Raw genomic sequence first — 72,089 nt, forward strand, 5'->3', positions numbered from 1 at the left:
GGCACTCCTTTGATCCGGGTCCCTCTCTGAGCATCTACACATCTGGGGCAGAGGAGTGGAATTGCTGGCCTCTACCCACTGAAGGCCTAGGGTGGATCTTGCCCTACTGGATCCCCTCCCTTGAATCCCCTGCCCTCTAGCCTTGAATGCTGCCCCTACCCCAACCCAGCATTCCTGACCCTGACATTCTGCACTCCTATTTCAGGACCACGCAGCTCACCAGAGCCCCTGATGGTTCCCTGTGTCCTGTGGCTTCCCACGGTGTTTCTTTTTGTCAGGACAGACCTGGGGACCTGTTGCTTGGGTCCCTTATTGAGCTCCCCTATTACCCTTTGCACTGCTATCTGTCTCCTCATCCTACCACTGCCTCTTCCTCTCCTCCACCTAGCACTTTCCCATGAAGTGTGGGCCTCCTGCTCCTTGGGTTCCTAATCCTTTTTTTGGCGGGTTGGTCCTTTATCTAGAATCCTTGCTTGGGTCCTGGCTCTTAAACCTCTGTGCACAGACCACAACCCTGTGCCATGCCTTGCAGTTGCTGCCCTCCTGTACTTGTCCCTTGCCAGGCCCCATTGTCCTGGTCCCTGGCCCTTGATTCTCATCTGCGCCAGGGCATCTTGTAGGAAACAGAGCCCTACCTCTCATGTGGGCCCCTTGCCCTCCATGGGCCCTTGGTCCTGCACCCAGAACCATGACACCTGGCAGGGGCACTGGACTTGAACCTGGCTCCTACCGAATGGATCTCAGCCTTCCCTTTCCACATCTGTTCAGTGTAATGAACCCCTCACCCCCACCTTGGTCCTTGGCTCTCTTTTCCGAGGCCTGGCTTTTTGGTTGAGTCTCTGGTGGCCCTTTTTGTTCACTGCTTTTCTGGGCATTGTCTGAGGGTCTCTCACTGGGGCCGCTTCCCAGATCCCCTTGGCCTTCTTCAACTGCAGACCCCTAGTGCAACCCCGCATTCATGGCCTAGTGTTGCCTGCTCTCCCCTGGGCTGGGCCCTCCTCTAGGTCTCTTGTCTGGGCTCCTTGCTGGGGTCCTGGCCCCAACCCCACCCACATTCATACTGCGGCCCTTCAGGCTGTGCCCTCCTTCAGCCCTCTTGTTTTTGTGTCTCTCCTGATTCCCTTACCAGGATGCTCACCTGGGCCAGGCAATTGATTTTGCCTCTTGGTGCTGGGGGCTCACTTTGAAAAAACATAGCCCTGCCCCTTGCCTGGGCCCTTAGGCCTTCCTCAGCCCAGGCCCTTCTCCAAACCACTGACACCCTGCAGTGGAACCAGGCCCTGATCTCTTCTCCCCCGTCCCACCCACTGCTCCATGTCTCTTTTCATTCACAGAGGCCCAGGTGCTAGCACTTGGCACTCCATTACTGAGCCTGTCTCCATGCTTAAGACCCTGGCTATCTTTCTTGAGGACCCTTTTCCTGTACATTGGTTTCAAGCCCCTTTTGCTGGCCCCCTCCTGTGTCTCCCCTCTGATCCCTTCATATTGTGGTATCCTGGCACTTCCTGGACCCTCTGCTACCCCTGCTTCTTCCTAGCCTGGGCTCCTCGAATGTGTCCTGGATGCCCACCAACCCCAACTCCAACCTGCACACACCACATATCCCCTCATAGTGCCCTCTTTTGCCCCTTGTTTTTTCCAGTTTTCTCTCTGAGGATCCTTCACATGTTGTAGAGTAGTGAAATTTGCTGGCCTCTGCTCCCTTAATGTTCCCTATGGAAAACACTGCCCTGACCTCAGCTGCATCCCTTTTACTGCCTGAAACTTGAGTCCTGGCAGTTAATATGTGACTTCCTCCAACCCAGCCCTTAGAGATCCCCTCCTTTCGCTCCCTTGCCCCCTGGCCTTTCATACTGCCCCTACCCCATCCCAGCCTTCCCTAACCCAGACCTTTGGCACTCTTATCCCCGAGACTGTGTGCTTCCTTGAGCCCCTGACCGCTTTCCTCACATCCCTCCGCAAAGTGTGGAGTCTCTTCATGTTGGGTCTGAACTGGGGGCCCCTTGCTTGGGCCCAACAGAGGTCTCCCCTAGGTGCCCCTTGAGCTTCCCTCTGTCTATTGGTCCTCGTAAAACTCATCCCCCCCATCTCCCCATGAATTCCCCTGGTGTTCGTGCATCTCCTTCTTCTTGGGTCCCTCATCCTAGGTTGGTCAGGTGGGTACCTTGTCTGAGCACCTGGCTACGATCCTGGCTCTCCTCCCACCATGACTCCCTGCTGTACCTTCCCATAGCCTACTTTCTGGCCCCCTTCCATTGCCAGGCCTCTTTTGCCAGGTCCCTCTCCACAGATTCTCATCTGGACCAGAGCACCTTATGAGAAATAGAGCCCTGTCCCCTGTCTGGGCCACTTACACTTTCTGGGTGCTTGGTCCTGCTCCAGAAACATTGACATCTGGTTAGTGGTCCTGGGCCTGGAGCCTGACTGCCCCCTGCTGGATCCCCTGCCTTCCCTCCCAAGTCTGGTCCACTGTCCTAAGCCCCCTGCCCAAGCCCTGGCCCTTGACACTCCATTCCCTTCTTGTTTCTTTCTTTTCTGGGCTTTGTCCGAGGGAACTTCCCTGGGGTCGCTTCTCTCCTCCCCTTGGCTTCCCTGTACTGCAGTACCCTAGTGAAGCCATGCCTTACTGGCCCCACACTTCCCTGCTCTCCCCTGGCCTGGGGCCTCCTCTAGGTCACTTGTCTTAGCTCCTTGCTGGGGTCCTGGCCCCCACCACACCCAGACCCATCCTGCAGCCCATGAGGCTATGCCCTCCTTTGGCCTTCTTGACATTTCTGCCTCTCCTAGGCTGATTTTCCTGATCCCCTTTCCAGGATTCTCACCAGGCCAGGTACTTGACCTGGTCTTGTGGCCACATGGGTTCCCATTGGGAAAATATCACCCTGCCCCTTGTCTGGGCCCTTTGGCCTCCCTCAGCCCATGCCCTGCTACCCAAGCCTGACACCCTGCAGTTGACTTGGGCCATCAGCCTTGCTCCCACTGTGCCACTAGCTCAGATTTCTCCCCTCACTCCCCTCCCTATCCATATCCATTTTCATTCACCCTGCCCCAAGTGCTAACACTTGGCTCTCCATTACTTGGCATGTCTCCTTGCTTGAGCCCCTGACTGCCCTTCTAGAGGATCCTTTCCCTTCCCTTGGTTTCAGGCCTCTTTTTATAGAACCCCTCCTGTGTCTCCCCTCTATTTCACTGGTGCTATGGTATCCTTGCACTGCCAGGACTCCACTTTCCCTGCTTCTCCCTTGCTTGGGCTCCTCAAATGGGTCCAGGCTGCCAACCGACCACCCCTACAATCTCCATACACCAGGTATCCCCTCACAGGGCCCTCTTTTGACCCTCCTTTGGTCCAGGTCCCTCTCTGAGGATCTACTCACCTGGGGAGAGGAGCCTAATTGGCTGGCCTCTGTGCCCTTAAGGCTCCCTATGGGAAATACAATCCTGCCTCTTGACTGAGTCCCCTGAATTTTGAGGCCTGGCAGTTAACATGTGACTTGCTTCATTCCAGCCCTGAAAGACCCACTTCCTTCCTTTCCCTGCCCTTGGGCCTTGCATGGTGCCCCTACCCCAACCCCAACCCAGCCCTCCCTAATCTGACCTTTTGTGCTTCAGTCCTCAGGCCTGGCATTCACATGAGCCCCTGACAGTGTTCCTCATGTCAATTGGCATAGCAGGGAGTCTCTTCCTGTTGTGTCTAACCTGGGGACCCCTTGCTTGGGACTGCCAGTGTGCTCCCTTAGGTGCTTATTGTGCTTTTCTCTGTCTCCTCATCCTTGTGAAGCCCTTCATCCCCTTCCCTTGAAATATTTTCTGGCACTTGAAGGTCTCCTGATCCTTGGGTCACTCATCCATGGTCGGTCAGGTGGGTCCTTTGCCTGGGCACCTGACTTGGGTCCTGAATCTTGCCCCCCCACTCACCCACCAAGACCCCCCGCCAGGCCCTCCCATCACCCTCCTCCTGGCCACCTTCACTTGCCAGGCCTCCTTTGCCAGGTCCCTGTACCTGGATTCTCATCTGGGCCAGGGCGCATTACGAGAAACTGAGTCCTGCCCCTTGCCTGGAACCCTTGCTCTCTCTGAGTCTTTAGTCCTGCACCCAGAACTCTGACAACTGGCAGTCTCCATGGGCCAGGAGCCTGCCTGCCCTCTTCCAGATGCCCTGCCATCCTTCCAAAGCCTTGTCCACTGTCCTGAGGCCCCTACCAAAGCCCTGGCCCTTGGCTCTCCATTCCCTGGCCTGCCTCCTCGCTTCAGCCTCTGGGGGCCCTACTGGTTCCATGCTTCCCTGGGCTTGTACTGCAGGCCTCGCTGGGGCCAGAACCTTCCTCCCCTTGGGTTCCCTGAACCTCAGAACACTACTGTCACAGAATGCCCAGCCCCACCCTTCCCTGCCCTTTTCTGGCCTGGGCACTCCTGTTGGTCCCTAGCCTGGGCTCCTTTCTGGAGTCCTGGCCTGCACTTCATCAATAGCCTTCCTCTGGCATTTCACACTGTACCCTCCTTCATCCCTCCTGTTGTCCCTGTCCTTGCTGTGCCCCTTTTCAAAGTTCCTTTCCCAGGATGCTCACCAGGTCTATGGGACTGGAACTGGGTGTTAGGCCCTGTGGGCTCCCTTTGGGAAAACATAGCTGTGCCCCTTGCCTGGGACTTTGAACTCTGCCCAGGCCCTGTTGAGGAACAACAACTGACACCCAGCAGTGAATCTGGGTCTTGAGCCCTCCTCTCGCTGCACTGGAGTCATGAGTTGCCTCTAAACTGGCTGTGGCAGTAAAGGAGCTCCCTGGGACACCCAGGTGGGAGGGTCTCTGGCCATGAGGGGTGAGTCCCGTCTACCCTGGATGCAGAAATATATGAGAAAAGGGGACTCGCCACTCCAGGAGTCTCACTGGCTGCGGCAGTACTCAAGCTCCCCCGAACAACCAGGTGGGAGGCGTCTCCCACTTGGAGGAACAAGTCCTCTGTACCCTGGTTTCAGCGGTATACAAGCTACCTCAGACACCCAGATGGGAAGGGTCTCCCTCATGGAGGGGCAATTCCCCGCTACACTGGCCAAGGCGATATACAATTTCCCCCTGACACACAGGTGGGAAGGGTCTCCCTCCTGAAGGGGCGAGTCCCCTTTACCTTGGCTAGTGCCCTGAAAGAGCTCCCTGGATACCCAGGTGGGAGGGGTGTGTTCCCTCTACTTTTGGTGTCCTCTACCCTAGCTGTGGCAGTATAGGAGTTCCCCCAGACTCCCTGGTGAAAGGGGTCTCCTGCCTGTAGGGGTGAGTCCCCTCTACCCTGGCTGGAGCAGTATTCGAGCTCCCCCTACAACTAGGTGGGAAGGGTCTCCAACTGGAGGCGCGAGTTCCCTCTACCCTGGCTGCAGAGGTATAGAAGCTCTCCCAACACCCAGGTAAGAGGAATGTCTCCCCTAGAGTGGTGAGTCCCTGCTACCCTAGCTGTTGTGGTATATGACTCCCATCCCCCAACACCCAGGTGGGAGGGGTCTCTTGCCTGGAGGGTATAGTCCCCTCTATGCTGGCTAAGCTGGTATACAAGTTCCCACCAATTCCCAGATGGGATGGGTCCTCCTCCAGGAGGGGCGAGTCATCTCTACCATGGCTGCTGTGGTATAGGAGCTCCCATGAAACCCAGTTTGGAGGGGGTCCCCCGACAGAGGTGCGAGTCCCCTCTACCGTGACTGCAGAGGTATAAGAGCTCTACCCGACACCCATATGACAGGGGTCATCCACCTGAAGGGGCAAATATTCTCTACCCTGGTGCAGCAGTATAAAAGCTTCCCCTGACACCCAGGTGAGAAGGGTATTCCACCTTCAGTTGTGAGTCCCCTCTACACTGGCTGTGGCTGTGTATGAGCTCCAACAGACACCCAGGTGGGAGGGGTCTCCCTCTTGGAGGGGAGAGTCCCCTCTATTCTGGCTGAGGCGCTATAAGACCTTCCCCCTACACCCAGGTTGGAGGGGCGAGAAGCCTCTACCTTGGCTGTGGCAGTATTCAAGCTTCCCCCTCCACCCAGATAGGAGTGATGGAGTCCCCTCTTTCTTGGCTGTGGCAGGATACAAGCTCCCCTGATACCCAAGTGAGAGGGGTCTCCTGTCAGGAACAACAAGATGCCTCTACCCTGGCTGCAGCGTATAATAGATTCCCCCAGGTGGGAGGGGTCTCCTGCATGGAGGGGCAAGTCCCCTCTACCCTGTCTAAGGCTGCATATAAGCTCACCCCATCCCAAAGCTGGGCCCCTTGCTCTCACTGGGTGCTTGGTCCAATACAAGGAACCCTGAAACCTGGAGGTGGCCCTGGGCCTGGAGCCTGACTGCCCCCTGCTGGATCTTCTGCCTTCCTCCCCGAAATGTGTCCACTGTCCTGAGGCCCCTAACCAGCACTGGCCCTTGGCTCTCCATTCCCTGGCCTAACTCCTTGCTTGAGCATCTGGTGGCCCTTCTTGCTCATTGCTTTTCTGGGCTTTGTCTGAGGGACACTCACGGGGGCCATTTCCCTGCTCCACTTCGCTTTCCTGCTCCACAGGAAAAGTGCTTACTGCCCAGTAGAGTGTTTCCTGCTTTCCCCTGGCCTGGCCCTCTTCTAGGTTTGTTGCCTGGGCTTCTTGCTGTTGTCATGGCCCCCACTCCATCCACACCCATTTTCCTGATCCTCCTTCCCAATATGCTCACATGGGCCAGGCGACTTGTCTTGTCTTCTTGGCCCAGGGGGCTCCCTTTGGAAAAATGTATCCCTGCCCCTTGCCTAGGCCCTTTGGCCTCCCTCAGCCTGGGCCCTGCTAATCATCCCTGACACCCTACAGCAGAACTCTACCTTCAGCCCTTCTCCCCCTGTGCCACCTACTCCACTTTCTCCCCTCAAGCTTCTCCGCCTCCATGTTTCTTTTCAATCACTGAGGCCCAGGTGCTAACACTTGGCTCTCCATTACTGGGCCAGGCTCCTTGCTTGAGACCCTGGCTACCTTTCTTGAGGACCCTTTCCCTGACCCTTGGTTTCATGCCCCTTTTGCCAGGCCCCTCCTATGCCTACCCTCGGATTCCCCTCAAGCTCTGGTATCCTGGCAGTGCCTGGACCCTCAGCTCCCTCTGCTTCTACCAAGCCTATGCTGCTCCAATGGGTCATGGCAGCCCGACCCACCCCCCCTAATTCCGCACAGGTATCACCTCACAGTACTCTCTTTGGCCCCTCCTTTGGTCCAGGTCCCTCTCTGATGAACTACTCACCTGGGGCAGAGGAGCAGAATTGGCTGGTTTCTGCACCCTGAATGCTCCCTATGGAAACACAGCCTTGCCACTCACCTGAGTCCCCTTCACTGCATGGCAGGTAACATGGACTTGCTCCCACCTAGCCCTGAGTGATCCCCTCCCTTCCTTCCTCTGCCCTATGGCATTGCATGCTGCCCCTACTGCAACCCAGCCCTCCCTAACCCTGACCCTTTGCACTCCAGTCCCTGGGACTGGGCTTTCGTCTGAGCCCCTGACAGCATTCCTCAAAGCCAATGCCATAGCAATAAGTCTCTTTTTGTTGAGTCTGAATTGGGAGCCCCTTGCTTGGACCCACCAGCGGGCTCCCCTAGGTGCCCCTTGGCTTCTCCTGGTCCTTACGCAGCCCCTTCCTCCCCTCCCCTCATACATTTTTCTGGGGCTTGCAGGTCTCGTGCTCCTTGGGTCCCCCATCACCATTGATCAGGTGGTTCCCTTGCCTGGGCACCTGGCTTGGGTCCTGGGTCTCTCCACTATATGGACCCACACCAACCCCCTGCCGTGCCCTCTCATTGCCCTCCTTCTGGCACCCTACATTTTCCTGGCCTCCTTTGCCAGGACCCTGGCTGTAGATTCTCATCTGATCCTGGGCACCTTATGGGAAACAATGTCCTGCCCCTTGCCTCAGGCTCTTGCTTTCCCTGGGTGCTTGATCCTCCACCCAAAACCCTAAAACCTGAAGGTGACCCTGGGCCTGGAGACTACTGCACCCTGCTAGATCCCCTGCCTTCTTTCCCAAAACTTGTCCATGGTCCTGACACCCCTGCCCAAGCTATAGCCCTTGACTCTCATTTTCATGGCATGGCTCCTCACTTGATTCTCTGGTGGCCCTTCTTGCTCACTGTTTTTCTGGGCATTGTCTGAGGGCCCCTTGCTGGGGCTGCTTCACTAAACCTTCGGCATTCCAGTACTATAGTACACTAGTGCAGCCCTGCCTTCCTGGCCCAGTGTTCTCTGCTCTCCGCTAGACTGAGCCCTCTTCTAGGTCCCTTGCCTGGGCTCCTTGCAGGGGTCCTAGTCCCCACCCCACCCACACCCATCCTGCAGCCCTTCAAGCTGTGCCCTCCTTTGGCCCTCCTGTCCTTTCTGTATCTGCCATGCCCACTTTCCTGATTCCCTTCCCAGGATGCTCAAACAGGCCAGGTGACGTGACCTGGCCTCTTGACCCTGGGGGCTCTCTTTGGAAAACGTAGCACTGCGGCTAGCCTGGGCTCTTTGGCCTCCCTCAGCTGGAGCCCTGCTCCCAACCCCTGACATCTTGCAGTGGACCTGGGCTTTGAGCCCTGCTCCCCCTGTGACACCCACTCTAGTGTCTCCCCTCCCACTGATCCCCTTCCATGTTAGTTTTCATTCACCCAGGTCCAGGTGCTAGCACTTGGCTCTCCATTACTGGACCCAGCTCCTTGCTTGAGCCCCTGGCTACCCTTCTCAAGGACCCTTTCCTTATCCCTTGATTTAAGTCCCCTTTTGCCAGCCCCGTCCTGTGCCTCCACTCTGGTCCCATCATGTTGTAGATAGGCTTATACAAACAGCTACCAGAATCCTTGGGGATATAGAACAAGCAATGCCATTAATTAAACAGCTAGCCTTTGAACAAGAAAACAGATGGTGCAAGGAGGCAATAAGACCATGGAAACATGAAGATTTAAACACATATATTAAAATATGTAGAGGGCTGGGGATGTGGCTCAAGTGGTAGCACTTTTCCTTGTTTGGTTTTTTTTTTTTTTTTTTCAATTCCAATTCATCCTGAGGATAGTCCACATTTTGCATTTACTATGCCTGCACTGAATCATGAAGGTCCTGATCAGAGATATGAAAGATAAGTACTCCCTCAAAGGATGGCTAACAGCCCAACTATGTGTCAAATTTATGTTAACAAAGTAATCCAGACACTTAGAAATCAAAATCCTGAACTACAAATATTTCACTATATGGATGATATATTATTAGCACACAAAGATAAAAACACATTGCTAGAATGTTATGCCACACTTACAAACTTATTAATAAATTATAATCTAGAGATAGCAATAGATAAAGTACAATTAAAATTTTTAATTAATTATTTAGGAGTTCTATTATCCTCAACCATGGTCCATCCACCAAAAATTCAAATACGAGTAGATCAACTCAAATCACTTAACGGCTTTAAAATGTTATTAGGAGACATGAATTGGATAAGGCCTTATCTAGGCACACCAACAGGAGAGTTGGGACCTTTATTTGATATCCTAAAAGGTCCATCAGATCCAAATTCACCCCACATGTTAATGCCTGTAGCAAGAAAGACATTAAAAATCATTGAAACATATTTGGAATATATGCATTTGGATAGAATTGATATAAGTTTGCCTTTATTATTTATTGTACTACCAACAGAAAATATTCCCACAGGAGTATTTTGGCAAGAAGGTCCATTATTATGGATAAACTTATCTTATTCTCCTAACACTATTCTTACTAGGTATCCTGAGACTGTAAGACAATTAATACTCAAAGGAATAAAAGCAGCAAAGGGAGTGTTTGGAATTTCTCCCAATAAAATCATTACTCCATATACTATGGATCAAATTGATGAGTTAGCTAATGAGTTAAATACTTGAGTAATAATCATGTGCAAATCTAATGTTTCATTTGATAACCACTTACCATCTAATCCTTTGTTGTCCTTTTGGTCTTTGCATCCTGTAGTTTTTTCAAAAATGACAAGAAAAACACCTATCATGAATGTTTTAAATATATTCACTGATGGGTCAAATAATGGTACAGCAGCAGTAGTTACCCCTGATCAAACTTTTACATTTTTAGCACCCAAACAATCAGCTCAAAAGATAGAGTTTAATGCAGTATTACAAGCTTTTGTGATGTTTAAAGATTCTCTATTTAATTTAATTTCCGATAGTCAGTATATAGTTAATGCCATAATATCCCTTGGAGATGCTGGTAGGATTTCCCCTTCCTCTACTGTTTTCTCTTTGTTTTCCTTTCTACAAAGTCTAATCTGGGACAGAAAAGATCCATTCTTTACAGGACATGTCAGGGCACATACAGGATTGCCTGGAGCCCTTAGTTTGGGCAATGATTTAGCAGATAAAACTACACATGACATACATATTTTCTCTACACTAGAAGAAGCTACAAATTTTCATAAAAGGTTCCATGTCAATGCTAATACTTTACAAAAGCATTTTAAAATAACTAAGGAATAAGCTAGAAAAATAATAAAACAATGTCAAAATTGTGTGACCTTTTTACCACAAATTCATCTTGGAGTCAATCCTAGAGGACTGATCATATTTGGCAGATGGATGTCACACACTTGCCAGAATTTGGAAAATTAAAATATTTGCATATTATAGTTGATACTTCTTCCGGATTATTGATGGGCTCCCTTCATGCTGGAGAAAAAACTAAATATATTATAGCTCATTGCTTACATAATTTTGCCACTGTGGTCGTTCCAAAATAGTTAAAAACAGATAATGGCCCTGGTTATACTTCAACCTCTTTTAAACAATTTTGCTCATCATTTGGCATTACTCATATAACAGGAATCCCATACAATCCACAGGGAAAATGCATAGTTGAAAGAGCTCATCAAACTATTAAAATGTACTTATTAAAGCAAAAAGAGGGAATTGGGAAGGGTTATATATTCCCCAAAGATAAACTTAAAATAACCCTTTTTACTCTAAGCTTTTTAAATTTTGATTCATCAGGGCTTAGTGCTGCAGAAAGGCATATGTGTCCAAAAAATGTACATAAGCCCAAGGTACTTTGGAAGGATATTCTAACAGGACAATGGAAAGGTCCTGACCCAGTGATTGTCTGGAGTCGGGGTTCTGTTTGTGTGTTTCCACAGGGAGAACAGCAGCCGACTTGGATTCCAGAGAGATTAACTAAGGTCCTGACCCAGTGATTGTCTGGAGTCGGGGGTCTGTTTGTGTGTTTTCACAGGGAGAATAGCAGCCTATTTGGATTCCAGAGAGACTAACTAAAGTGATTTCTACAGACGAAAAAGAAGATGATTTGGCTCAAATCCATAACAGTTGATATCCAGAACTCCAGTTTGGCTATCCTTACATCTGAGACACTGGTTTTCCCACACCTGGAGGCTAATGAAACCAGAATGCTCTTTTCAATATCTGTTTTATTATTGCCCTTTCCCACATTATGAAGTTCTGTTTTGTTTTTTGAGCTCATACAGACCTGGTTTAATGTTTTGCTGATCAGTTCTATTTTGTGACTATAAAGTTTTTAAACATTGCAATGGAGATTTCACCTGTAAAAAGTTACAAGGCCTTTACTATTATGTTATGTGTTGTATATTATGTGTGCAAACTTCTGTTTTGTGTTGTATGTTTGTATGTGCGTATGTCCAGATATCATATATGACGAGCGCTCATGAAAAATTGGATTCAAATATTTTTTTTTTTTATTCACGTGATTTAAATGGTTTAATTCAAATTGGGTAAATAGCTGTTGAGTATTGTTTTAATATGTGAACAAAAAAGGAGGCTAACAGATCTGTTTGTTTACTTTAACCTCTCCTTTTCTTTATATTTAATAATTCTGTTCAAGATAATGTAAATTGTCAGAAAATTGCTTTCTTTTAGTGCCTGCTGGAATGTTACATAATTTTTTCTTTAGCCATCATTGCCAGAATTCCTATCTTTATCCCAGTGCCAGTGAAGACAAAGATAAAACCAAACTACAACTTCTGCAATAGCTATCACAACAAACTCTATAAACTGATGCGCCAATGAATAATGTAACTCAACAAGTGATGCTAAATCAAAAAGTCGATTTGCTTTGGGAGGAAATGTTTATATAAGCCTATCTACAAATTCCTCTGCTTTGAACTGCCTGCAAAACTTGCCTAGACTATGTATCACTTGTATGCATTCTGAACGATCTGTTGGTGCAGCGACTTGTGATAGTGCCAGGGTATTTTTACAATTATTCCAAAAGGATCCTTCAATTGGCTTGGTTTCATGGCATTTTGTATTCTCCTCCCTGCTGCTTATGATGGTCGTTCAGCTAAAATTTGGGGGCCAACAGAGGTGAGGCAAGAACCTCAACCCCCCCAATGGTACAAAGGCCTATCCACAGGTGTGGCTATATGCTAGACTGGTAGTCAATGACGGGTAAGATCCAATTGCAATGGTACCAACCTAAGACAGGAGGCTGACGCCTTGAGGTCAGATCATCGGATGACAGGTAAGGAAAATATGTAGTATTGGACAACCTAAGACAGGCATGGTCCCTAAGCCACATGCTTATTGTTTAATTAAACAGAGAGGGGGAGATGTTGAGAGCCCCAGCCGAAGTGGCCAGCTGATTGGCTCACCGTGGCCCCAGCAGAGTTCCAGCTGATTTGCTCCTCTGCGGTGATGCTCATTGGGCTGTTTCCCCACCCTTTCAGACCACAGAGCTAACTGGGGGTCTCTTTTGGCTCCGCCCACACGACCCAGCCAATGGGCCTCAAGAGCAGGGACCTAAGGGTTCCAGTTGAGGTGCTCATGGGAAGAGCCGGTGGTGGCAGTTGGGCTCTCAGGGAATTCCTGGAGAGCTTGCATGGTGCGGTGTGCATTCTAAAAATAAAATTCATTCCTGCTTGACAAGTCGCTAGGGAATTGTGCCCAGCCAGACTGCGGCACTCCCTTGGGTGCCCCTTCACTTTTCCTGATTCTCCAGCAGCCCCTTCCTCCCCTTCCCCTTGCGCTTTTTTCTGGCACTCGCAGGTCTCCTGCTCCTTGTGTCCCCCCATCACCATTGATTGGGTGGGTCCCTTGACAGTGCGCCTGGCTTGGGTCCTGGGTCTTGTCCCAATGTGTACCCACCCCAAACATCTGCCGTGCACTCCCATTACCTTCCTTCTGGCTCCCTTCATTTTCCTGGCCTCATTTGCCAGGACCTGGCCATAGATTCTCATCTGATCCAGGGTGCCTTATGGAAAACAATGCTCTGCTCCTCACCTACGCCCCGTGTTCTCCCTGGTGGTTTTGTCTGGCACTAGAAACCCTGAAACCTGGAGGTGGCTCTGGGCCTAGAGCCTGACTGCCCCCTGCGGTATACCCTGTCTTCCTTCCCAAATCTTGTCCACTTTCCTGAGCCCACTGCCCACGCCCTGGCTCATGGATCTCCATTTCCTGACCTGGCTCCTGGCTTGATCAGTCTTGCTCACTGCTTTTCTGGGCATTGTCTGAGGGCACCTGGTTGGGGCCGCTTCCCTGCTCCCCTTGGCATTCTTGTACTGCAGTATACTACTGCAGCCCTGCCTTCCCAGCCCGGTGTTCCCTGCTCTCCACTGGCCTAGGCCCTCCTCTATGTCCCTTGCTTGGGCTCCTTACTGGGGTCCTGGCCCCCACCCCACCCATATGTGTCCTGAGGCCCTACAGGCTGTGCCTTCCTTCATCCCTCCTGTAATTTCTGTCTCTGTCAAGCCGGCGTTCATGACCTCCTTCCTTGTATGCTCATCCAGGCCACGAATTTCACCTGGTGTCTTGGTCCTGTGGGCTCCCTTTGGGAAAACGTAGCCCTGCCCCTTGCTTGGGAAAATTCACCTCCCTCAGCCTGGGACCTGCTCCCAAACCCTGACACCCTGCAGTGGATTTGGGCCTTGAGCCCTTCTCCCCCTGTGCCACCAGCTCCCTGTTCTCCCCTTCTTCCCCTACCTAACCATGTTTCTTTTCATCAAACAGGTCCAGGTGCTAGCACTTGACTCTCCATTTCTGGGCCCAGCTCCTTGCTTGAAACCCTAGCTACCCTTCTTGAGGACCCTTTCCCTGTCCCTTCTTTTCAGCCCCCTTTTGTCAGCCCCCTTCTGTGCCTCCACTCTGATCTCCTCAGGCTGTGGTATCCTGGCAGTGCTGGGACCCTCTGCTCCCCCTGCTTTTCCTAGCCTATGCTGCTCGAATGGGTCCTGGCAGCCTAACCGCCCCCTACTTCCGCACACCAGGTATCCCCTCACAGTACCCTCTTTGGCCCCTCCTTTGGTCCAGGTCCCTCTCTGAGGATCTACTCACGTGGGTTAGTGGAGCAGAATTGGCTTGCCTCTGCATCCTGAATGCTCCCTAAGGGAAACAACCCTGCCATTCGCCTGAGTCCCCTTCACTGCCTGAAACTTGAGGCCTGGCATTTAACCTGGACTTGCTTCAACCCAGCCCTGTGCAATACCCCCGCTTCCCTTCCCTGCACACCGGCCTTGCATGCTGCCCCTACCACAACACACCTCTCCCTAACCCTGACCCTTTGCGCTCCAGTCCCTGGGCTTGGTCATTTGCCTGAGCCCCTGACCACATTCCTCATGGCCCTTGGCATAGCAAGGAGACTCTTTGTATTGGGTCTGACCTGGGGGCCCCTTGCTTGGGCTCCCCTAGTTGCCCCTTGGCTTCTCCTCTTTCTTATGCAGCCCCATTCTTCCCTTTCCCTCATGCTTTTTTTCTGACCCTCGTGGGTAGTCCTGATCCTTGGGTCCCACATCACCATTGATCGGGTGGGCCCCTCATCTGGGCCCCTGGCTTGGGTCCTGGCTCTCGCCCATCAGCGCACCCACCATGAACCTCTGTCCTTCCCTCCCATTGCCCTCCTTCTGGCCCCCTTCTTTTCCCTGGCCTCCTTTGCAAGGACCATCGCCAGATTCTCATCTGATCCAGGGCGCCTTTTGGGAAACAATGCCTTGCCTCTTGCCTGGGCCCCTTGCTCTCCCTGGATGCTTAATCTGGCACCAGGAACTCTGAAACCTGGAGGTGGCCCTAGGCCTGGAGCCTGATTTTCCCCTACTGGATTCCATGCCTTCCTTCCCAAATCTTGTCCACTGTCCTGAGCCCCCTACCCAAGCCCTGGCCCTTGGTTCTCAGTTCTCTGCCCTCGCTTGAGGCTCTGATGGCCCTCCTTGCTCACTGCTTTTCTGGGCATTGTCTAAGGGCCCCTCACTGGGGCCACTTCCCTGCTCCCCTTGGCTTTCCTGTACTGCAGTAACCTAGTGCAGCCCCACCTTCCTGGCCCTGGCCTTCTCTGCTCTCCCCTGGCCTGGGCCCTCTTCTAGATCCCTTGCCTGGGATCCTTGCTGGGTTCCTGGGCTCCACCCCACCCCCACCCATCCTCCGGCCCTTCAGTATGTGCCCTCCTTCTGCCCTCGTGTCATTTCTGTCTCTCCCAGTCCTGCTTTCCTGATCCCCTTCCCAGGATGATCTCCAGGGCCAGGGTACTTGACCTCGCCTCTTGGCTCTGCGGGCTCCTTTTGAGAAAACATAGCCCTGCCCCTTGTCTGGGCCCTTTAGACTCCCTCAGCCCTGGCCCTGCTCCCGAACCTGATACCCTGAAGTGGACCTGTGCCTTGTCTCTTTTTGCCACCCATTCCACTTACTACCCTCCCGCTGCATCACCAACCATGCTCCTTTACATTCACCCAGGCCCAGGTGCTAGAACTTGGCTCTCCATTACTGAGCCTGGCTCCTTGCTTGAGCCCCTGCCTGAACTTTTTGAGGATACTATCCCTGTCCCTTGGTTTTAGGCACCTTTTGCCAGACCCTCCTGTGCCTCCCCTCTGATCCTCTCATGTTGTGGTATCCTGGCACTGCCAGACCCTCTGCTACCACTGCTTCTTTCTAGCCTGGGCTCCTCGAATGGGTCCTGGCTGCTCACTGACCCCAATTCCAACCTCCACATGCCAGGAATCCCCTCACAGTGCCCTCTTTTGCCCCTTGTTTCATCCAGGTTCCTCTCTGAGGATCTACTCACCTGGATCTGAGAAGCTGAATTGGCTGGTCTCTCTGCCTTGAATGTTTTCTATGGGAAACACTGCCCTAAACTCTGCTGCATCTTTTTCACCACCTGAAACTTGAGGCCTAGCAGTTAATATGCAACTTACTCCAACTCAGCCCTGAAAGATCCCCTCCCTTCACTCCCTTGCCCTCTGGCCTTGCATGCTGCCCCTACCCCATCTCAGTCTTCCCTAACCCAGACCCTTGGCATTCCTGTCCCCCAGCTTGGGTGCTCTATTGAGCCCCTGACCGCTTTCCTTATGTCCCTTTGTATAGCGTGGAGTCTCTTCCTGTTGAGTCTGAACTGGGGGCCCCTTGATTGTGCCTGCCAGAGAGCTCCCTAGTTGCCCCTTGAGTTTCCCTCTGTATCATGGCCCTCCTCGTGCAGCCCATCCTCCCCAACCGCTTGCGAATTCCCCTGGTACTCGTGAGTCTCATGCTCCTTGGGTCCCTTGTCCTAGGTTGGTCTGATAGGTACTTTGTATGAGCACCTGGCTAGGGTCCTGGCTCACTTCCCACCATGCACCCACCATGACCAGGGTCCGTGCCCTCCCACACCCCTCATTCTGGCCCCTTTCCATTGCCAGACCTCTTTTGCCAGATCCCTGTCTATGGAATCTCATCTGGGCCAGGGCGTTATGAGAAACAAAACCCTGCCCCTCGCTTAGGCCACTTACTCTTTCTGGGTGCTTGGTCATACACCAGGAACCCTGACACCTGGTTGTGGCCCTGGGCCTGGAGCCTGACTGCACCCTGCTGGATCCCCTACCTTCCCTCTTTAGCTCTTGCTATATAAGGGGTCCCAGTACACCCAGGTGGGAGGGGTCTTTGCCTGCAAAGGCGTGTTCTTTCTACCCTGGCTGTGGCAGTTTAGGAGCTCCTCCCAACACCCAGGTGGGAGGGGTCTCCACCTTAGGTATGAGTCCCCTTCTACCCTGGCTGCTACTCTAATCAATCCTCCCCTGACACTCAGGTGGGAGGGGTCTCCTGATTGGGGGGTGAGTCCCCTCTACCCTTGATGCAGATGGATAAGAGCTCACCCAGCTCACCCTGGCTAAGGTGGTGTACAAGTTCTCCTCGACCCCCAGATTGGAGGGGTCTCCTGAATATAAGGGCAATTCTGCTCTACCCTGGCTGAAGCAGTGTAGGAATTCCCCCTGAAACCTAGAAGGGAGAGGTCTCCTTGGCTCTAGCGGTATAGGAGCTCCCCAGGACACTCAGGTGAAGGGGTCTCCCTCCTGGAGGGGCGAGTACCCTCTACACTGGCTGAAACAGTATAAGAGCTCCCCCTGAAACCCAGGTGAGAGGCGTCTCCCGCCTGGAGGGATGATTCCCCTCTACCCAGGCTGTAGCGGTATAGGTTCTCCCACACACACACCCAGGTTGGAGGGTTCTCCCGCCTGGAAAGGCCTGTCCCCTCTACCCTGGCTGCAGTGGTATAGAAGATCCCACTGACAAACAGGTGGGAAGGGTGTCCCGAAAAGAGCAGCGAGTCCCTGCTACATTGGCTGCTGAGGAATACAAGCTCCCCCAGACACCCAGGTAGGAGGGGCCTCCCGCATGTAGAGGCGAGTCCACTTTATCATGGCTGTGGTGGTATATGAGTTCCCACTGACATACTGGTGGGAGGGGTCTTCTGCCAGTCGGTGCAAGTACTTTCTACACTGGATGTGTTGGTGTAAGATTTCCTGCTGATAGCCAAGTTGGAGGAGTCTCCTGCCTGGATGGGCGAGTCTCCTCTACTCTGGCTAAGGTGGTGTACAAGTTCCCCTGGAATCCCAGGTGGGAGGGGTCTCCAGCCTGGGGGGTGGCGAGTCCCCAATAGCCTGGCTGCAGTGGTATACGAACTTTCACACACACACCCAGGTTGGAAGGTCTCCCTCCTGAAGTGACGAGTCCCCTCAACCATGGCTTCGGGGAGTATAAGGGTCCCCTCCTACCCCGAGGGGCGAATCCCCTCTTCCCTGGCTATGGCGGTATAGGTATTACCTCCATTCCTATGTGAGAGGTGTCTCTCGCCTGGAGGTGCGAGTCGCCTCTACCCTGGATGCTGGGGTATATAAGATCCACCTGACACCAAGTTGGGAGTTGTCTTCCACCTGGAGGGGCAAGTCCCCTCTACCCTGGCTAATGTGATATAGGAGTTACTCCAATTCCCAGGTGGGAAGTGTTTCTCGCCTGGATGTGTGAGTTGCCTCTATCCTGGCTACTGGGGTATTTCAGCTCCACCTGACACCCAGGTGGAAGGGGTCTTCAGCCTGGAGGGGCGAGTCCACTCTACCCTGGCTGTAGTGGTTAAGGTGCTTCCCTGAAACCCAGGTGGGAGGGGTCTCCCGCCTAGAGGTGTGACTCCCTCCACCCGGGCTGCTGCGGTATAGGAGCTCCCCTGACAACCAATTGGGAGGAGTCTCCAGCCAGGAGGCTAGAGTACCCTCTACCCTGCTGCAGCGTGTAGGAGCTCCCCAGGACACCCAGGTGGAAGAGGTCTCCCGTCTGAAGGGTAGGGTTCCCTCTACCCCGACACCCAGGTGGGAGGGGTCTCCCACCTAGAGGGAAGAGTCCCCTCTTCCCTGGATGTGGTGGGGTTCTCCCACCTGAAGAGGAAAGTACCCTCTACCATGGCTGCGGTGATATAAGAGCTACCCGTGACACCCAGGTGGGAGGGGTCTCCTGCCTGAAGGGGCTGGTTTCCTCATCCTGGCTGTGGTAGTATATGAGCACTCCCTGACACCCTGGTTGAAGGAGTCTCACGCCAGGAAGGGCAAGTAATTTCTTCCCTGGCTATGGTGGTATAAGAGGTCCCGCTAACAGCCAGGTTGTAGTGGCATCTCGCCTGGATGGGCAAGTCTCCTCTACCCTGGCTAAAGTGGTTTACAAGTTCCCCGTGACATCCAGGTGGGAGGGTCTCCCAACTGAAATGACGAGTCTCCTGAACCCTGACGGCTGGGGTATAAGAGCACCCTCCTACCCTCAGTAGGGAGGCGTCTCCCACCTGGAGGGGTGAGTCGCTGCTACCCCAGCTGCAGCTGTATATAAACCATCCCTCACCAGACACCCATGTGGGAGGCGTCTCCCTACTGGAGGGGTAAATCCCTCTACCCCACCTGCAGCAATATACAAACCCAGGTGGGAGGAGTGTCCTGCCTGGAGGAGTGAGTCCCCTCTTTCCTGGCTGTGGTGGTATAGGAGCTACTCCCACACCCAAATGGACGGGGTCTCCTGCCTGAAGGGGAAAGTACCTCTACCATGGCTGCAGTGGTATAACAGCTCCCTCTGACACCCAGGTGGGTGGGGTCTCCTGCCTGGAAGAGCAAGTCCCCTTTATTATGGTTGTGGTGTTATATGAGATCCCACTGAATCCCTGGTTGGAGGGGTCTCCCACTAGGAGAGGCAAATACATTCTTCCTTGGCTGTGGTGGTATATGAGTGCACGCTGAAAGCCCAGTTGGAGGGGTCTCCCGCCTGGATGCATGAGTCTCCTCTACCCTGGCTAAGGTGGTATACAAGTTACCCATGACACACAGTTGGTAGGGTCTCCCGCCAGAAGAGGCAAGTCCCCTCAACCCTGGCTGAGGGGATATAAGAGCCCCCTCGTACCCTCAATAGGGAGGGGTCTCCCGCCTAGAGGGTGAGTTGTTGCTACCCCAGCTGCAGCTGTATAAACCCCCGCCCCCCGCTCATCAGACACCCATGTAGGAGGGGTCCTCCGCCTGGAGGAGCAGTCCCCTCTACACTGGCTAAGGCAGGATAGGAGTTACCCTCATTCCCAGATGGGAGTTGTCTCTCGCCTGGAGGTGCGAGTTGCCTCTACCCTGGCTGCTGGGGTATGTGAGCTCCACCTGAAACCCAGGTGGGAGGGGGTCTTCCACCTGGAGGGGTGAGTTTTTTCTACCCTGGCTGCAGTGGTTAAGGAGCTTCCCCGACACCCAGGTAGGAGGGGTCTCCCACCTAGAGGGTTGACTTCCCTCTACCCTGGCTGAGGGGGTGTACCAAATCTTCCAGACACTCAGGTGTGAGGGATCTCCTGCTTGGAGGGGCGAGTACCCTCTATATTGACTGCTGTGGTATACCAGCAACCCCCCATACAGATGAGAGAGGTCTCCCACCTGAAGGGGCGAGTCCCCTCTACCCTGGCTGCAGTGGTTCGGTAGCTTTCCCTGACACTCAGGATGGATGGGTCTCTCACCTGAAGGGGCGAGTCCCCTCTACCCTTTCTCCTGCAGTAAATTATTTGCCCCTGAAACACAGATTAAAGGGATTCTGGCCTGGAGAGGTGAGTCCCCTTTATCCTGGTTGCAGTGGCATAGGAGGTCCCACATACACCCAGGTGGTAGGGGTCTTCTGCCTCCAGTGGCGAGTCCCCTCTACCCTGCTTGTGGGAGTATATGAACTGCCCTGACAACCAGTTGAAAGGGATATTCCACCTGGAAGGTTGAGTCCCCTCTCCCCTGGCTCTAGTGGTATAGGACCTCCCCCTGCACCCAAGTTATGGGGTCACCCGACTGGAGGGGTGAGTCCCCTCTACCCATGCTAAAGCAGTATAGGAGTTACCCCCATTCCTAAGTAGTAGGTGTCTCTTGCCTGGAGATTCTAGTCACCTCTACCCTGGCTGCTGGGGTATATGAGACCACCTGACACCTAGGTTGGAGGGGTCTTCTCCCTGGAGGAAGAGTCCACTCTACCCTGGCTGCAGCAGTAAGTAGCTTCCCCTGACACCCAGAGGGGTGACTTACCTCTACCCTGGCTGAGAGGGTGTACCATCTCTTCCAGACACCAAGGTGAGAGGGGTTTTCTCCTTGGAGGGCCAAGTCCCCTCTGTTCTGGCTGCTTTTGTATACAAGCTTCCTCCCATACCCAGATGTGAGGGGTCTCCTGCCTGAAAGGGTGAGTCCCCTGTAACCTGGCTGCATGGATTTACTAGCTTTCCCTGACACCCAGGTTGGATGGGTCTTTTGCCTGGAGGGGCGAGTCCCCTCCACCCTGGCTGCAAAGGTAAAGGATCTCCCCTTGACACCCAGGTGGGAGGGTCTCCAGCCTGGAGATGTGAGTCCCCTCTACCCTGGCTGCAGTGGTATAGGAGGTCCCCCCTACACCCAGGTGGTAAGGGTCTCCCACCCCTCCAGTGGCGAGTCTCCTCTACCCTACTTGTGGCAGTATATGAACTCCACTGACAACCATGTGAAAGGGAACTTCTGCCTGGAGGAATTAGTACCCTCTCCCCTGGCTCTGGTGATATAAGAGTTCCCCCCAACACATAGATTATGGGGTCTCCCTCCTGGAGGGCCAGTAGCCTCCTCACTGGCTGCTGGGTATATGACCTCCCACTGATACCCAGGTGGAAGGGTCTCCCACCTGGAGTAATGAGTCCCCTCTACCCTGGCTGTGGCAGTATACAAGCTCTCCCAGACACCCAGGTGGGAGGCGTCTCCCGCCTGGAGGGGCAAGTCTTCTCTACCCTGGTTAAGGCCATATAAGAGTTACTACCATTCCCAGGTGGGAGGTGTTTCACCCCTGAAGGTGTGCGTTGCCTCTACCCTGGCTGCTGGGCTATATGAGCTCCACCTGATACCCAGGTAGGAGGGTCTTTTGCCTGGAGGGGCGAGTTCACTCTACCCTGTCTGTAGCAGTTAAAGAGCTTCCCCTGACACTCAGGTTGAAGGGATCTCCCACATACAGGGATGACTTTCCTCTACCCTGCCTAAGGGGGTGCACCAGCACTCCCAGACACCCAGGTGGGAGGGGTCTCCTGTTTGAGAGGTGATTCCCCTCCACCCTGGCTGCAGTGGTATACTAGCTTTCCCTGATACCCAGGTTGGATGGGTCACTCCCCTGGAGGGAAAAGCTTCCTGTACCATGGCTGCTGCAGTAAAAGATCTCTCCCTGACACCCAGGTGGCAGGGGTCTCCTACCTGGAACAATGAGTCCCCTCTACCCTGGGTGTGCTGATATGCATTGCCTCCCAGACACCCAGGTGGGAGTGGTCTCCCACCTGGAGTGGTAAATCTACTCTACCCTGGTTAAGGCAGTATAAAAGTGCCCCAATACACACAGGTGGGAGTGGTCTTCAACATGAACAAGCAAGTCCCCTCTACTCTGGCTTTGGTGGTGTACAAGCTCTCCAGACACCCAGGTGGGAGGGGTATCCCACCTGAAAGGGCGAGTACCCTCCACATTAGCTCTTGCTATATAGAGCTCTCAGTACACCCAGAAGGGAGTGGTCTTCCACCTGCAAGTGTGTGTTCCCTCTACCCTGGCTGTGCCAGTTTAGGTGCTCCCCTGGAAACCCAGGGGAAACGTGTCTCCTGCCTATATAGGTGTGATACTAGGAGCAAATTTGACCCCATTTTGTGTTATGACTTCATCCTGTAAAACAACCATGCCAAGTAGAAGTCATGGCTGGGGCAAGATGATCTTTTTCCTCTTGCTATAGAAACCTTTAAGAACACAAACCTACCTAATGGGGTATTCTTTCTATAACTAGGGTAAGGGGGCTCTGTTTCTGTAACTGGGGTGACAGGGCTAACTGTGATTGGTTAGGCTTCCCTCCGCATGTATACAGCCACAGCCAGAGTAAAGGGGACTCGCCAGAGGCGGAACACCTTCCACTGGGTGTACAAGGGAACTCCTATACCGCCACAGGAAGGGTAGGGGAAACTCGCCACTCCAGGTGGGAGACCTCTCCTGCCTGGGCTACAGTGGGAGCTAGTATACTGAGCCAACCAGGGTAGAGGGAGACCCACCCACCTGGATGTGGGTGGAGTTGCTCATATAGCACTGTAAGCAGGGTAGTGGGGACTCACCCCTCCAGGGAGGAGAACCCTCCCACCTGGGTGTAGCTGGGAGCTTTTATAACACCTTAGCCAGGGCAGAGGGGACTTGCCCCTCCAGGTGGGAGACTCCTACCACCTGGGTTCAGGGGAGCTTATATACTGCAGCAGCCAGTGTAGAGGGGACTCGCCCTTCTATATTGGAGACCCCTCCCACATGGGTATGGTGTGGGGGTGCTGGTATACCGCCATATCAAGGGTAGAGGGGATTCGCCCTCCTTGCCAGAGACTCCTCCCACCTGGTGGATGGGGGAGCTCCTACACCACTACAGTCAGGGTAGAAGGGACTCGCCTTTCTAGTCAGGAGAGCCCTGGCACCTGGATGTCTGGGGGAGCTCCTATACAGTGGCAGCCAGGGGAGAGCAGACTCACCTCTCCAGGAGGAAAACCCCTCCCACCTGGGTGTCAGGGGAAACTCATATACTTCTGCAGCCAGGGTAGAGTGGACACGCTCCTCCAGGTGAGAGACTCCTCCCATTGTCGTGCCAGGGCAAGCATGTATTCCACCTTAGCCAGGGTAGAGGGGACTTGCCCCTCCATGAAGGAGAGCCCTCCCACCTGAGTTTCAGGGGAAACTCTTATATCCCTAGCCAGGGTAGAGAAGACTTGCTCCTTCAGGCAGGAGACTTCTCCCACCTGGGTGTACTGGGCACTCTTATATGGCACCAGCCAAAGTAGAGTAGACTCTCGCCCTTCCATTCAGAAGACCCCTTCCACCTGGGTGTGGGGGGTGAGCTTGTATACCGCCACAGCCAGGATACAGGGACTGTCCTATAAAGGAGAGAAACCCCTCCTACCAGTGTGTCAGGGTAGCTTGTATACTGCCACAGCCAGGGTAGAGTGGACTCACCCCTCCAGGCTGGAGACCCCTACCACGTGGGTGTCAGGGGGCGCTTTTATATTGCCTCAGCCAGGGTAGAGGGGACTTGCTCTTCCAGGCATGAGACTCCTTCCACCTTTGTGGCCGGGGTAGCACCTATACAGCCACAGGTAGGGTAGAGGTGACTCCATTCTCCAGGCTGGAGACTCCTCACACCTGGTTGTGAGGGGAACTCGTACACAGCAGCAGCCAGGATAGAGGGGACTAGCTCCTCCAGGCGGGAGACCCCTGCCACCTGTGTGTGTGGGGTGAAGCTTTTATACCCTTGCAGCCAGAGTAGTAGTGGGGACTTGTTCCTCCTGGCAGAATATTTTTCTCATCTGGGTGTCAGTGGGAGATCTTATACCACCGCAGCCATGGTAGAGGGTACTTACCCCTTCAGGTGGGAGACCCCTTCCATTTGGGTGGCTGGGGAGCTCCTATACCACCACAGGCGGGGTAGAGGAAACTCTAACCTCCAGACCGGAGACCCCTTCCACCTGGGTGTCATGGGGAGCACCTATAACCCTGCATCTAGGGTAGAGGGGATTCGAAGCTTTAGGAGGGAGACCACTTCCATCTGGGTATTAGGGGAGTTCTTATACTGCTGCAGCCAGGGTAGAGCGGACTTGCCCTTCCTGTCGGGAGACCCCTCCCACCTGGGTGTCTGGATGAGCTTTTATATCTCCTCAGCCAGGGTAGAGGGGACTCGCCCCTTCAATCAGGAGACCCCTCCCACCTGGATGTCCAGGGGAGCTTGATTACTTCAGCAGCCATGGTAGAGGGGACTTGCTCCTACAGACGGGAGCCCCCTCCCACCAGGGTGTCAGGGGGTGCTCCAGTACTGCCACAGCCAGGGTAGAGGGAACACACCCCTGCATGTGGAAGACCCCTCCTACTTGGGCGTCTGGGAGAACTTGTATACTGCAACATCTAGGGTAGAGGGGACTCATTGGTCCAGGAGGGAGAACCCTCCCACCTGGGTGTAGGGAGAAGCTCCTATACCCCCACAGCCAGTGTAGAGGGGACTCACCTCTCCACTCGGGAAACCCCATAACCTGGGTGTTGCAGGAAGTTCCTATACTGCCAGAGCCTGGGGAGATGGGAAACGCACCTCCAGGCGAAAGACCCCTCTCACATGTGTGTCAGGGGAAACTCTTATACTGCTGCAGCCAAGGTAAAGTGGACATGAAAGACACGCCTCCCATCTTGGGGTCAGGGCGAGCTTGTATTAAGCCTTAGCCAGGGTAAAGGGGAATAGCCCCTCCAATCAGGAGACCCTCCCACTTGCTGTTGGGTGGGTATGTATACAGCTGCAGTCAGGATAGCTGGGACTCGACCCTCCAGGCAGGAGACCCCTTTCACTGGTTGTCAGAGAGAGCCCTATCCCCACGCAGCCATTTTAGAGGGGTCTCACCCCTCAAGGCAAGAGATCCCTCCCACCTTGGTTTGGTTGGCCGCTTGTGGATCTCCAGAGCCAGGGTGGAGGGGAATCTCCCCTTCCATCGGGAGACACCTCCTATCTTGTTATGGGTGGGGGGAGCTCCTATACCACAGCAGCCAAATAGAGGGGAGTTGACCCTCTAACTAGGAGACCCCTCCCACCTGGGTCTCTGGGAAAGCTGGTAAACCCCTGCAGCCAGGGTAGGGGAAGTCACGTTTCTAGTTTGGAGACCCCTCCAACCTGTATGTTAGGGGAGCTCATATACACCAGCAGCCAGGGTAGAGGCAACTCATACCTCCAGGTGAGAGGCACTTCCCACCTGGGAATGGGGTTAACTCCTATACCGCCTTAGCAAGGTTAGAGGGGACTCGTCCCTCCAGGTGGAAGACCCCACCCACATGGGTGTCTGGCGACCAGGGGTCCTATACACCTGCACCCTGCATAGCAATGACTTGCCCCTCCAGGCAGGAGACTCCTTCTCCTGGGGGTAAGTGGGTGCTCTTATACCCCCAAGCCAGGGTTGAGGGGAGTCACCCCTTCAGGTGTGAGACCCTCCCACCTGGGGATTGTGGGGGGAGCTCCTATACTGCTGCAGCCAGAGTAGTGGGGACTTGACACTCCAGGCAGGAGACTCCTCCCACCAAAGTGTTGGAGGAACTTGTAGACCACCTTAGACAGGGTAGAGGAGGCTTGGCCATCCAGGCTGGAGACCCCTACAACCTGGCTGTCAACTGGAGCTCCTATATCATCCCAGCCATGATAGAAAGTACTTTCCCCTCCTGGTGGGAGCCCCTCCCACCAGGATGTCAGTGGAAGCTCATATACCACCACAGCCAAAATAGTGGGGACTCGCCCCTGCATGCAAGAGATCCCTCCACATGGGTGACTGGGGCAGCTTGTATACCTCCACAACCAGGGTAGAGGGAATTCACTGCTCCATTTGGGAGAATCTTTCAACCTGTGTATCAGGGTGATATCATATACCGCCACAGCAAGGGCAGAGGGGACTTTCTCACCCAGGTGAGAGACCCCTCCCATCTGGGTGTGTGTGGGAGAGGTCCTATACCGACCCACAGGGTAGAGGGGATTCTCCTCTCCAGGCGGGAGACATCTTCTACGTGGGTTTCAGGGGGAGCTATTATACCGCTGCAGCCAGGGTAGAGGATACTAGCCCCTCCAGGAGGGAGACCCCTTCCATCTGGGTGTCCTGGGGAGCTCCTATACCGCTGAAGCCAAGGAAGAGGGGAATCGCTCCTCTAGGTGGGAGAACCCTCCCACATAGGTGTCAGGGTGAGTTCCTATACTGCTGCAGCCAGGGTAGAAGTGACTTGCCCTTCCTGTTGCAAGACCCCTCCCACCTGGGATTCTGGTTGAGCTCCTATACCTCTGCAGCCAGGTAAGAGGGGACTCACCCCTGCAATCCTGGGACCCCTCCCACCTGGGTGTCCAGATGAGCTTGATTTATGCAGCAGCCAGGGTAGAGGAGACTTGCCCCTACAGGCAGGAGACGACTTTCACCTGGGTGTCACGGGGAGCTCCTACACTGGCACAGCCAGGGAAGATAGAAGACTCCCCTGCAGGCAGAAGACCCCTCCCTCCTGGGTGTACTGAGAGCCCTTATATAGCAAGAGCTATAAGTATAGGGGTTTCGCCCTTCCAGGCTTTATACCCCTCCCATATGGGTGTCCTGATAGCCTGAATACTGCCAAAGCCAGGGTAGTGGGGACTCACTATTCCATGCAGAAGACCACTCCCACTTGTGTGTAGTGCGGCACTTGTATACTGCCTTAGACAGGTAGAGAAGACTCGCCACTCCAGGCAGGAGATCCCTCCCACCTGGGACTGGGTGACATTGTATACCGCCACAGCCAGGGTAGAGGGGACTCATTGCTCCAGGCAGGAGACCCCTCCCACCTGGGTGTCAGGGTGAGATCTTTAACAAAGCAGGCAAGTACAGGGAACTCACCCCTCCAGGGGAGAGACCCATCCAACCTGGGTGTCAGGGAAAGCTAGTATACCACTGCAACCAGGGTATAGGGGACTCTCCCCTTCAGGGGGGAGACCCCTCCCATCTTGGTATGGTAGGGGAGATCCTATACCACAGCACCCAGAATAGAGGGGACTTGCCCCTCCAAATAGGACACCCCTCTCACCTGGATGTCTGGGAGAGCTGGTACACCCCATTAGACAGGGTAGACAGAAGTCACCCTTCTAGGTGAGAGACCCCTCCCACCTGGGTGTCAAGGGAACCTCCTTAACCTCTGCAGGCAGTGTAGAGAGGACTTGCCTCTCTAGGAGAAGACCCCTCTCACCTGGATGTCAGGTGGAGCTCATATAGCCCAGCAGCCAGGTTACAGGCATCTTGCACCTCCAGGTGAGAAACATCTCCCACCTGGGAATGGAAGTAACTCCTATACCACCTTAATCACGGTAGAGGGGACTCGCCCTTCCAGGCAGAAGACCCCCCTGCCTAGGTCTCAGGTGGAGCTCATATACCCCAGCAGCCAGGGTAGAGGGGACTCACACCTCCAGGTGAGAGACACCTCCCACCTGAGAATGGGGGTAACTCCCATACTGCATTAGCCAGGGTAGAGGGGAATCGCCCCTCCAGGTGCAAGACATGGCCCACATGGGTGTCTGGTGATGGGGGAATCTGATACATCTGCAGATGGTGTAGCAGCAAATCACCCCTCCAGGTGGAGACCCTTTCCTCCTGGGGGTAGAAGGGGGCTCTTATACCCCTGCAGCCAGGGTTGAGGTTACTTGCCCCTTCAGGCTGGAGACCCTTCCACCTAGGTGTGGGGGTGGAGTTCGTATACTGCTGCAGCCAGGGTACTGGGGACTCGCCCCTCCAGGCATGAGACCTCTCCCACCTTGTTGTCTGGGGGAGCTTGCATACATTTGCAGCCAGGACAGAGTGGACTCCCTTCTCCAAGAGTGAGACCCCTTCCACCTGAGTGTCCTGGGGAGCTCCAATAACGCTGAAGCCAGGGTTGTAGGACCTCAAACTTCTAGGTGGGAGACCCCTCCCACCTGAGTACCGGGGGGGGGGTTCCTATACAGTTGCAGCCAGGGTAGTGTGATAGTGAAAGCAAATGTGATTCCATTTTGTTTTATTACTTCATTTTGTAAATCAACCATGCCAAGTAGAAGCGTCATGACTGGGGCAAGATGTTCTTTTCCTTTTGCTATAGGAACCTTTAAGAACATGGAACTACCTAATGGGGCATTGTTTCTGTAACTAGGGATTGGTTAGGCTTCCTGCCACTTGACTGCATTCTCCCGCTTCTGTAACCTGGCTTGTTTGAATTAGCTAGACACCTGAACATATCTTTTTGTGGTTTTTAGGCTTATAAGGAGCACCCTTGCAATTCTTTGGGGCTGATCGGGGAAACAGCTTTATGTTCTGGTCAGCCGCCACCTGTGTGCTTCAATAAAGGCTTGATTCGATTATATGTGAGGGGACTGGAAGTCAGTTTATGAAATCCCGGAATAAAGTTTTAACTACAACATCTGGGGGCTTGCCCGGGATCCATTTCTTCCCTAACATCACGCCATATTTGTCTTCAATAACAAGCCTTTGGACGTGGGCCCCAGAGTAGAGGGGAGCTCCAAGAGATGTTCCTCAACCTCACTCCAAGGACGACTCCGGTCTGTCCTTGGATGCTCTGAAAAGCCTCCCATCAGTCTGTCAGTTCTGGTGAGTGGATTCCTCTGGGGAAAATGTCAGATTGGATGCACTTGCTTACACCTTTCCTAGGACAGGAAAAGATGTCACTATTTTACTGAGGGTCTCCCTGTGTGACCTCATCTGTCTGTATCTGAGGCACACTGGAGGCCCCCCTACAGCTCTCATCTGTCTGTGGGCAGGATGATATGTCTTCTGTGTCCAACTGGAGACCTCCCTGTGGGACACCATTTGTCTGGGGGCAGGATGAGATGTGGTCTCTGTCCCATTAGAGGTCACTCTGTGTGACCTCAGTGATTGTTGCTTGTTCGGTGTGTGTCTGTTATGCTGTTTGTCGTATCTCCAGAGTCTTTTGGCTGTTTGTCATTTGTCCATTATCAGTTCGCCAGCTGTTTGTCTTGTTTATCTATTCGTGTATAGGTCAGTGTTTGTCATTTGTTCAATGTCTGTTCACCAGCCGTTTGTCTTGTGTTTATCTGTCCCTGTGTGGTGCATGGGCTCTTTTCTTGTTCTCATAACCACTCTTCTTTTATCAGGACTCCTTCACTCCAACGACATCATGAGAAAAGGAAGTGCCACAGAGATCTCTACCTAGGCCCCTTTAACTTGTTTTCTTGACAATTTTCAGGACTTTGTCTGTTGGTTTGTTTTTGTTTGTTCTCTTTGTATTCTGTGTTAATTTCTACCTCACTTTGTTTCTAATAGAAAAAAAACATGGTTAAAACAGTTTTAACTGTGCTCATTAGAGCTTGAATTTTTAAAATGTAAAGTGCTGCCAACAGGACTAAAATAATTGTCAAAAGTAAAAGCTAAAGGTAAAAAGAAAAAGGCATTCTAGAGATTGCCTTCATTTAGGAACTGGGCCAGGTGGCCAACTGGGTAAATCCTGTCAGTTCCTATAGGGGACAGATTAAATCTAAAGGTTTATAAAATTATTATTCCTAAATTGTATTAAAAAAGCATAATTTTGTCTAGAAAATTTGGCTTTTGTCTCTCAGTATTTGCAAGCATAAATAACTCCCAACTATTAAAAAATGGTCTAAAGATTTTTCAATGTCAGGCTAAACGTTGGTGGACACTATCCAAGAACCCAGAAAAACCAGTTTAAAATGGGACCCCAACCTGGGGGACTCTCCCAAAGAGACCAATAAACTGGCATCTTTGGGAAATTCCTCCAGGGAGAAATTAGCCCCCTTTGTTTGTCTATGTTCCCTCAACTCTTTTCAGCTTTCATGAAGAGGACCACCTCAGGAAAAAAGGTTAAAAAAAACTTTTAAAAATTCTATATTTGTTAAATTCATAATTTGATTAAATATGCTTAAGTTAATATGTTTTTATGAATTCACTCTGCTTTATTCTAAGGCCAATTTACAAAGGCTAACTCTGATTCTAATAGGTTTTTAAAAAATAAGCTACAAGGCTTTTTTTTGCTTGCTTTGTATGGGTGCACCGGTGTACTGTCTGTCTACATGTATTTTCATGTCTATATATATTTGGTAAAAAAATTGACATATAAGCTCATACATTATAATTTTAAAACAATGGATCCAAATATGTTTGTTTAATATGATTTAAAATGTTCAATTAAAATTGGGGAAATAGTTAAATGTACAAATTTCTTTTAAGTTACTAATGCACAGTTTTGTTTCTAGATGGTTAAATAGCTGTTAAAATTTTAATGTCTATAAAGTGTCTGACATCCATTTTCTCTAGGATTTTTCTTCAACAGGAAAAAAAAAGATTACTAATACTATTCAATGAACTTCTCTGATACCTTGTTTTTTTAAAAAAAGATGTGTAAATTACATCTAAACATATAAAAAATTAATCATGGATGTGTTTGTTAGAGACATCTAATTAGTACAAAGTTAAAATGCTGACTGTTAAATATAATATCAAATACTCTTAAATCCTTAGATTCCATAAGGTAAAATGCTTAAACAATATTGGTGTTTTCACAAATTGTAAACTAAAAATGAATTTGAAATTATTTTGTGGTATTATAAAAACAAGGTTACTACAAATTACAAAGTCCCAACAGGTATAATTCTACATACAAGTAGTCAAGAGGTTTCAACTGTTTTTCAATTAAAGTACTGTAAATAACAAATATTTCACCTTATTAAAATGGATTAATTTATCTAAATTCTGAAATTTATAAGGGTTATTTCAAGGTACAAACAGAAAAAAAGGATCAATAGATTAAAAATTATTAAAAAGTTCTAAATATAAAAATATATTTAATGAAAAACATTTCCAGGTAAAATGCCTTTATGTGGTAATGGATTATTATAATACATCTACATAAACAACAAAAGGGTCTAATTAAGTAATATAAAGGTCTATAAATAAAATACAAACATCAAAGTTTATATGTAACTAAGTTGATTATATGTGTGTAACACAAATAGTTACAAACTATTCAAGGTTGTTCCCTAAGGACAAATAATAATGTACTGATATATTTATATGTTAAAATGATTAAAACTTCTAAAAATATTAATTACATTGTGTCTATTAAGTTTTATCCCCTAGAACAAGTAATCTTGGAGAAATTAAGGTTTGTATATCTGTGGCTAAATAGCAACTGTTATTTTAAAGTAGTGTCCAACATTACAGAGTCTAGATTTTTCTTTAAAAGCTAACCTTGGTTAATATAAAGATACCAATAAAAGTGTGGTACATTACTCTTCTTTAGAGATTAAATGTGTTCATATCTTTCAGGTATAAAAGTCTTTAAAAGGTTTAAAGGAACATTTTAACAAGCTGGTATTCTCTGAACAAAAATTGTCTGTAATGGTAATTTAAACTTATAATTGATTTTATTTATATTATTTGATGTTTTGTAACCAAATCTTATGTTACCTTACACACTAAAATATAAAAATTTAAAGATATTTTAAAAAGTAATGAGAGCCTAATCAATTTAAAGATCAATATTATAAAACATTTTGTCACTTTTCCACATGGAAAAAAATGTTAAGGGCTCTCAGACTTTCCTTAATTAATGTTTCAGATGTATGTCATATTGTGGTACTAACATTTATACAGAGCCAGGAAACAATATATGTAAACTTTATAAAATGATATCTAAAAAGAGAGACACAGCCAGTGATGAGGAGGCAGGATTCCACAGTCTTCTGTTCCCTTACATCTGAAGCCATTCTTTCAATGTTTTTGTACGCTTTCTGTCTTGGATAAGGTGTCCAGATTTCTGTCCTACACTGAAGCTGAAAGCAAATCACAGAAGAACACTGAGAACCCTGAAAGCCAGGAAAAGGGAGGAAGACGCGCCAGGCGCCCAGCCAGACTGGAGGAGGAAGACGTGACAGGCGCCCAGCCAGACCGGAGGAGGAAGTTTGGCCCCGCACCGAGTGCTAGTCCGGAGGAAGTCCATCAACCCTTAAACCCCATTAAAGGGGGTGTGGCTACCAGCACGGTTCTCCAGCTGATCTAGGTACCCGGTTTCCAACTCCCCCACCCTTAGCTAGGATAACTCAAAATATTTCCCACAAGCTTTGGGGGGTTATAGCTATCAATGAAAAACAACAACTGTACAGCCACCTGGTTTCTACCTCAGAGACTAGAGTAGGGAAGATACAGGTGGAAGCTTATTTCCTTTCACACTGGCTATACCCACCACCCTGAATACAGAGGCTCAAGCTACGAATAGACAATGCCACCTACTGGAAGCAAGGAAAACAGTGTTCTGAGAGACTTTTTTTTCTCTCTCCCTTTCTCTTTTCTTCGCTCTCTTCCGCAACTTCAGCATATTTGAAACCAAGGACTGTGCATGAACAACTGAATTACCAAAGTAATATAATATAGAGGAATTGCATATACCCCACCACCCCCCCATTTTTTTCTTTATTTCTATCTTACTTCCCTTTCCCTTCTCTTATTTCTCTTTTCTTCCTTGTTATTTATTTTTTTCTTTTTTTAATTCATATTCTCTCTATACCACTTTTAATCTCCTAACTTTTGCTATCTATACATAGGGTAACTATCTAAATAGATAGGAGGTTGAGTCTTTGCGTTCTTCCATAAATTACCAGTCTAGTGGTTAGAGTTCTCCAAAGGTGCTAAGTTAGTTTAACCTCATACCCTCACTCCTTTCCCTCTAAGTATAACATCCTTCGTCTGAAATTAAGTTTTCTATATGCCACCAGATGTGGTACGCCTTTTATGAAACTAAGGAATATATTCTTAAGTAATAATTAAAAGCAATATCTATAGTCTTAGAATCTAACTATAAATGTATTAAAAATGAAAACCTGTGCTTAGATAATGTACAGTTGATATTGGGATCTGTTAACATTGTCTTTCTCTGCAAAAGAGGGATTTTGGAGCTATACAAGAACAATACAAATATATAAGGGGAAAAACATTAGTACAACAGTTTCACAAAGCTAGAAAGAATCATGAGCTGTATGAAAAGATAAGGAAAGAAAGGACCACAAACAATACAGGTCAATTCAACATTAGATGAGGTAATATCTGCAGCTGATGGAATGTCAGACAAAGAGTTCAGGATATACATGCTTCAGATGATCTGGAGTCTCAAGGAAGACATTATTCATCAAATTCACACAATGAAAAATCACTTTGACAATGAATTACATAAACAAATCCAAGAAGCAAAAGATCAACTCTCTAGAGAGATAGAGGATATAAAAAACAAACAAACAGAAATCCTGTAAATGCAGGAAACAATAAACCAAATTAAAAACTCAAATGAGAGTATTACCAGCAGAGTAGAACACTTGGAAGATAGAACTTCAGACAACGAAGACAAAGTTTTTCAACTTGAAAAGAACATAGACAGCTCAGCGAGAATGTTAAGAAATCATGAGCAGAACATCCAAGAATTATGGGATAACATCAAGAAACCAAACCTAAGAGTTATTGGGATACAAGAGGATACAGAGGTACAAACCAAGGGAATGAGCAATCTATTCAATGAAATAATACTAGAAAACTTCCAAGACTTAAAGAATGAAAAAGAAATCCAAATACTAGAAGCCTACAGGACACCGAATATACAAAATCATATGAGATCCACACCAAGACACATAATAATGAAGATGCCCAACATACAGAATAAGGAGAGAATCTTAAAAGCCATAAGAGAGAGGAAGCAGATTACATTTAGGGGTAAACCAATCAGGATAACTGCTGATCTTTCAACACAGACTCTGAAAGCTAGAAGATCCTGGAACAACATATTTCAAACACTGAAAGAAAAAGGGTTCCAACCAAGAATCATGTATCCAGGGAAATTAAGCTTCAGGATTGAGGATGAAATAAAAATCTTCCACAATAAACAAAAGTTAAAAGAATTTGCAGCTAGAAAACCAGCTCTTCAAAACATCATTGGCAAAACATTACAGGAAGAGGAAATGAAAAATAACAATGAAAACCAACAGCGGGAGGTAGTACAGTAAAGGAAAAACTAAGCATAGAGGAAAAACAAATCATGTTAAGTATCGTACATAACCAAATATGGCTGGAAATACAAACCATATCTCAATAGTAACCCTAAATGTTAATGGCTTAAATGCACCAATCAAAAGACATAGGCTAGTAGAATGGATTAAAAAAAAAGATCCAACAATATGCTGCCTACAGGAGACTCATCTGATAGGAAAAAACATACACAGACTGAAGGTGAAAGGTTGGGAAAAATCATATCACTCATACGGACCCCAGAAGCAAGCAGGGGTGTCCATAGTTGTATCAAATAAAATAGACTTCAAGCCAAAGTTAATCAAAAGGGATAAACAAGGAACTACATACTGCTCAAGGGAACCATACACCAACAAGACTTGATAATCATTAATATATATGCCCCAAACAATGGTGCAGCTATGTTCATCAAACAAACTCTTCTCAAGTTCAAGAGTCTAATAGACCACAACACAATAATCATGGGATATTTTAACACACCTCTCCCACCAATGGACAGATCTTCCAAACAAAAGTTGAATAAAGAGACCATAGAGCTCAATAATACAATTAATAACTTAGACTTAATTGATATATACAGAATATATCACCCAATATCAAGCAGATACACTTTCTTCTCAGCAGCACATGGATCCTTCTCAAAAATAGACCATATATTATGTCACAGGGCAAATCTTAGAAATTACAAAGGAGTTGAGATACTACCATGCATTTTATCTGATCATAATGGAATGAAATTGGAAATCAATAATAAAATGAGAAAGGAAAAATCCTACATCATATGGAGATTAAACAATATGCTACTGAATGAACAAAGGGTTACAGAAGACATCAAAGTGGAAATTAAAAAAATTCTTAGAAGTAAACGAAAACTCAGACACAACATATCGAAATCTTTGGGACTCTATGAAGCAGTACTAAGAGGAAAATTCATTTCATGGAGTTCATTCCTTAAAAGAAGGAAAAGCCAACAAATAAATGGCCTCATACTACACCTCGAAGCCTTAGAAAAAGAAGAACAAATCAGCAGCAAATACAAAAAAATTGACAAAACTAAAAGTTGGTTCTTCGAAAAAATAAATAAGATTGATAGACCAGTAGCCACACTAACAAAGAGAAGAAGAGAGAGAACCCAAATTACTAGCTTATGGGATGAAAAAGGCAACATCACAACAGACAATTCAGAAATACAGAAGATAATTAGAAATTATTTTGAAACCCTATACTCTAATAAAATAGAAAACAGTGAAGGCATCGATAAACTCCTTGAGACATATGAACTACCCAGATTGAGACAGGAAGATATAAACAACCTAAACAGACCAATATCAATGAGGAAATAGAAGAAGCCATCAAAAGACTACCAACCAAGAAAAGCCCAGGACAGGATGGATATACAGCAGAGTTTTACAAGAACTTTAAAGAAGAACTAATACCAACACTCCATAATCTATTTCAGGAGATAGAAAAAGAGGGAGAACTTCCAAATTCATTCTATGAGGCCAATATCACCCTGATTCCCAAACCAGATAAGGACACCTTAAAGAAAGAAAACTACAGACCAATATCCCTAATGAACTTAGATGCAAAAATCCTCAATAAAATTCTGGCAAATCGTACACAAAAACACATCCAAAAGATCGTGCACCATGATCAAGTAGGATTTATCCCTGGGATGCAAGGCTGGTTCAATATACGGAAATCAATAAACGTTATTCACCACATCAATAGACTTAAAGATAAGAACCATATGATCATCTCGATAGACGCAGAAAAAGCATTCAACAAAGTACAGCATCCCTTTATGTTCAAAACATTAGAAAAACTAGGAATAACAGGAACTAAAAGCTATATATGCTAAGCCTCAGTCTAGCATCATTCTAAGTGGAAAAAAACTGAAGGCATTCCCTCTAAAATCTGGAACAAGACAGGGATGCTCTCTCTCACCACTTCTATTCAATATAGTTCTCGAAATACTGGCCAGAGCAATTAGACAGACAAAAGAAATTAAAGGTATTAAGATAGGAAAAGAAGAACTTAAATTATCACTATTTGAGGATGATATGATCCTATATCTAGAAGACACAAAAGGGTCTACAAAGAAACTACTAGAGATAATAAATGAATTCAGCAAAGTAGCAGGATATAAAATCAACAAGCATAAATCTAAGGCATTCCTGTATATCAGTGACAAATCTTCTGAACTGGAAATGAGGAAAACCACCCCATTCACAATATCCTCAAAAAAAATAAAATACTTGGGAATCAACCTAACAAAAGAGGTGAAAGATTTATACAATGAAAACTACAGAACCCTAAAGAGAGAAATAAAAAAAGATCTTAGAAGATGGAAAAATATACCCTGTTCATGGATAGGCAGAACTAACATCATCAAAATGGCGATATTACCAAAACTTCTCTATAGGTTCAATGCAATGCCAATCAAAATCCCAATGGCATTTCTTGTAGAAATAGATAAAGCAATCATGAAATTCATATGGAAAAATAAAAGACCCAGAAAAGCAAAAGCAATTCTAAGTAGGAAGTGTGAATCAGGAGGTGTAGCAATACCAGATTTCAAACTGTACTACAAAGCAATAGTAACAAAAACAGCATGGTACTGGTACCAAAACAGGAGGGTGGACCAATGGTATAGAATAGAGGACACAGAAACCAATCCACAAAATTACAACTATCTTATATTCGATAAAGGGGCTAAAAGCATGCAATGGAGGAAGGATAGCATCTTCAGCAAATGGTGCTGGGAAAACTGGAAATTCATATGCAACAAAATTAAACTGAATCCCCTCCTCTCGCCATGCACAAAAGTTAACTCAAAATGGATCAAGGACCTTGATATCAAATCAGAGATTATTTGTCTGGTAGAAGAAAAGGTAGGCTCCAATCTACATATGCTGGGGTTGGGCTCCAAATTCCTTAATAGGACACCCATAGCACAAGTGTTAATAACAAGAATCAACAAATGGGACTTACTTAAACTAAAAAGTTTTTTCTCAGCAAGAGAAACAATAAGAGAGGTAAACAGGGAGCCTACATCATGGGAACAAATTTTTACTCCTCACACTTCAGACAGAGCCCTAATATTCAGAGTATACAAAGAACTCAAAAAATTAAACAATAAGAAAACAAATAACCCAATCAACAAATGGGCCAAAGACTTGAACAGACACTTCTCAGAGGAGGACATGCAATCAATGAAAAAATGCTCACCATCTCTAGGAGTCAGAGAAATGCAAATCAAAACCACCCTAAGATACCATCTCACTCCAGTAAGATTGGCAGCCATTATGAAGTCAAACAACAACAAGTGCTGGCGAGGATGTGGGGAAAAGGGTAGTCTTGTACATTGCTGGTGGGACTGCAAATTGGTGCGACCAATATGGAAAGCAGTATGGAGATTCCTGGGAAAGCTGGGAATGGAACCACCACTTGACCCAGCTATTGCCCTTCTTGGACTATTCCCTGAAGACCTTAAAAGAGCATACTACAGGGATACTGCCACATCAATGTTCATAGCAGCACAATTCACAATAGCTAGACTGTGGAACCAACCCCAATGCCCCTCAATAGATGAATGGATAAAATATGTGGCATTTATACACAATGGAGTACTACGCAGCACTGAAAAATGACAAAATCATGGAATTTGCAGTGAAATGGATGTCATTAGAGCAGATTATGCTAATTGAAGCTAGCCATTTCCTAAAAAAACAAATGCCAAATGTCTTCTTTGATATAATGAGAGCAACTAAGAACAGAGCAGGGAGGAAGAGCAGGAGGAAAAGATTAACATTAAACAGAGTCATGAGGTGGGAGGGAAAGGGAGAGGAAAGGGAAATTTCATGGAAATGGAAGGAGACCCTCATTGTTATACAAAATTACATATAAGAGTTTGTGAGGGGAATGGGAAAAAAATAAGGAGAGAAATGAATTACAGTAGATGGGGTAGAGAAAGAAGATGGGAGGGGAAGGGAGGGGGGATAGTAGAAGATAGGAAAGGTAGCAGAATACAACAGTTACTATTATGGCATTATGTAAAAATGTGGATGTGTAACCGATGTGATTCTGCAATCTTTGTAATGTTTTGAATAACCAATAAAAAATAAATAAATAAAATTAAAAAAAATAAGGTAAAATCTAAAGAGAGAGAGAAAGGTCAGCTTTGAAACTAAAACACTTTACAAAAGATTTGTAAAGAGCCCTGCCTTACCTGAGATAAGGATCTGCTTCCCACCTTACAGCATGTCAGAATAACTTCAAAGTAGGTAAGATTTTAGTTGATTTAAAGTAGTTATATTCAAAGATTATTTTATTGGAAAAGATTACTGTGATCTCAAATAGGAAATATAGTGTATAAATCAGCAAAGGTTCAAAATTATAATCAAGCTAAATATGTTATTATTATTGTTAATTTCACTTTGTATTTTCATTATATCTAAAAGAAACCAATAGATCTTTATGGTGGCAGTGTCTGATTAGAGAGATACAGATAGAGATACATAGAGAGAGAAAGAGAGAGAGAGAGAGAGAGAGAGAGAGAGAGAGAGAGAGAGAATGAGAGACAGAGAAAAAGGAGAGAGAGAGGAGAACCTGGCAAGAGAGAGTTTTTATACAAAAATCTAATGGGCTCTCTAGGTATGTAAGCTGCCTTGTTCACATGCAGTGATTGGATCATATAGTAGTTGATAATGGTGTCATCTTCTGCCATCAGGCAAACTGGGCAGGGGTCAGATGTGCATTTCGATGACACCAGACAGGTAAAAGTCAAGTGTTCAACTTTAAGTGGGGTTGAATGTTCACACTTCAGGCAAATAAGTGAAGCTAACATTTGTTCAGCCTGCTCCACAACTACCAATAACTGATGCCTGTTAATGATTTACAGAGGTAATACTTCATAAACACACAACCAAAATGAATTTGAGATAATATGCCATCATCTGTAGACAGATAATTAAAAGAAATTAAATTAACTGTAAAGGGGCTAACGTTATGGCTCAGCAGTACAGTGTTTGCCTTTCATGTGTGAGATACTAGGTTCAATACTCAACATGGTATAAATTAATAAATAAAATAAAAATATAGTGTTATGTAAAAAAATAACTGTAAAGTTATAAGCGTTAAAATTAAAACATAATATTCTTAGTTTAAGCCTGATAAAACTAACTTGCTGGATGTTTAAGGCCAAACTTAAAAATTGAGGTTAAAATAAATGGGCCAAAGAAAACCAATATTTGGCTCAGTAACTAGGGTAAAGGTGCTCTGTTGCTCTAACTGGGGTGATTGTGCTAACTTTGATTGGTTAGGTTTCCCTCTGCTCGACTGCACTCTCCAGCTTCTGTATCCTGGCTTGCTTGCATTGGCTAGACTCACAAACATCCATTTTTTGGTTTTCAGGCTTTTAAGGAGTGCCCTTACAGTAGTTCAGGGTTAATCAGGAGAACATCTTTGTGTTCTGGTCAGTCACCACTAGTGTGTTTCAATAAAGGCTTGATTCAATTACATGTGAGGGGACTGGAAGTCAGTTTATGAAACCCCAGGATGAAGTTTTAAATATAACACCTGGAAGGCGGGGCTGCACTAGGATACTGCAGTACAGGAAAGCCAAGGGGATCAGGGAAGTGGAAAGACCCTCAAACAATGCCCAGAAAAGCAGTGAGCAAGAAGGCCCACCAAAGGTTCAAGTGAGGAGCCAGGCCAGGTAACAAGAGCCAAGGGTCAGAGCTTGGGCAGAGGGCTCAGGGCAGTGTACAAAATTTGCAAAGGAAGGCAGAGAATCCAGCAGAGGGCAGTCAGGCTCCTGGCCCAGGGACATTTCCAGGTTTCATGGTTCCAGAAGTAGCACCAAGAGCCCAGGGAAACCAAAGGGCCCAGACGAGGGGCAGGGAATTGTTTCCCATAAGGAGCCCTGGATCAGATGAGAATCTACAGCCAGGGTCCTGGCAAAGGAGGCCAGGAATGGAATGTGGCCAGATGGAGGGTGATGGGAGGGGCACTACAGGGGGTTGGGGTAAGACTCAGGACCCAAGCCAGGTGCCCAGTCAAGGGACCCACTCTATCATTGGTCATGGGGAACTCAAGGAGCAGGAGAACTGCAAGCGTCAGAAAAAAAGCCAGAGGGGAAGAGGAGGAAGGGGCTGCTTGAGGACCAGGAGAAGTCAAGGGGCACCTAGGGGAACGCACTGGTGCTCCCAAGCAAAGGGCCCCCAGGTCAGACCCAACACGAAGAGACTCGTTTCTATGCCAAGGTCCATGAGAAACACGGTCAGAGGCTCAGGTTAAAGCCCAGGCCCAGGAATTGGAACTCAATGGGTCAGGGTTAGGGAGGGCTGGGTTCCAATAGTGGCAACATGGAAGGCTGGAGGGAAGGGAGGGGATCACTCAGGGCTGGGTTGGAGTAAGTCCCATGTTAACTGCCAGGCCTCAAGGTTCTTGCAGTGAAGGGGACTCAGGTGATTGGCAGGGCTGTGTTTCCCATAGGGAGCATTCAGGGCACAGACCCGGGTCAATTCCACACTTCTACCCCAGGCGAGTAGATCCTCAGAGAGGGACCTGGACCAAAGGAGGGGACAAACAGGGTGATACATGGTGTACAGAAGTGGGTGACGAGTTGGGCTGCCAGGATACATTCAAGCAGCATAGGCGAGGGAGAAGCAGGGTGGAGCGAAGGGTCCGGGGAGTGCCAGGATAACACATCATGAAGGGTTCAGAGGAGAGGCACAGGAGAGGAATGGCAAAAGGGGCCTGAAACCAAGGGACAGGGAAAATGTCCTCAAGAAGGGAAGCCAGGGTGTCAAGCATGGAGCCAGGCGCAATATTGGACAGCCAAGTGCTAGCACCTGGGCCAGGGTAAATGAAAAGAAATATGGAGGGGCAGCAGCAAGAGGGAAAAAAGTGGAGTGGGTGGCACAGAGGGAGAAGGACTCAAGGCCTGGTTCCACTAGAGGGTGTCAGGGGTCCAGAGCAGGGCCCAGGCTTAGAGAGACCAAAGGGCCCAGGCAAGGGCAGGTCTACGTATTCCCAAAGGGAGCCATCAGTTACAAGAGGCAAGGTCAATCGCCCAGCCTAGGTGAGCATCCTGGGAAGGGGATTAGGAAAGCATGCCTGGCAGAGACAGAAAGAAATGGAGGGCCTAAACAGGGCACAGTCTGAAGGGCCACAGAAAGAGTGTGGGTAGTGTGGGGGCCAGGACCCCAGCAAGGAGCCCAGGAAAAAGACCTTAAGGAGGGCCCAGGCCAAGGGAGAGCAAGGAATGTTGGGCTGGTAAGGCAGGGCTGCACTACAGTAATGCAGTACAGCAAAGCCTAGGTGAGCAGGGAAGCGGCCCCAGCGAGGGGACCTCAGACAATGCCCAGAAAATCAATGAGTAAGAAGGGTGACCAGAGGCTGAAATGAGGAGCCTGGCCAAGGAACAACAAGTATGTGGTTTAGGGACCATGCCTGTTTTAGGTTGTCCAATACTATATATGGTCCTTGCCCATCACTGGATGGTCTGACCTCAAATTGTCAGCCACCTGGCTTAGGATGGTACCATTGTGATTGGATCTTACCCGTCTTTGACTACCGGTCCAACACACTTAGCCATAATTATGGATAATGCCCACAGTGGTTTTTACACAAACACCATAAACAACCTGCCGCAAACAGAAGGAGGAAGATACAAAATGCCACGATACCAAGCCATTGACTGCTCCAAGTGAGAAACCCCTGGAAAACCTGTACCACAGATGACACCGTCAGCAAAAATACCCTGGTACTATTACAATTTGTTGTATCAGTTCATAATGCATATGAGTGATACACAGTCCACATAAGTTCCACAAGCAGCTTAAAGCAAAGGAATCCATTAATATGTCTATTTAAAGTAAATATTGATGCAACAGTTTGTACAGTTTGTGTGATAGCTATGGCAGAAGCTGTAGTGGCAGCAGCAGAAACAGCAACAGCTGTGATGATGGTAGCTGTAATTCCGAAGTCTCATTTAGTTTTTATTAATACTGGAAATTCTTCTATTTTTGTCTTAAGGTAGGAATTCTGGCAATAATGGCTAAAGAAAATTGTGTAGCATTCCAGCAGTCATGAAGAAAACAATTTTCTGAACAATTTACATTATCCTGAATAGCATTATTAGATATAATGAAAAAGAAAGGTGAAAGTAAACAAACAGATCTGTTAAACTCCTTTTTTTGTTCACTTTTTAAAACAATACCCAATTTAAATTAAACTGTTTAAATCACGTGAATAAAAGATATTTGGATCCATTTTTTCATGAGTGCTCCTCATGCATGACACATGGACATACGCATATACAGACACATAACACATAATACAAGTGTGCACACTACATACAACACATAACAATAGTAAAGGCCTTGTAGTTTTTCAAAGGTAAAATCTCCTTTACAATGTTTAAAAACTCTTTAATTAATCAAAAAATAGAACTGATCAGAAAAACATTAACATAGGTCTGTATGAGCTCAAAAAATAAAATAGAAAATTTTTTTGTAACTTGCATATGGGTTTGAAGGTATTATCACAAATAAGTCTCAAGGGTTTTTTTTATTGGTTGTTCAAAACATTACAAAGCTCTTGACATATCATATTTAAATAGGCCTTAATGGTGCTCATTAGCCTCCAGGTATAGGAGAACCATTATTGCAGATGTAAGGATAGTTAAACTGGGGTTCTGGATATCAGCTGTTATGGATTTGAGCCAAATCATCTTCTTTTTGGTCTATAGAAATCACTTTAGTTAGTCTCTCTGGAATCCAAATCGGCTGCTGTTCTCCCTGTGGAAACACACAAACAGACCCCCGACTCCACACAATCACTGAGTCAGGACCTTTAATGATAAAAACTGTAAGCTTATGCAGCTGTGGTAAAAGCTGTAAAATACCAAAGCATATCCACAGGAATAGCGAGGAGTCCCATGGCAGCACCTGCAACAAATAGGGAAAAACTGATGACTAATTAGTTATTAGCATTGGAAATGGCCAAACTTCAGGGGCGCCAGGCGCGTCCTCCACTGCCGGCTGCAGCGTCCCCAGGCAGCCCCATGGAGGGGGACAGGGAAGGGTCAGCGGCCCCCGCTGCTGCTGGCTGGAAAATTCCTGCTGCGCTATGACTGGCTTATGCACATGGCAGCCAACGCACTGCACCACTCCACGCACCCTATGGTGAGGAAAAGTGTTGAGTAGTAGCCTTTTGTTGTAACTCCTTCCCTGATAGTCTTTTTTCCTCTGAACTTTCTTCCTCTTTCTGACTAGAGTTCCTGGGCTTTTATCAACGTATGCCCTAACTGTTCTTGGTTTTGCTGGGGTGCCTCCTTCCTTTAGCAACTTACTTAACACCTTTTCGGTTCGGTTTCTACAAACTTCTGATCCCATGTTTCCATAATAAAGACAATACAACACACCAAGACAAAACAAAACAAAAACACACTGTATCAATCTTCTCCATTTTCTTGAAATGCCCATTTGTCCTCTTGCCCTATCTGTTTCCTCAGGGGCGAGCAGGTTTCCTCCTGTCCTATCTATTTCTAGGGACGGGCAGCTTTCCTCCCATCATATCTATTTCTAGGGACGGGCAACTTACCTTGTCACTTACCCCCGAGTGTCCCGGAGTTCCCCTGTACAGGCCACCATTAGCCACAGTCCAGTTGGGCAAAATAACCGGAAGGTGACAAGAAGCTTGAAGGTTGAAACAGGAACTACTTTATTATGGAACAACAGAGGTAAATTTAAGCAACTGATTACACACAGCTTTACTCAATTAGCATCATCCAGGAACATCAATCAGCCAATAAGGAATCCCCATCATCTTAATGGCTCGGTGGCAGTGCCTCACAAACCACTCTTCTTGGCAAACAGCCAGGTGCCATCTTGACTTAGTTGCAGCGCTCAACAAAGGAGGGTCCAGGCAAGGGGAGAGCAGAGAACACTGGGCAAGGATAGTGGGCCAGCACTAGGGTACTGTGGTACAGGGAAGCCAAGGAAAACAGGGAAGTGGCCCCAGTGAAGGGTCATTAGACAATGCCCAGAAAAACAGTGAGCAAGAAGGGCCACCAGAGGCTCAAGTGAGGAGCCAGGCCAGGGCACTGAGAGCCAAGGGCCAGGGCTTGGGAAGGGGGCTCAGGACACTGGTCAAGATGTGGGACGGATGACAGGGGATCCAGCAAAGGGCAGTCAGGCTCCATGCCCAGGGCCACCTCCAGGTTTAAGGGTTCCTGGTGCAGGACCAAGTACCCAGGGAGAACAAAAGCCCCAGAAGAGGGGCAGGGAATTGTTTTCCATAAGGCGCCCAGGATGAGATGAGAATCTATGGCCAGGGTCTTGGCAAAGGAGGCCAGGAACAGAAAGGGGGCCAGAAGGAGGGCGATGAGAGGGCACAGCAGTTGGTTGGAGTTGTTACACATAGGGACAAGACCCAGGACCCAAGCTAGGTGCCAGGCAAGGAACTCACCCAATAAATGGTGATGGGGGACCTAAGAAGCAAGATACCTGTCAGGCCAGAAAAAATCTCAAGGGGAAGAGGAAGAAGGGGCTGTATGAGGATCAGGAAAACCAAGTGACACCTGGGAAAGCTGGATGGCAGGCGCAAGCAAGGGCCCCCCAGGTCAGACCCAACATGAAGAGACTCCATGCTATGCCAAGGGACATGAGGAACTTGGTCAGGGACTCAGGTGATTGCCCAGGACTGGGGACTGGAGCACCAAGGTTCAGGGTTAGAAAGGGCTGGGTTGTAGTAGGGGAAGCATGCAATGCCAGAGATCAGGGGTTGGAAGGGAGGAAATCTCTCAGGGCTGGGATAGAACAAGTCCATATTAAATTTCAGGCCTATGGGTTCAGGCAGTGAAGGGGACTGAGCCAAGTGGCAGGGCTGTGTTTCCCATAGGGAGCATTCAGGGTGCAGAGGCAAACCAAATCTGCTGCTCGCTCCCAGATGAGTAGATCCTCAGAGAGGGACCTGGACCAAAGGAGGGGCCAAAGAGGGTACTGTGAGGGGATACCTGGTGTGTGAAAGTAGGTGAGGAGTCCAGCTGCCAGGACCCATTTGAGCAACATAGGCTAGGGAGAAGCAAGGGAATGGAGACTCTGGGAAGTACCAGTACACCAGAGCATGAGGGGGAACAAAGAGCAGGAACAGGAGGGGGTTGGCAAGAGGGACCCAAGATACGGGAAAAGGGTCCTCAAGAAGGGTAGCCAGGATCTAAAGAAATGAACTGGGCCCAGTAATGGAGAGCCAAGTGCTATCACCTGGGCATGGGTGAATGAAAAGAAACCTGGAGGGGGATCAGTGGGAGGGGAGAAGTTTTCAATGACCAGGTCCACTGTAGGGTGTCAGGGGTTGGGAGCAGGGCCCAGGCAGTGGGAGGCCAAGGATCCCAGGCAGGGGGCAGGGCTACGTTTTTCCTAAGGGAATCCCTAGGACTAAGAGGCCAAGTCAAATCACTAGGCCCAGGTGAGCAACCTGAGAAGGGGATCAGGAAAGTGGGTGGGGCAGAGACAGAAAGAACTGGAGGGCCTGTGGAGAGCACAGTCTGAAGGTTTGCAGGAAGGGTATGATGGGGGGGGGCAGGACCCCAGCAAGGTTCCCAGGTAGGGAACTAGAGGAGGGCCCAGGCCAGGGGAGAGCAGGGAATGCTGGGCAAGGAAGGCAGAGCTGCACTAGGGTACTGAGGTACAGAAAAGCCAAGGAATCAGTGATGCAGCCCAGAGAGAGGCCCACAGAAGTGCCCAGAAATGCAATGAACAAGAAGGGCCACCAGTGGCTCAATCGAGGAGCCAGGCCTGGGAACAGAGAGCCAAGGACCAGGGCTTGGGCAGGGGTTCATGACACTGGACAAGATTTGGGAGAGAAGGCAGGGGATCCAGTAGGGGGCAGTAAGGCTCCAGTCCCAGGGCCACCTCCAAGTGTCAGTGTTACTGGTGGAGGACTAGCACAGAGGGAAAGCAAGGGGCCCAGGCAAGGGGCAGAGCTCTGTCTGGCATAAGGTGCCTGGCTCATATTTGAATCTATGGCCAGGGACCTGGCAAGGGATGCCAGACAAGGGAAGGCGGGAAAGAAGGAGGTGGATAAAAGGGCACGGCAGGGGATTGTGGTGGGTGCACTGCAGGGTGAGAGGCATGACCTAAGAACGACCGCCAGGCAAGGAACCCACCCAACCAATTGTGATGAGGGACCCCAGGAGCAGGAGACCTGCAAGCACCAAGAAAAAGTGCAACAGGAAAGAAGGTAGGGGCTGTGTGAGGACCAGGAGACAGATGGAAGCACAAGGGGTACCTAGGTAAGCCCATTGGGGGACCCAAGTAAGGGGATCCTTGTCAGACTCAACATGAGAAGACTCCATGCTATGTCAAGGGACCTGAGTAACATGGACAGGGGCCTAGGGTAGTGCCGGGGCCTAGGGTAGTGCCCAGGCCTAGAGAGTGTAGCACAAAGGGTCAGGGTTAGGGAGGGCTGGGTTGGGGTAGGGGCAGCATCCAAGCCCAGAAGGCAGGGGAGGGAAGGTAGGAGATGGCTCAGGGCTGGGTTGGAACAAGACCCAAGTTAACTGTCAGGCCTCAAGGTACAGGCAATGAAGGGGACTCAGGTGACTGGCAGGGCTGTGTTTCCCATGGGGAGCATTCAGGTTGCAAAGACCAGCCAGATTCGCTGTTCTTCCCCAGGTGAGTAGATCCTCAGAGAGGGACCTGGAACAATGAGGGGATAAAGAGGGTACTAGGATGAAATTCCTGGTGAGTGGAGGTTGGGAAGATTGGTGGGCTGCAGGACCCAGTTGAGGAGCCTAGGTTTCAGTGAAGCAGGGGTTGCAGAGGCTTGGGTAGTGCCAGGATATCACAGCATGAGGGGAACATAGAGGAGGCACAGGATGGGGCTGGAAAAATGGGCCATGAACAAAAGCACAGGGAAAGGGTCCTCGATAAGGGCAGCCATAGGCTCAAGCAAGAAACCAGGTCTAGTAATAGAGAGTCATGTGCTAGCACCTGGGCTTTGGTGAATAAAAGAAACATGGATAGGGAGGGGTGGGTGGGAAGAAAGGGGAGCGGCTGGCAGGGGGAGAAGGACTCAAGGACTGGGTTTACTGCAGGGTGTCTGGGGTCCGTTGAAGGACCTGGGCTGAGGGAGGCCAAAAGGCCCAGACAAGTGGCAGGACTATGTTTTTCCAAAGGAATCCCCCAGGGCCAAGAGGCCAAGCCAAGTCGTCTGGCCCCGGTGAGCATTCTGGGAAGGGGATCAGGAAAGTGGGCATGGCAGATACAGAAATGACTGAGGGCCAAAGGAGGACACAAACTGAAGGGCCTCAAGATGGGTGTGTCAGCCATGCGACCAGCATGCTAGCTTCATAATAAAGGTTCAAAACATATAAATTAACTAGTGAATTCAAATTAAAGAGATAAGACTCTCAATTTACCTTTTATGCCCAGCTCAGAGATGGCTCCTCTCAGCTCCTGCCTCTAGCCACCTGATGTGGTAGTGAGGTTTACACAAGAGGCCAGCAAGAGAGAGAGAAACACACTAAGGAGTGAGTTTTTATTGGGGAAAAAAAATCAGGGGAAAATTCCATCCAATGAAGTTTAAGGGGGGGGCAACATTCCAAGGTCAGGGTCAGTGATTGGTTTTTCAGGTCAGTGGTAGGCACACCCCCACAAGCCCTCGCACCTGGGGAAGGGTAGGGAAGGCTCTGACACCGTGTGTCTAAGCGCCTCACACCCAGCCAAGGTGGTAGATCAAATCACGTGTGAGAACGGCTTCCTACATATTCCCTTTTTTTTCTTTTAAAAATCAGGTGATGGTTTACTCTCTTGAGTTTCTTCACTCTTGCTCTGAAGACTCGCCATCCTATAATTACAACACAAAAGAGAATTAACAGCAAAGAGAACAATAATGTACCAGGATGAGTGTTTAAGAATATTTCCAGGGTGAAATCCATTTAACTCCTTTAATATTTGGTTAGCCAAAGAAGGATCCGAAAAATCAGCTCTATTATTTTGAATATCTTGGATATAGTGGTGAAGTTCCAAAAGATCCAAGCTATTATTATTATGTTTCCAAATACCTAACAAATGATTCTTAACCTTCTCCCAAACCCAGAGGGAAGCATTGTACTTGGCAGCTGTAACACACTTATTTATATTTTGCGTGGCATTTAAGCCTTTCCTTAAACTTTAAAGCTGAAAATTCATTATCTATGTCTATAATATTCACCTCTAAGGCATTTAACTTAGTCTCAATCCTTTCATCAGTATTTACTAGATTGTGCAGAGCCTTGGAAGTACTTTGGGTTAAAATATCAAGAAATTTTGCATGTTGACTATTTTGAGATAAGGTTATTGAGGCAGTGACGACACTGGATGCAATGAAAAAAACAAGCACTAAAACACCAACAATTATAATTCCAATAGAACATTTAGGTCTCGCTAGCTGGGCATGAATTTGTTGTAAAACTTGAAAAGAAGCATCAGTGTACCATGGTTCTGAAATCTTAGCAGGCAATAAAACAAAAGAGGGCTGATGAAGTACCAGGACTCCTTTTTCTCTATTTAACCTAGTAATCCAATTGTTTAGGTTACATTTGTTATATGAAACAACATATCTGTCATTTATCCATTTAACTTTTACATTTTCAATAATCAAAACATAAGGAGATTGGACACAGGCTCATAAGCCATAGCAAGATCCCTCCTTACAACTCTTGCCAACAAATTTTGGTAAAGGCTTGTCTGTAAAATGTAAGAATTCTCAGGCAGCAATTAAGCACCAAACATCTTTACCACCCTCATTGTAAGTCAAAATATTACTAACAAATCTTGCAGGTATCATAGTAGAATTTTTTCATAATTGTCTCATCAATTTTTGGAGACCAGTCTAAAATATACCCACTATCTTTAGACACCTTATATTGTACTGAAAGAGTATTTACACAATCTATCCATCTAGGAAATGTGCCAATCTCAATTGTAGAACTATTTAGACAGTGGGGTATTCGTGGAGGTTTTGCAGAAATGACTGGTTTGTTATGGGAATGTCCCATCTTAATCACTGATCTACTATAAGGTTTTAAGTCTCCATAAATATTATTATTAGTCAGTCTAGGTCTACAAACCGCTGTCTTTTCTTCAAATGATACTCTCAGCCAGCCAGCATGTTTATCGTGGGACCAACACAAAGGTAATTGGGCACTGTAGCCAGAATAATTAAATCTAGTCACATGATTGGGAGTAATACGAGTATCTGTAAATCCTCCCATCATGAATGAGTCATTAGTAAACACTGAAATATATTCTCCAGTCCACACAGCTGGATGTACCAGGGGTGGATATGGAAAATACGTCCAGTAAGTGTCTGCTCAACTCCCTTTTACATGACAGCCCAGTAGGGCAATCACGGTAGCTACCATCATCAATGGGGTTTTGTTTCTTCCTAGGAGTTGAATTATTCAGGAAGCCTGTGTTGTCAGCTTCTTTAGGTCTTCCCATGAAATCAGCTTTTCAGTTGGGTCAATCTGGTTTCTCTTCATCCTTCTTAAATATCTCTTCCTTTTGAATGGGGGCTTCTCTGGGTCGATCTTCAGTCACTTGAATCTTGGTTCCATCTCTTCCATGTCTGATTGCGTGTTCAGGCACCCAGATAGGATGGAAAGCACCTTCTGGAAAAATACAGCATGACTTCTACCCCACATAATCACTGGATCTGGGCCTTTCCATTGACCAGTCTGTAAATCTTTCCATAAAACTCTGCTCATATTCAGTAGCAGCCAGGGTAGAGGGGACTCACTGCTCCATATTGGAGACCCCTCCCACTTGGGTATGGTGGAGTGCAGCTCAAATACCACCATAGCCAGAGTAGAGGGGATTCACCCTTCCTTGCAGCAGAACCCCTCACACCTGGGTGTCCAGGGAGCTCCTACACCACTGCAGAGAGGGTAGAAGGGACTCACAACTCTAGGCAGGAGACCTCTCCCACCTAGGTGCCAGGAGCTCCTATACAGCAGAAGCCATGGGAGAGCCGACTCACTTCTCCAGGCATGATACACCTCCTATCTTGGTGCCAGTATGAGCTTGAATTCTGCCTTAGCTAGGGTAGAGGGGACTTTCCCCTAAAAGTGGGAGACCCCGCCCACCTGGGTGTTGTAGCAGGGCAGGTATACAGCTACAGACAGGGTAGCAGAGACTCACCTCTCCAGGTGGGAGACCCCTTTCACCTGGTTGTCAGGAGGAGCTCTTATCCCGCCACAACAATTTTAGATGGTACTGGCCTCTCAAAGCAAGAGACTCCTCCCTCCTGTGTGTGTGTGTGGGCGTCCTATATCTCCAAAATCAGAATACAACTAAAACCTGGGTGTCAGTGGGAGCTCCTAAACCACCACAGGCCGAGTCCAGGGGACTCTACCTTCCAGGCAGGAGACTCCTCTCAACAGTTTGTCAGGAGAGCTCCTGTACTGCAACACCCAGGGTAGAGAGGACTTACCCCTCCAGGGGGGAGACCCCTTCCACCTGGGTGTCTCAGGGAGTTTGTATACTACTTTAGCCAGGGAGGTGACTTGCCCCTTCAGACGGGTGATCCCTCACATCTCGGAGTTGGGGGAGCTCATATATCACTGCAGCCAGTGTAGAGGGCACTTGCTGCACCAGGCGAGAGACACCTCCAGCGAGGAGACCCCCCTCCCTTGTGGGTGTCATGGTGAGCTTGTTTAACACCTTAGCCAGGGTAGAGGGGACTGGCCCCTTCAGGTCAAAGACTCCTTCCACCTGGGTTTCAAGGGAAGTTATATACCACAGCAGCCAGGGTAGAGGGTTCTTGCCCCTCCAAGAGGGTAAGACTCTTCCAACCAGGGTGTCAGGGGCAGCTCATATACTGCAGCACCCAGGGTAGAGGGGACTGGCCCCTCTATATTGGAGACCCTTCCCATGTGGGTATGGTGGTGGTGGTGGTGCTCCTATACTGCCATATCCAAGATAGACAGAACTCGCCCCTCCAGACAGGGAGCCAGTCACACCTGAGTGTCTATGGGAGCTCATACACCACCATAGCCAGGGTAGAGGGTACATGCCCCTCCAGGCCAAAGACCCCTCCCACATGGGTGTCTGGCAAGGGGGAGGATACTTATACAGCTGCAGCTGGGGTAGAAGCAACTCAACCTTCCAGGTGGGAGATCCCTCCCTCCTGGGGAAAGGAGGGGGCATTTATGCCCTCACAGCCAGGGTAGTGGGGACTCGCCCCTTGAGGCAGGAGACCCCTCCCACCTGGGTGTCAGCGGGGAACTTGTATATCACCTTAGCCAGTGTAGAGGAGACTCGCCCATCTAGGCTGGAGACTCCTCCAACCTGGCTGTCTGTGGAAGCTCATATACCACCAAAGCCACTGTAGAATGTACTTGCATCTTTTGGTGAAAGACACCCCCACTAACAGGGTGTCAGGGGGAACTCATATACCACCACAGACCTGGTAGAGGAAACTTGCCCCTCCATGTGGGAGACCCCTCCCATCTGGGTGTGGGGGTGGAGATGATAAACTGCCACAGCCAGGGTAGAGGGGACTCATCCCTCCAGGCGTGAGACCCTTCCACCTGGGTTTTAGAGGAGCTCCTACACAACTGCAGGCAATGTAGAGGGGACTCTCCCCACCAGGTGGTAGACTCCTCAAACCTGGTTGTCATAGGAACTACTAAACTGCAGCAGCCAGGGTAGGGGAGACTCGGCCCTTCTGGCAAGATACCTTTCCCACCTGGGTGTCAGAGGCAGCTCTTATACACCTGCAGCCAAGGTAGAAGGGACTAGCAACTCCAGGTGTGAGACACCTCCCATATGGGTGTGGGAGGCGGAGCTTGTATACCGCTGCAGCCAGGTTACTGGGGACTTGCCCCTCTGGGCAGGAGACTCCTCTCACCTGGGTTTCACAGGGAGCTTGTATACCACTTTAGCCAGGGTAGAGGGGACTCGCCTGTTCATATGGAAGACCACTCCCACCTGTGTGTAGGGGGGTGCTTGTATAGTGCTTTAGCCAGGGTAGAGAAGACTTGCCCCTCCAGGCATGAGGCCCCTTCCACCTGGGTGTAGCGGGGAGCTCCTATACCACTGCAGCCAGGGTAGAGGGGATTCGCCCCTCCAGGGGAGAGAACCATCCAACATGGGTGTCAGTGAAAGCTAGTATATCACTGCAGCCAACAGAGAGGGGACTTGCCCCTTTAGGTGGGAGAATCCTCCCATCTGGGTGGTGGGGGGAGCTCATATAACAGAGCATCCAGAATAGAGGGGACTCACCCCTCCAAGCATGAGACTCCTCCCACCTGGGTGCAGGGAGAGGTGGTACACCCCCTCAGACAGAGTAGAGGGGAGTCACCCTTTAGGTGGGAGACCCCTCTCACCTGGGCGTGAGGTGGATCTGGTATATGGCTGCAGCCAGGGTAGAGTGAAATTGCCCCTCCAGGTGGAAGACCCCTCTCACCTGGGAATGGGTGTAATTCCTATACTGCCTTACCCAGGGTAGAGGGGACTGGCCCCTCCAGTCTGAAGATTCTTCCCACAGGTATGTCTGGCAAGGCAGCTGGGATAGCAGCGACTCCCCCATACAGGCGCGAGACCCCTCCTTTCTGAGGGTGGAAAGGGGCTCTTATACCCCTTCAGCCAGGGTTGAGGGGACTCGCCCCTACAAGTGGGAGACCCTTCCACCTCGGTGTGTGAGGGGGCAGCTCCTATATCTCTGCAGTTAGGGTAAAGGGACTCCCCCCATCCATAGGGAAGACCACTTCTACCTGGGTGTGGGGGTGGAGCTCGTATACCCCTGCAGCCAGGGTATTGGGTACTCGCCCTTCCAGGCAGGAGACCCCTCACACCTGGGTATAAGGGGGGTCACTTATACCACAGCAGCCATGTTAGAGGGTACTTTCCCCTTAAGGCGGGAGACCACTCTCAACTGGGTGTTAGGGGAGCTCGTATATGGCAGCAGCCAGGGAACAGTGGACTCCCCACTCCTGGCTGTTTATCCCTTCCACCTGGGTGTCCTGGGGAGCTCCTATACAGCTTGCAGCAAGGTAGAGATGACTCTAGCCTCCTGGCAGGAGACTACTCCCAATGGGGTTTCAAGAGAGTTCCTATTCCTAAGTAGCCAGGTTAGAGGGGACACCCACATCTAGGCGAGAGACCCCTCCCATCTGCATGTCAGGGGGAGTTTCTCTACTGCTGCAGCAAGGGTAGACCTTGCTGGGTATACCAAAAGGAGACCCTTCCCACCTGGGTGTCTGGGTGAGCTCCTATACCTCTGCAGGCAGGGTAGAGGGGACTTGCCCTTTCATTTGGGAGACTCCTCCCACCTGGGTGTCTGGGGGAACTTGAATCTGCAGCAGCCAGGGGAGAAGGGACTCGCACCTAGAGGCGGGAGACCCCTCCCACCTGGGTGTGGCGGGGGAGCTCCTATACTGCCATGAAAGTGTAGAGAGAACACGCCCTGCCAGGTGGCAGCCACTCCCACCTGGGTGTACTGGGAGCTCTTATAAGGCAAGAGCTGAAGTAGAGGGGACTCGCCCATCCAGGTGGGAAACCCCTCCCACCTGGGTGTCAGGTGGAGCTCATATACCCCAGTAGCCAAGTTAGAAGCGACTTGCACCACAGGCGAGAGACATCTCCCACTTGGGGATGGGAGAAACTCCTATACCGCCTTAGCCAGGGTAGAGGGGACTTGCCCCTTCAGGCGGAAGACCCATCCTACACGGGTATCTGGCAAGGTGGATTTCCTATACAGCTGCAGCTGTGGTAGCAGCAAATTGCCCCTCCGGGTGAGAGACCCCTCCCTCCTGGAGGTAAGAAGGGCCTCTTATACCCTCGCAGCCAGTGTTGAGGGGACTCGCCCCTTCAGGTGGGAGATCCTCCCACCTGAATGTTGGGTGGCAGCTCATATACTGCTGGAGCCAGGGTAGTGGGGACTTGCTCCTCCATCCGGGAGACCTGTCCCACCTGGGTGTCTGGGAGAGCTTGTATACCCCACAGCCAGGGTAGAGGGGACTCTGCTCCAGGTGCGAGACCTCTCCCACCTGGGTGTAGCGGGGACCTCCTATACTACTGCAGCCAGGGTAGAGGGGACTCCTCTCTCCAGGCCGGAGACCCTCCCAACTGGGTGTCAAGGGGAGATCCTTTACAACAGCAGCCAGAATAAAGGGGACTCGCCCCTCCAGGGGAGAGCCCCATCCAACCTGGTTGTCAGGGAGAGCTAGTATACTACTGCAGCCAGGGTAGAGGGGACTCGCCCCTTCAAGTGGGAAGCTTCTCCCATCTAGATATGGGGGGATCTCTTATATTCACAGCAGCCAAAATAGAGGTGACTCACTGCTCCAGGCAAGAGACCCCTCCCACCTTGGTTTCATGGGTAGCTGGTACATCTCCTTAGCCAGTGTAGAGGGGACACATCACTCCAGGAGGAAGACCCTTCTCACCAAGTTTTTTGGGGGGGTGCTCCTATATCACTGCAGCCAAGGAGAGAGGACTCACTCCCCCAAGAGTGAGACCCCTCCCACCTGTGTGTCCAGAGGAACTAGAATACTGCAGCAGATAGAGAATACGGGACTCACCCTTCCAGTCAAGAGACCCTATAACCTGGATGTTGGGAGGAGCTCCTATTCCACCTCAGCAAGAATAGAGTGTACTCGCCCCTCCATGCTGGAGACCTCTCCCATCTGGGTGTCTGGGGGAGCTTATACACTGTCAAAGCCAGGGTAGAGGGGACTCACCAATGTAGATCGGAGACCCTCCCACCTGGGTGTCAGGAGGAGCTCCTATATTGCTGCTGCCAGGGTAGAGTGGACTTGCTCCTCCAGTGGGAAGACTCCTCACACGTGGGTGTCTTTTGAAGCTTATGTACAGCTTGAGCCATGGTAGAGGGGACACGACCTTCCAGGCAAAGGACACCTCCCACCTGGGTGTCAAGGGAGCTCATATACTCCAGCAGCCATGGTAGAGGTGAGTCTCCCATCCAGGTGGTAGATCCCTCCCACCTGGGAATCAGACAGAACTGGTGTATACTACTGCAGCCAGGGTAGAGGGGACTTGCCCTTCCAGGTGGGAGACACCTCACACCTGGGTGTCCTGAGGTGGGGTCTCATATACCGCTCCAGCCAGGGTAGCAGGGATTTGCCTCTCCAGGGAGAGGGAGGTGACAAGCAACTTGAAGGTTAAAGCTGGAACTGCTTTATTGCAGGGAAACTCAGAAGGAACTCCAGGTAGCAGGCACCTAAGGTAGCAGGAGCCACTTTATTGTGGGACAGCAGAGGTATATATACCTAACTGATTACACACAGCTTGACTCAATTAACATCATCTAGATACAGCAGTCAGTCAATAAGGAATCCTCACCATCTCAATGGCTCGCTGGTGTTGCTTCACAAACCACTCCTCCTAGCAAACTCCCAGGCACCATCTTGACTTGATTTGCAACCCCAACATCTCCTCCGTTTTGTTTTATTAAACAACAAGTATGTGGCTTAGGGACCGTGCCTGTTTTAGGTTGTCCAATACTACATATCATCCTTACCCATAATTGGATGGTCTGACCTCAAATCGTCAGCCTCCTGTCTTAGGTTGGTACCATTGTAATTGGATATTACCCATCTTTGACTACAGGCCCAACATTATTTAGCCATACTTATGGATAAAGACCATAGTGGTTTTTACACAAACACCATAAACAACCTACCACAAGCAGAAAGATGAGGATACAAAATGCCATGATACCAAACCATATGATGACTCCAAAAGAGAAACCCTTGGAAAAATTGTACCACCCATGAGACCATCAGCAAAGATACCCTGGTATTGTTACAATTATTAATAGATTAGTTCATAATGCATATAAGTGATACACAGTCCAGGTAAGTTCTGTAAGCAGCTCAAAGCAGAGAAATCCATTAATATGTCTATTTCTTCTCAAATCAAATCAACTCTTTGATTGAGCATTACTTGTTAAGTTACATTATTCATTGATGCACCATTTTATACAGTTTGTGTGATAGCTATTGCAGAAGTTGTAGCAGCAGCAGCAGAAAGAGCAACAGAAACAGCCATAATGATGGTAGCTGTAATTCCGAAGTCTCATTTAGTTTTCATTAATCTGAGAACTTCTTCTATTTTTGTCTTAAGGTAGGAATTCTGGCAATGATGACTAAAGAAAATTGTGTAGCTTTTCAGCAGGCACTAAGAAAACAATTTTCTGAACAATTTACATTATCCTGAACAGAATAATTAAATATAATGAAAAGGAAAAGTGAAAATAAACAAACAGATCTGTTAACCTCCTTTTTTGTTCACTTTTTAAAACAATACCCAATTTAAATTAAACTGTTTAAATCACGTGAATAAAAGATATTTGGATCCATTTTTTCATGAGCGCTCCTCATATATGATATATGGACATATGCACATACAGACATACAACACAAAACACAAGTGTGCACACATAATATACGACACATAACACAAGAGTAAAGGCCTTGTAGCTTTTTACAGGTGAAATTTCCATTGCAATGCCCAAAAACTCCACAGTTGATCAAAAAATAGAACTGATCAGAAAAACATTATCCTAGGTCTGTATGAGCTCAAAAAATAAAATAGAAAAATTCTTCTTGTAACTTGCATATGGGTTTGAAGGTATTCCCACAAGTAAGCCCCAAGGTTTTTTACATTTGAAATAGGCCTTAATGGTGCTCATTATTCATTAGCATCCAGGTATGAGAGAACCATTGTCGCAGATGTAACGATAGCTAAACTGGAGTTCTGGATATTAGCTTTTATGGATCTGAGCCAAATCACCTTCTTTTTGGTCTGTAGAAATCGCTTTAGTTAGTCTCTCTGGAATCCAAATTGGCTGTTATTCTCCCTGTGGAAACACAAAAACAGACCCCTGACTCCAGACAATCACTGGGTCAGGATCTTTAATGATAATAACTGTAAGCTGATGCAGCTGTGGTGAAAGCTGTAAAATACCAAAGCATCTGAAGGTAAATGCTATCACCATAATTGAAAACTGAAGTTCTGGGTATTCCATGGCAGCACCTGCAGCAAATAGGGAAAAACTGATGACTCATTAGTTATTGGCATTGGAAATGGCCAAACTTCAGGGGTGCCGCGCGCATCCTCCGCTGCGGGTTGAAATGTCCCTGGACAGCCCCATGGCAGAGGATGGGGAAGGGCCGGCAGGTGCCGCAGCCAGCTGGAAAGTCCCTGCTGCCAGCGACTGGCTTGCCCATGCGGCAGCCACCATGCCTGGCCTCTTCACGCACCCTCTTGTGGCAAAAAGTGGTTAGTAGCAAATTTTTTTGTAACTCCTTCCCTGATAGTCCTTCCTCCTCTGAACTTTCTTCCTTTTTCTGACTAGAGTTCCTGAGCTTTTATCAACGTATGCCCTAATTGTTCTTGGTTTTACTGGGGTGCCTCCTTCCTTTAGCAATTTACTTAGCACCCTTTCAGTTTGATTTCCACCAACCTCTGATCCCACATTTCCGCAACAAAGACAACACAACACACCAAGATAAAACAAAACAAAAACACACTGTATCAATCTTCTTCATTTTTTTGAAATGGCCATTCATCCTCTTGCCCTATATGCTTCCTCAGGGGTGAGCAGGTTTCCTCCTGTCTTACCTATTTCTAGGAAAAGGAGCTTACCTTGTCACTTATTCCTGGGCATCCCGGAGTTCCCCTGTACGGGCCACAATTTGCCACATTCCAGCTGGGCAAACAACCAGGAGGTGACAAGCAACTTGAAGTTTGAAGCTGGAACTGCCTTATTGTAGGGAAACTCAGTGGGAACTCAAGGTAGGGGGAACCCAAGGTAGCAGAAACTGCTTTATTGAGGGACAGCAGAGGTATATATACCTAACTGATTACACACAGCTTGAGTCAATTAACATCATATAGATACAGCAGTCAGCCAATAAGGAATCCTTACCATCTTAACGTCTCCCTGGCATTGCTTCACAAACCACTCCTCCTGGCAAACTTCCAGGTACCATCTTGACTTGATTTGCATCAGCAACAGGGAGAGACCTCACCCACCTGGGTTCGGGGGACCTCCTATACCTTTCCAGCCAGGGTAGAGGGAAATCGCCCCTACAGGCAGGAAACCCCTCCCACCAGGGTATTGGGGGAAGCTCCTATACTACCAGAGCCAGGGTAGAGGGGTTTGCCACTGCAGGCAGGAGACCCTCCCACCTGGGTGTCCAGGGAACTCTTATAGGACACCATCCAAAGTAGAGGGGACTTCCTCCTCCAGGCGGGAGACCCTTCCCACCTGTGTGTCAGGGGGAGCTTGTATACCACCACAGCCAGGGTAGAGGGGACTTGCCCCTCCAAGTGGGAGGATCCTCCCACGTGGGTGTCTGGTGGAGCTCCTATACTGCTGCCATGGTAGAGGGGACCCGCCCCTCCAGGCCAAAGACCCTCCACCTGGGTGTCCAGGGAAGCTCCTTACTACCACAGCCAGTGTAGAGGGAACGCATACCTCCAGACAGGAGGCCCCTCCCACCTGGCTGTCAAGGAAAGCTAATATACCACTTCAGCCAGGGAAAAGGGGACTCGCCCATTCAGTGAGGAGACCCCTCCCACCTACGTTTCATAGGGATCTTGTAGACCACCTTAGCCAGGGAAAATGTGAATTCTCACCTCCATTCGGGAAATCCCTCCCTCCTAGGTGTCCAGGAGTTTGTATATTGCATTAGCCAGTGTGGAGGGTACTAGCTCCTCCAGGCAGGAGACCCCTCCCATCTTGCTATGTGGGGAGGAACTTGTATACCGCTGCATCCAGGAGAGAGGGGACTCACCCCACTAGGTGGAAGATCCCAAAACCCTGATTGTCAGGGGAGCTCACATATCAAAGAGGCAGGAAAAAGGGGAGTGGCCACTCCATGCGGGGGAACCTTTCCACCTGTGTGTGTGGGGGTGTAGCTTTTATACCACTACAGCCATGGTAGTTGGGACTCCCCGCTCCAGAAAGAAAATGCCTCCCACCTGGGTGTCCTGGGAGTTTGTATACCACCTTAGCAAGGGAAGAGAGGACTCACCACTCCAGGTGGGAGACCCCTCCCACCAGATGTCAGGGGGGAGGTCCTATACCATTGAGTCAAGGGTATAGGGTATATGCCACTCCAGGCAGGAGATCCATCCCACCTGGGTGTTAAAGGGACCTCTTATACAGCTGCATACAGGGTACCATTACTCACCCTCAGGCTGGAGATGCCTCCCACCTGGGTGTTGGAGGGGATTAATATACCACTGCAGCAAGGGTAGAGGGAACTCACCCCTCAAGGCTGGAGTCTCCTCCCACCAGGGTGTCAGGGTGGGGGAGCTCTTATACCACTGCAGCCAGGGTAGTAGGGACTAGCCCCTCCAGGCAGGAAATCCCTCCCACCTGGGTCTCACTGGGAGTTTTTATGCCAACTTAGTTAGGGTAGAGAAGACTCACCCATCCAGGCAGGAGACCCCTCCCTCCAGGGTGTCAGGGAGGCTCTTGTACCACAGCAGCCAGGGAAGATGTGAATCGCCCCTCCAGGTTGAAGACCCCTCCCACCTAAGTGTCCAGTGTGGGGGGGTTCTCTCCAGCCCTAGCCAGGGTAGAGGGTAATCGCCCAACCAGGAAGGAACCACTCCCACCTGGATGTTGTAGGGAGCTTGTATACTAAGTTAGCCAGGGTAGAGCTGACTGGAGATGTGAATTCCCTCTACCCTGGCTGTGGTGGTATAATTTTCCCCTGTAACCCAGGTGGGTAGGGACTCCTGCCTGGAGGGGTGAGTCACCTCTACCCTGTCTGTAGCTGTTTGGTGTACCCCAACACTAAGCTGTCAGGGATCTCCAGCCTATAGGGACGAGTGCCCTCTACCCTGGCTGCAGCAGTATAGGAGCTCCCCCAAAACCCAGGTGAGAGGGGTCACCCACATAGAGGAGGGAGTCCCTCCACCCTGGCTGCTGGGCTATAGGAGCTCCCCTGAAACCCAGGTGGGAGTGGCCTTCCCTCTGGAAGGGCGAGTCCCCTCTCTCCTGGATGCAGCAGAATATGGGGAGAAAGGGGAGTAAGGGGAACAGGTGGCACAGTGAGAGGAGGGATCATGGCCCAGATTTACTGCAGGGTGTCAGGATTGAGGAGCAGGGCCAAGGCTGTAGGAGGCCAAAGCCCCCAGGAAAGGGGCAATGCTACCTTCTCTCAAAGGAAGAACACAGGGGCAAACATCCCAGTTCCATCCCCTGGCTCAGGTCAGCATCCTGGGAAAGGGATTTGGAAAAGGAGCCCACCAGGGTCAAGGAAAACAAGAGGGCCAAAGGACGTCACAGCGTGAAGTGCTGGAAGAAGAAGGTTTGTGGGATAAAGATCAGGACTGCAGAAAGGAGCCCAAGCTAGGGACCTAGAAGAGGGCCCAGGCTAGGGTAGAGCAGGGAAGTGTGGGGCCAGGCAGGCAGGGGCTGCACTAGGGTTGTGAGATGCAGGGAAGACAAGGGGAGTGGGAAAGTGGCCCCAGCGAGGCCCATATTTCAAGTCCAGGGAAGCATAGAGCAAAAAACAACCCACTCTGGCTCAAGAGAGCAGCCAGTCCAGGGAATGGAGAGCCAAGGGCCAGCACTGAGGCATGGGGCTCAGGACAGTGGACAGGGCTGGGTAAAAAAGGCAGAAATCCAGCAGGGGGGACACAGGCTCAAGTCCCAGTGCCACTGCCAGGTGTCAGCATTCTTGGTGATGCCCCAAGGGCCTAGGGAGTGCATGTAGCCCAATCAAGGGTCAGGGTTCTGTTTCCCATATGGCACTCTGGCCTAGATGAAAATCAAGTGCCAGGGACCAGGCCAAAGGTCCTGGTGAGGGACAGGGGCCAGGAGGAGTGCAATTGTGAAGGCACAGTGGGGGGTTGCAGTGGGTGAAGAAAGGACAAGAGCCAGGACCCATTCAAGGAGCCCAGGTAAGGAACCAACATCAACAAAATTATTAGGGACCAAAAAATCAGGAGGCCCCTTCTCCAGGAAAAAGCAGTAGGAGAAGGAGAGGTAGGATCAGTGCTATTATGAGGAGACAGAGGGCTGTGCAAAGGTTACAGAGGGAAGAGAGCTTGGGGGCCAAATCAAGGGGCACCCAGGTGAGACAGGACAGGAAGAGACAGCACAGAAAGCAACACAACCCATGTAATGCAGTAAGGAGCTCATGCTGGCAGCCAGGCCAGGGGACTGCAGGCTGAAGGGTCAGGGTGAGGAAGGGCTGGATTGGCTTAAGGGCAGCTTGCAAGGCTAGAGGGCAGGAGAGGAAAGGGAGGAAATCGCCCAGGGCAAGGTCATCACTAGGCCCAAGTTCACTGCCAGTTGTCAAGTTTGGACAGCAAAGGGGGTCCAGGTGAGGGGCAGGGCTATGTTTCCCATAGAGATCTTTCAGGGCCCAGAGGCCAGCCAATTCCACTCCTCTGTCCCAGGTGAGTAGATCCTCAGAAAGAGACCAGGAACAAAGAAGGGCAAAGTGAGGGATACCTTTGGTCTGGGATTGGGAGGGTGTTGTTGGGGAGCCAGCAACCATTGGAGGAGATGAGGCTACAGAGAAGCAGGGGGAGGGCAGAGTCCTGGAAATGACAAAATACCACAGTACAAGAGAAACAGAGGGGAGGAACAGGAGGGGGCCCAACAAGGGGCCTGAAATCAAGGAACAGGGACAGGGTCCACAAGAAGGGAAACCGGGGTCTCCAGCAAGGAGCCAGGCCCAAGTATGGGAAGCCAAGTGCCAGGACCCGGTCCTGGGTCTTATGAAAACAGACAGGGCTGAGGAGGGGAGAAAGAAGAGCAAGGGTAGTGGGTGGTGCAGTGAGAGGAGGGCTCAAGGCCCTGGTTCACTGCTGGGTGTCAGGATTGAGGAGCAGGGCCTGGGCAGAGAGAGTCCAAAGTCCTATTCAAGGGGCACAGCTATGTTTTCCCAAAGGGAGCCCACAGGGCCAAAAGCCCAATTCCAGTCCCCTGGACATAGTGAGCATCATGGCAAATGCATCTTGAAAATGGTCCCAGCAGGGACAGGGACAACAGGAGGGATTAAGGAAGGTACAGTGTAAAACCCCAGAGGAAGGGTGTTGATGGATGCAGGCCAGGATTCCAGGAAGGAGCCCACACTAGGGACCAACAGGAGGGCTCAGGCCAGGAAAGAGCAGTGAAGGGTGAGGCTGGGCAGGCACGTTGCAGTAGGGTTCTGAGGTTAAGGGAAGCCAAATGGAGTAGGGTACTGGCCTCAGCAAGGCCCACAGTCCAAGCCTAGGGAAGCATGGAGCAAAAAGTTCCCCCAGATGCTCAAGCCAAGGGGCTGGCCAGAGAATGGAGATCCAAGGGCCAGGGCTTGGGAGGGTGCTCAGGAAAGTGGACAAGACAATGGAGGAATGGCAGGGGATCCATAAGGGGGCAGGCAGGCTCCTGGCCCAGGGTGACTGCCAGGTGTCGGGGTTCCTGGTGCAGGACCAAAGGCCCAGAGCAAGGGGCCCAGGCAAGGGGCAGGACTCAGTTTAGGCGGCCTGGCCCAGATGAGAATCCATGTACAGGTATCTGGCAAAGGAGGCCTGGCAAGTGAAGGCAGCCAGGAGGAAGGCAATGGGAGGGCATGGCAGGGGGTCTCAGTATGTGGGAGTGGGGAAAATCCAGGATCCAAGCTGGGTGCCGAGGTAAAGGACCCACCTGACCAATCATGAATGCATGACCCAAGGAGCAGGAGACCTGTAAGCACCAGGGAAAAGTGCAAGGGGAAGGGGAGGAAGGGCTGCGTAAGGACAAGGAGACAGAGAAAAGCACAACAGGCACCTAATGGAGCATGCTGGCAGTCCCAAGCTAGTGAACCCCAGGTCAGACCTAACAGAAAGAGACTTCAAGCTATGCCAAGTGACATGAGGAACACTGTCAGGGACTCATGTGAGCACCAGGCGTGGGGACTGAAACGCAAAGGGTCAGGGTTAGGTAGAACTGGGTTGGGGTAGGGGTAGTATGCAAGGCCAGAGGGAAGGGGAGGGAAGGGAGTGGACCTCTCAGGATTGGTTTGAAGCAAGTCGCATGTTAACTGCCAGGCCTCAAATTTGAGGCAGCAAAGGGGACTCTGGCAAGAGGCAGGGCTGTATTTTTAATAGGGAGCCTTAAGGGTGGAGAGGCCAGCCAATCTGGCTCCTCTACCCAGGTTAGTAAATCCTCAGAGAGGGACCTGGACCAAAGGAGGGTCAAAAGAGGCCACTGTGAGGGGATACCTGGTGTATGGAGGTTGTGGGGGTGGTCAGTTGGCATCCTGAGCTCATTCAAGGAGCCCAGACTAGGAAGAAGCAGGGAAAGTGAAAGGTCTTGGCAGAGCCAGGATACCATAGCACCAGTAGAACAGAGGGGAGGCAGATGATGGGGTCTATAAAAAGAGGCCTGAAACCAAGGGAAGGGGAAGGGTCCCTGAGAAACGCAGCCAGGGGCTCAAGGCAGGAGCTGTGCCCAGTAATGGAGAGCCAGGTGCTAGCACCTGGGGCAGTGTGAATGAAAACAGATATGGATGAGGAGGGGAGGGAGGGGAGAAATCTGAGCAGGTGGCACAGGAAGAGGAAGGCTGAAGACCCAGGTCCACTGAGGGTATCAGGATTGGGTAGCAGGGCACAGGCTGAGGGAGGCCAAAGTGGCCAGAAAAGGGACAGGGCTACATTTTCCCAAAGGGAACCCACAGGGCCATGAGGCCAGGTCAAGCACCTGCCCTGGTGAGCATCCTTGGAAGGGGATCAGGATAGACAGCCTTGGAGAGACAGAAATGACAAGAGGACCAAAGGAGGGGACATCATCAAGGGCCGCAGTACGGGTGTGGTTGGGTGAGGAGCTAAGACCAGAGACTTAGAGGAGGGGCCAGGGCAGAGCAGGGAAAGGTGGGGCCAGTAAGACATGGCTGCACTATGGTACTGCAGTACAGGGAAGCCAAAGGGAGAAAAGAGGAGCCTCGGTGAGGGGCCCTCAGACAAAGCCCAGAAAAGAAAGGAAAAAGAAGGGCCACCAGAGGCTCAAGCGAAGAGCCAGGAAAGGAAATGGAGTGCCAAGGACCAGGGCTTGGGCAGGGGGCTTAGGACAGTGGACAAACTTAGGAGGAAAGGCAGGGGATCCAGCATGGTGCAGTCAGGCTACAGGCCCAGGACCACCTCCATGTGTCAGAGTTCCTGGTGCAGGACCAAGCACTCAGAAAGAGTAAGTGGGCCTGGCGAGGGGCAGGGCTATTTCTCATAAGGCGCCCTGACTCAGATGAGAATCCATAGAGAGGGACCTGGCAAAGGAGCCCTGGCAATGGAAGGGGGGCCAGAAGTAGGGATATGGGAGGGCACACCAGGGGTTGTTGTGGTTGCATGGTGAAAGGAGAGCCAGGACCATAGCCAGGTGCTCAGACAAGGTACCTTCCTGACCAACCTAGGACGATGGACTCAAGGAGAAGGAGACACACGAGCACCAGGGAATTCACGAGGAGATGGAGAGGATGAGCTGCACGAGGACCATGAGACAGAGGGAAGCTCAAGGGGCACCTAGGGGAGCTCTCTGTTGGCCCCAAGAAAGGGGGCCCCAGTTCAGACCCAACATGAAGGGACTCCACACTATGCAAAGGGACATGAAGAAAGCAGTCAGGGGCTCAAGGTAGCGCACAAGACAAAGACAGGAGCTCCAAGGGTTTGGGTTAGGGAAGGCCAGGATGGGGTAGGGGCAGCATGGAAGGCCAGAGGGCAGGGGATAGAAGGCAGGGAATTGCTCAGGGCTAGTTTTGAGCAAGTCCTATATTAACTGCCAGCCTCAAAGTTCACGAAGTGAAGGAGACTCAGGCGAGTGGCAGGGCTGTTTCCCATAGAGAGCATTCAGGGCACAGAGGCGAGCCAATTCTGCTGATCTGCAGATCCTCAGAGAGGGATCTGGACCAAAGGAGAGGCCAAAGTGGATACTGTGAGGGGATACCTGGTGTACGAAGTCTGTGTGGGGGGTTGGACTTCCAGGACCCATTCGAGCAGCATAGGCTAGGGAGAAGCAGGAGGAGCAAAGGTTCCACGCAGTGCCAGGATACCATAGCATGAGGGGATCAGAGGGGAGGCACGGGGGGGGGTGGCAAATGGGGCCTGAAACCTAGGGACAGGAAAAGGGTCCTCAAGTAGGGTAGTCAGGGTCTCAAGTAAGGAGCCAGGCCCAGTAATGGAGAGCCAAGTGCTAGCACCTGGGCCTGGGTAAATGAAAATAAACATAAAGGGGGAGCAGCGGGCCAGTAGATAGTGGAGTGGGTGGCATAGAGGGGAAGGGATTAAGGCCCAGTCCCCCTGCAGGGTGTCAGGGGTTGGGATCCTGGCATGGGCTGAGGGAGGCTAAAGGGCCCAGGCAAGGGGCAGTGCTACCTTTTCCAAAGGAAGCCCCCAGAGCCAAACGCCCAGGTCAAGTCGCCTGGGCCGGGTGAGCATCCTGGGAAGGGGATAAGGAAAGCAGGTGTGACAGAGACAGAACGGACCAGAGGACCAAAGGAAGGCACAGCGTGAATGGCCACAGGATGGGTGTGAATGGGGAGGGTGTCAGGACCCCAGCAAGGGGCCCATTCAAGGGACTTAAAGGAGGGCCCAGACCAGAGGAGAGCAGGGAAGGCTGGGGCTGGGGAGATGGGCCTGAACTAGGGCACTGCAGTACAGGTAAGACAATGGGAGTAGGGAAGTGGCCCCAGGGAGGGGCCCTCAGATAATGCCCAAAAATGTAGTGAGCAAGAAGGGCCACCAGAGGCTCAAGCGAGGAGCCAGGCCAGGGAACAGAGATCCAAGTGCCAAGGCTTGGGCAGAGGCTCAGGGCAGGGGTTCAGGACAGTGGACAAGATTTGGGAGAGAAGGCAGGAGATCCAGCAGGGGAACAGTCAGGCTCCAGGCCCAGAACCACCTCCAGTTTTCAGTGTTCTTGGTGCAGGACCAAGTACTCAGGGACAGCAAGGGGCCCAGACAAAGGGCAGGGCATTGTTTCCAATAAGGTGCCTTGGATCAGACAAGAATCCAGGGCCAGTGTCCTGGCAAAGGAGGCCAGGAAAAGGAAGGCGGCCATAAATAGGGTGATGGGAGGGTACGGCAGGGGTTCACGGTGGTGCATATTGGGGCAAGAGCCAGGACCCAAGCCAGAAGTTCAGGCAAGGGACCCACCTAATCCATGGAGATGTGAACACAAGGAGCAGGAGACACATGAGAACCAGAAAAAGCGCAAGGGGAAGGGGAGGAAGGGGCTGCATGAGGATCAGAGAATCCAAGGGGCACCTAGGGGAGCCTGCTGATGGGCCCAACAAAGAGGCCCCCAGGTCAGACCCAACACGAAGAGACTCCTTGCTATGCCAAGGGCCATGAGGAACTTGGTCAGAGGGTCAGGCGAACACCCAGGGCCTGGGACTGGAGCACAAAGGGTCAGGGTTAGTGAGGGCTGGGTTGGGATTGGGGCAGCATGCAATGCCAGAAGGCAGGGGAGCAAAGGGAGGGGATCGCTCAGGGCTGTGTTGGAGTATGTCCATGTTAACTGCCAGGCCTCAAAGTTTAGGCAGTGAAGGGGACTATGGTGACTGTCAGGTCTGTGTTTCCCATAGGGAGCCTTCAGGGTTCAGAGGCGAGCCAGTTCCATTCCTCTACCCCAGGTAAGTAGATCCTCATAGAAGGACCTGAACCAAAGGAGGGGCCAAAGATAGTATTGTGAGGGAATACCTGGTGTGCAGAATTGGGGGGAGGGATTAGGGTTGACAACAACCATTTGAGCAGCATAGGCTAGGAAGAAGCAGGGGGAGCAGAGGGACCGGGCAGTGTCAGGATACCACAGCATGATGGGATCGGAGGGGAGGCACAAGAGTGGACCAGCAAAAGGGACCTGAAACCAAGGGACAGTGACAGGGTCTTTGAGAAGTGTAGCCAGGGTCTAAAGCAAGGAGCTAGGCCCAGTAGTGAAGAACCATGTGCTAGTACCTGGGCTTGGGTGAATGAAAAGAAACATGGAGGGGGAGCAGAGGGAGGGGAGAAAGTGAAGTGGGTTGCACAGGGGGAGAAGGGCTCAAAGCCCAGGACCACTGCAAGGTATCAGGGGTTGTGAGCAGGGTGCGAGGGAGGTCAAAAGCCCAGGTAAGTTTCAGGCCTACATTTTCCCAAAAGGAGCCCCCAGTGTCAAGAGGCCAGGTCAGGTCGCCTGGCCCTGGTAAGCATCTTGGGAAGCAGATCAGGAAAGCGGGTGTGTCAGAGACAGAAAAGATAAGAGGGCCAAAGGAGGGCACAGGCTGAAGGGTCGCATGAAGGGTGTGGTTTTGGGAGAGGGCCAGTACCCCATCAAGGAGCCCAGGCAAGGGACTTAGGGGAGGGCCCAGAACAGGGGATTGCAGGGAACACTGGGCCGGGAAGGCGGGTCTGCACTAGGGTATTGTAGTACAGGGAAGCCAAGGGGAGCAGGAAAGCAGCCCCAGCCAGGCCCTCAGACAGTGTCCAGAAAAGCAGTGATCAAGAAGGGCCACCAGAGGCTCAAGCGAGGGGCCAGGCCAGGGAACTGAGAGCCAAGGGCCAGGGCTTGGGCAGGGGGCACAGGACACTGGAAAAGATTTGGGCAGAAAGATAGGGTATACAGCAGGGGGCAGTCAGGCTACAGGCCCAGGGTCACCTCCTGGTGTCAGGGTTCCTGGTGGAGGACCAAGCACCCAGAGAGAGCAAGGGGCCCATATGAGAGGCAGAGCTCTGTTTTCCATAAGGCAACCTGGCTCATATTTGAATCCAGGTCCAAGGACCTGGCAAAGGAGGCCAGAAAAGGGAAGGGGGCCTGGAGGAGGGCAAATCGAGGGCAAGGCAGGGGTCATGGTGGGTGCACTGTAGGGCAAGAGCAATGACCCAAGACAGGCCTCTCGGCCAGGGACCCACCCAACCAATTGTGATGAGGGACCCAAAGAACAGGAGACCTGCAAGCGCCAGGAAAAAGTGCAAGGTTAAGGGGGGTTGGGGCTGTGTTAGGAACAGGAGATAGAGGGAAGCACAAGGAGCACCAAGGTGAGCCCACTGGGGGGCCATGTAAGGGGGTCCTAGGTCAGACACAACATCATGAGACTCCATGCTATGCCAAGGGACATGAGGAATGCGGTCAGGGGCTCAGGCAAGCGTCCAGTCCCAGAGACTGGAACACAAAGGGTCAGAGTTAGGGAGGGCTGGGTTGGGGTAGGGGAAGCATGCAAGTCCAGAGGGCAGGGAGGGAAGGGAGGAGATGGCTCAGGTCTGGGTTGGAACAAGTTCCATGTTAACTGCCAGGCCTCAAGGTATAGGCAGTGAAGGGAACTAAGGTGACTGGCAGAGCTCTGTTTCCCATTGGGAGCATTCAGGGTGAGTACATCCTCACCCTGAATGCTCGCTTCTCTGCCCCAGGTGAGTACATCCTCAGACAGGAACCTGGACCAATGAGGGGCAGAAGAGGGTACTGTTAGGGGATACCTGGCATGCGGAGGTTGGCAGAGATTGGTGGGCTGCAGGACCCATTTTATCAGCATAGGCTAGAGCGAAGTAGGGTTAGCAGAGATTCCAGACACTGCCAGGATACCACAGCATGAGGTAATCAGAGGGGAGGCACAGGAGGGGTCAGTAAATGGAGCCTGAAACCAAGGGAAAGGGACTGGGTCCTGGAGAAGGGCAGCCAGGGTCTCAAGCAAGGAGCCAGGCCCAGTAGTGGAGAGCCAAGTGCTAGCACCTGGGCCTGGGTGAATAAAAAAAGACATGGTTTTCTGTTGGAGTTCTTATACCTCTGCAGCCTGGGTAGAGCAGACTGGCTCCTCCAGGTGAGAGACTCCTCCCACCTTGGTGTTCAGGCTATCTTGTATTCTGCATCAGCCCTTGTAGAGGGGACCCACCCCTACAGTCAGGAGATCAGTTCTGCATCTCTGCCCAGTAAGGGGGGGGGGGGGCGGGGCTCATGTATAGCTGCATCCAGGGTATCAGGAACTCGTCCCTCCAGGCAGGATACCCCTTTCACCTGGGTGTCAGGGTGAGCTCCTATCTGGGCGCAGCCAGAGTAACAGGGCATGCCCCTCCAGGAAGAGACCCCTCACACCTGGGTTTGTACAGGGTGCTCCTACAGAGCTGGAGCCATGGTAACAGGGACTTGCCCCTCCACTTGGCAGACCCCTTTCACCTGGGTTTGGGGGCGAAATTGTATACCTCTGCAGGCAGGATAAGGGGACTCGCCCTTCCAAGAAGGAGATGCCTCCCAACTGGGTGTCAGAGGAGCTAGTACACTGCCCCAACCAGGGTCGAGGGGACTCGTGCCTCCAGGCGGGAGACCCCTCCCTCCTGAATGTTGCCAGGATCTTGTATACTGCTGCAGCCAGGTTAGAGGGGCTCGCCTCTCCAGGCAAAGACCCCCTCCAACCTGGTTGTCGAGGGGAGCTCATATACCACCACAGCCAGGGTACAGGGCACTTGCCCCACCAGGCTGGAGACCCCTCCCACCTACATGTCTGTGGGAGCTCTTATACTGCTGAGTCAGGATAGCAGAGACTCACCCCTCCAGGTGAGAGACCCCTCCCACCTGAGTGTCAGCCTCCCACCTAGGTGTCAGGGGAGCTCCACTACCACTGCAGACAGGTTAGAGGGGACTCAATCCTCCAGTCGGGAAACCTCTCCCACCTGGGTGATTGAGGGAGCTCCTATACCTCCCGGCCAGGGTAGAGGGTACTCGCTCCTTCAATTGGAAGAAGCCTTCCACATGGGTGTCATGGAAGCTCCAAAGTAGAGGGTACTCTCCCCTCCAGGTGGGAGACCCCTTCCACCTGTGAGCTCAGATGTTGTATAGCTTGTATACCACCAAAGCCAGAGTAGAAGAGACTTGCACCTCCAGTTGGGTGCAAGTATGGGTGTCTGGGTAAGCTTGTATACCTGCACAGCTAGGGTAGAGGGGATTCATTGCTCTAGGAGGGAGACCCTTCCTACCAGGATGTCGGGGGAGGGGGGCTCTTATCCTGCCATAGCCCGGATATAGAAGATTCACCTTTCCAGGCAGGATACCCTCCCACCTAGGTGTCATGGGGAGCTCTTATACCGCCACAGCCAGAATAGAGGGAATGCGCCCCTCCAGGCTGGAGCTCCCTTGAAGCTGCATCTCCAGGGGAGCCCCTATATCGCCAGAGGAAGGGTAGGGGAAACTCAGGGTCTCCTGCCTGAGGCAGGAGACCCTGGCCACCTTGGTGTCAGGTGAAGCTAGCATACTGTGCGAGCCAATGTAGAGGGGCCTTGCCCCTCCAGGCAGGAGACCCTGCACATCTGGGTGTGGGTGGAGGAGCTCATATACCACTGTAGCCAGGGTAGTGGGGACTCACCCCTACAGGTGGGAGACTCCTCCCACCTGCGTGTCAGAGGAGCTCATATACTACAGCAGCCAGGGTAGAGGGTTTTTGCCACTCCAGGCGGGAGACCCCTCCCACCATGGTGTCATGGGGAGCTCATATACTTTAGTAGCCATGGTACAGAGAACTCGCCCCTCTATATTAGAGACCCCTCCCACGTGGGTATGGTGGGTGGGGCTCATATACCGCCATATCCAGTGTAGAGGGCATTCCACTCTCCTTGCCAGAGACCCCTCCCACTTGGGTGTCTAGAGGGAGCTACTATGCCACTGTAGCCAGGGTAGAAGAAACTCGCCCCTCTAGGCAGGAGACCACTCTCACCTGAAAGTCTGGGGGAGATCCTATACAGCAGCAGCAAGGGGAGAGCTGACTTGCCCCTCCAGGAGGAAGAACCCTCCCACCTAGGTGTCTGGGGGAGCTCTTACTCCACTGCATCCAGAGTAGAAGGGACTCGCCCCTCTAGGCAGAAGACCCCTCTCACCTGGATGTTTGGGGGAACTCCTATACAGTGGCAGCCAGGGGAGATTCAACTCGCTCCTCCAGGGGGAAGCACCCTCCCTCCTGGGTGTCAGGAGAAAATCATATACTGCTGCAGCCAGGGTAGAGTGGACATGCTCCTCCAGGCGAGAGACCCTTTTCAGGGCGAGCTTCTATTTCTCCTTAGCCAGGGTAGAGGGGACTTGCCCTTCCAGGTGGGAGACCCCTCCCTTCCTGGGTTTCAGGTGAAGCTCTTATACCACTGCAGCCAGGGTAGAGGGGACTGGCCCATGTAGGTGGGAGACTTCTCCCACCTGGGTGTCCTGGGAGCTCTTATGTGGCACCAGCCAAAGTAGAGTGGACTCTCACTCTTTCAGGCAAGAGACCCCTTCCACCTGAGTGTGGGGGGTGAGCTTATATATCGCCACAGCAAGGAAACAGGGAACTCACCTGTCAAGGTGAGAGACTGCTCTTACCTGTGTGTCAGGGGGAGCTTTTATACCGCCTCAGCCAGGGAAGAGGGGACTCGGACCTCCAGGTGTGAGACCCCTTCCACCTGGTTGTCCAGGGGTGGAAGACCACACCCACCCTGGTGTACTGGGAACTCTTATATGTCAATAGCTAAAGTAGAGGGGACTCGCCCTTCCAGGTGTGATACACCTCCCACCTGGTGTTGGGGGAGCTTGTATACTGACAAAGCCAGGGTAGAGGGAACTCACTTGTCCATGCAGAAGACCACTCCCACCTGTGTGTAGGGAGGTGCTTATACACTGCTTCACCTATGGTAGAGGAGACTTTCCCCTCCAGGCAGGATAACCTTCCCACCTTGGTGTCTGGGAGAGCTTGTATACTGCCACAGCCAGGGTAGAGGGGACTCATTGTTCCAGGCAGGAGATCACTGCCACCTGGGTGTCCAGGGGAGCTCGTATACTCCTGCAGC

Source organism: Callospermophilus lateralis, chromosome 18 (assembly GCF_048772815.1).
Source record: "Callospermophilus lateralis isolate mCalLat2 chromosome 18, mCalLat2.hap1, whole genome shotgun sequence".
NCBI classification, from domain to species: Eukaryota; Metazoa; Chordata; class Mammalia; order Rodentia; family Sciuridae; genus Callospermophilus; species Callospermophilus lateralis.